We start from the raw sequence: 69420 nt of genomic DNA, 5'->3' as shown, positions 1-69420 counted from the left end.
GAAGGACCTGCAGTTTAAGGCTAGCCTCTGCTACAGAGCAAGATCCTCTTCCAAAAATATGTCTGTGTGGATATGTATTTCTCTAGCATTCATCCCATAAGGAACGGTCTCCCTCTGATGCTCAAAAGGACTTTCAGAGTGCTTTTCAAACGTTCTGTCTCATGGAGCAGATGCCTTTTTCCCCTCCTTTCCCCAAAGATGGGGAAACCAAGGCTCCAGAAAAGTTAAGTAGCTAGCTCAAGATCAGGAGGTTAGGAGGGACCAGGATTTGAGTTACCGTGCCTAGTCCCTTCCCTATGCCCAACTCTGCCAGACAATTACAAGTGGGGTTGAAGCCAGTGCCAGGCACTGTGCCAACCTGGAGAGCCAGAGAGTGAGGAAGTATTTCTCATGCACTCACAGGCTTGCTCACACTTACCTGTTCCCTCTCTCTCTCTCTCTCTCTCCCCCTCCCTCCATAACTCTCATATTCACCCCCTTGGTCACTCATTCATTCAAAAACCCAAAAAGCACCATAAGACTCAGTGCTGGCAGCCCCTGGGGAAACCTATCAAGTATCAGCCTGTCTAGGTGCAGAATGGGGATAACATATTTGTATTTAATCCTGTGCTGTGAGCCCTGCTGCTGAGTAATACAGGATAATGACGTGGGAACCACATTTGCATATCTTCTTAGTGCCAGGGTTGGGTCTACTTTGCTTGGAATTCCTTGGGGACTGGGACTGGTGATGGGAGTCAGATGTCACCTGGGAGGCACCACAGAAGGCAAGGGGAACCAGGAGCCCTGAAAGCATCAGCTTATACTATCTTGGGAGAAGCCCAGATGCAGTGCACATTTTCAGCCTATCAGTGAAGTAGGATAGTCAAGAAAGCAGATATTTATCTTGTCCAAGGTCATAAGCTAAAACCACGGGAGACTGCCCACATCACTTCTCTGAAGAGAACCCACCATGACTCCCATCACCAGTCCCAGGGTAGCCCAAAGAGGCCATCTCATGGTGTTTCTTGGTTCAGGGTCTATGTAAGAGCGTTGATACAGGCACCAGCAACCTCACTACCATTGCCTCTCCATTTGGTAGCTAGGACCTCCTAGCTTAGCCTCCAGCACTGCTTGGGTGTGGCATGAACCCCGGGCCTCAAGCCCCGGGATACTGCAGCCATGTCCAGAACCCTTCCCAGAGATTCAGCCTAGGGAGGAGTGGAAGGCTGGACACATCTCAGTCCCAATATCTCTGCATCATTATGCTCACACTTCTCCCCCACAGTTGGTTAAAGGCACTCTTACCTCTAACACACAGCCTGTCTGCACCCACATATCCTCTTCCTTTCTCTTGGTCCACTTGGAGTGGGGGCCCCAGCCCAGTCTGGGCCAACGCCCCCTCTTCAGCACAAGATCACAGTGTCCATCACCCCTAATTCTAGCCCCTAACCCTCCCCATGTACAGGACTCTACTTCCTCACTACCCCCAAACTGATGACATTGCTGTTACCTTGGTAACAGATGCTTTGTGGGTGGGCAGGAGAGATGGAGAAAGAAGGCTGTGTGTGCTTCAAGACACTCTCAGAAGCATAGAGAACCAGGGTACCATCTTAGCACAGGGCCAGGGGAGGGCTGCTAGGACAATGACCCCACACAGCTGCATCGCCCGCCTGGCAGCCTGTATCCCTAGCCTCAGGAGAAAAGGAACAGCAGGAGACATCTTTGGGAGAGAGGGATTGCTTCGTGCAGAAGGAAACTACCCCACCTCCATGTCCCCTCACACAGAACATGTCTCCTGGGGTTATGGTGAGCGTGGGGGCAGCAGGGAGGAGGGTGGGAGGGACTGCACACTAGAGCTCAAGTTGTTCCCTTCAGGATGCCTGGGGCACATGGAGCCCAGAGACAGCTCCCTCACACTGGGTTAGGAACAGCGCCACAGGCAGTAGGAAGGCAGTTCTGAGCCAGTGTCCTGAGTGCCAGAGGCTGGTGGCAGCAGGGGCTGGCAGGGGCCCTTCTCCAGCCCCTGGGGACCTGGCTGTCCCAGATGCCACAGCCGGGAAGTGTGTCAGGTGCTTGCGTAAGAGCCTTCTGTGTTTCCATAAAATCATAATTACCGATGCCTGCCATGGGCCTTAATCATGACAGTGGTATCTGCCTGAGGTCCCAGGCCAGCTGGTGGGGAAGGTAGAGGAGAGTGGGGTGATGCTGATGGACACTTCTCCCCAGCGGGGAGGTGCAGGCTTAGTCTCCCAACCAAGATAGACTCCTCCAGCTTAGACACCCCATCCAAAGGCTGGAGGGAAAGCCCAGAGAATCCTGTTGTTGTTTAGGCTGTTCTTGGCCACAAAGTTCAGTGGCTCCTGGGAGGGAGCTTAGCTTGAGTCATTTCTGAGAGAAAAACATGTCAGTCCTTAGGGAAGAAAAAGGGATTCTTCACATCAAGGAGTCTCAAACACTGGAAATGAAGACAAGACAGCTATCAGGTGTTATCTTCCCCAGTGTTCCTTAATTAATTAATTAATTTGTTCATTTTTTTTAAATTGTTTGGTGGTCTTTTATTGTTTGTATGTTTATTGGTTTTTGGTTTTTCTTTTTTTATGATTTATTTATTTATTATAAATACACTGTAGCTTGTCTTCAGACACACCAGAAAAGGGGATCAGATCTCATTACAGATGGTTGTGAACCACCATGTGGTTGCTGGGATTTGAATACAAACAGACAGCAGACTTGCCACTGGAGCTCCAGAGCTTTCCAGTTGCTCTTCAGAGAATCCAAGATTTGAACTTGGATTTGAACTCAGGACCTCTGGAAGAACAAGCAGCCAGTGCCCTTAATCACTGAGCTGTCTTTCCACCCCTGTTTTTGGTTTTTCAAGACAGAGTTTCTCTGTGTAGCGTTGGCTGTCCTGGAACCCACTTTGTAGACCAGGCTGGCCTCCAACTCACAGAACTCTGCCTGCCTCTGCCTCCTGAGTGCTGGGAATTAAACAATGCTCCACCATGCCAGTGAGTCTTAGTCTTTCAAGGATCTTGGGTTCTCTGAAGAGCAGCTGGAAAGCTCTGGAGCCCCGGTGGCAGGTCTGCTGTCTGTTTTGTGTTCTTCTTTCCAGACAATGCTTACTAGCTTCCAAAATCTTACCCAGCTTCAGGGGGTTCACAGATACCCTTAAGTGCAACCATAAGTCCAGGGCCGAGGGTTCCCAAGAACAATAATAGTCACTGACCACGTGCCTCCTCTCGCCAGCTTTTTCCTCATTTCTCCTCAAGATGGTGAGGAGAAGGGCAGGTGACTCAGCCGACAAAGATGATATCTGTCAAACCTGAAGACCCAAGTTCAATCCCTAGGTTCTACCGAGAAATGAGAAAATCTGCTTCCGCACACAAATTGTCCTCTGGCCTCCAACATTCCAACATTCTTGCCTACGTGTGGAAGTCAGCCATGGTCATCCACAATATCATACCAAGCAGATGAGTCAGGAGAATCGTCATGAGTCAGGGGCCTGACTGGGCTATGTTGTCAGTCTGCGCTATCCCAGGCTACAATATAAGGCCTGGCTCAAACAGTAACATTTCTTAAAAGAAGCTAGGTGGTGATGGGGTACGCCTTTAATCCCAGCACTCCGAAGGCAGAGACAGGCAAATTTCTGTGAGTCCGAGCCCAGTCTGATTTACAAAGCAAGTTACAGGACAGCCAAAGAAGATAGAGAAATTTTGTCTTGAAAAAAGAACTTTATTTTTATTTTATGTATGTGAATACACTGTCACTATCTTCAGACACACCAGAAGAGGGCATCAGATCCCATTACAGATGGTTGTGAGCCACCATGTGGTTACTGGGAATTGAACTCAGGACCTCTGGAAGAGCAGTCAGTGCCCTTAACTGCTGATTCATTTTCCAACCAAGTGGGGGAGGGTCTTCTTAAAAGAATAACAAACCATGCAATATTATCACCAACTATTTTATCTGTAAGGGGTAAGGTCTAGACAAGGTCTCACTTCATAATGTAGGCTGTTCCGGAATTCACTCTAGAACCATTTCGGTTTGCTTTCTGTTGCTATGTTAAACATCATGACCACAAGCAACTCAGAGAGGAAAGGATTCCATTCACCTTACACTTTACAGCCCATGGAGAAACACTCCTGGATGGTTTGCTTCTGCTTGGCTAGCTTCCTTATATAACCCTGGACCACGTGCCCCACCTACAGTGGACTAGGTCTCCCTCCACCAATCAGCACTCAAGAAAATGCTATACAGTGGTACGCAGGCCAATCTAATGGAGCCAGTTCCTCAACTGAGGTTCCCTCTTGGCAGATGTGTCGAGCTGGCAACTAAGATTAGTCATCAGAGTAACCTAGGCTAGACTCAAACTTACAAGCGTCCTCCTACCTCTGCTTCTCCTCCACAATTCTGGGATTAGCAAGCGTGGACCACCATTCTGTTTATTAACCCTATTGTAACCCAAACCATGCCAACCTAATCGCATCCACTTCAGCCATTCTAAAAAGAAAATCAAGATGACCCCCAAATTAAAACTCTATCTGGTCATAAAAGGGGAACAAAGGTCATAGAGGAATAAGAATGGGTCTCAATGTGATGGACATTGTCACATCCTTACATGGCTCTGAAGTCATCTGGTCCGCCCCCACTGCTCCTGTCTCTCTCTGGTCTTCCAAGTGTGTCTGCCCCTCACAAAGCTCTAATTTCTTATTAAGAAGCAGCCAGAAACCCCTCACCCGTCCTAAGGGGGCGTCCCAATCCACACAACCGTCCTGAGGGGCTCTTCCAGGCACCTGGCTCTCGCTCCACCCACTCCACGTCTGAGCAGGGACAGTGACCCTCCTCCCGAGGAGAAGCAGACGGTGGCTGCTTCAGCCCTGTCCCTGAGCTACTGCAGTGGGAGTAGTCAGCTCTGAAAGCAATGACTCACACTTAGTTCATGAAAGACTGCTCTGAAATGCAAAAGCTGCAGCCGCGAAGGACATCCAGAGGTCATAGGATCCAGCCCCCTGGCTCCGCTACTGTGGTCCCACAAATGCCTATACCAGAAAACACCCTGGAGGCAGGGGTCCACGGACTTCCTGACTCCCTGGGTTTTCTGTGTTGAGTGGTAGGTACCTCTGGCTCCCCTGGGAAATCTCCCCTGTGATTTGTCAGAATCTCCCCAGCCTATAGATAGTCACTTCTTGGTCACTTTCCCCATGGACTAGAATACCAGGCTTCAAATGGCCAAGGAAAGAGAGCCAAGGAGATTGAATTCTTCCTGCTCCCTTGGGGAAAGTACTGGAAAAGCACAAATCTCCCAAAAGAAAGAAGAGGAAGGGGGAAAGTGAGCCCTTTACACTAAATTTGCCTACTCTGAGTGGAATTCTGGTCACTCTTACATATTCCAACAGAGAGGGAAGCATGGCCGACAGTGGCTATTGCCGTCATCCCTCGTTATATTTGTGTGTGTGTGTCTGTGTGTGTGTGTGTGTGTGTGTCTGTGTGTGTGTGTCTGTGTGTGTGTGTCTGTGTGGTGTATATGTGCGTGCACATGCACGGGTACCCTGGCATGTATGTGGGGGTCAGAGGGTCAGAAATCAATTTTCTGTTTTCTCTTTCTTTTTGTGGGACAAGGAGTGGGTTTGAGACAGGTTTCTCTGTGCAGCCCTGGCTGTCCTGGAGCCCACTCTGTAGACCAGGCTGGCCTCGAACTCATAGATCAGTCATCCTGCCTGTGCATGGGATTACAAGCATGGCAAAACAAAAAGATTTTCAGAGGACTAGGGAGACATCTCAGTGGTTCCAGGAACTGGCTGTTCTTGCAGACCTGGAGGTTGGAGTCCCAGGTGCCAGGTGACATCTTATGTTTCTCAGTCATCTGTAACCCCTGCTGTGTCCTGTACCCTCTTCTGGCTTCCACAGGCACCAGGCCTGCAATGGTGCTCATCATACATGCAGGCAAAACATATAAAGTAGAAATAAAATAATTAAAAGCAAGGTTGGTGGTGTGAAATTTTAATCCAGGATTCAGGAGGCTGAGGCAGGCAGGTGTTTGTTTGTTTTTTAAAAAAAAATCTCCAAACTCCAGCTTTTACAAAGAAACAGGGATACCTTACCCCAGAAGAGACCTCTATTTATTCTAAAACAGGAAACATGTTCATGTTTTGTGGTGCCAAATTGTCTAGTACCAGACGACAGCCCATTGCTAATGTTCAATTCTCATTAAGGTATTGAGTGTCACAGTAATGGCTGAGATAGGCCTTAAGGTCTCTCTTTAATGCAGATAGGCCTTCTTCCTCAGCATCTTGAATAGCTGGGATTAGAGCTATGCTTATTCCAGGAGAACCTGATGACTCTCCACGTCCACAGCTGCCCAGTGAGGGGAAAATTAATAAGCCACGGGGTACCATCCTCAGAGGAGCAGAAGGGTATTCAAAGGCTAATAGTGAGAATTCCTTTGGTTTGGAGGGTTGAGTTCAGTATCCACCTTGGTACCTTTGAGTAGAACCAAGAGCCAGAGGAATTCTGCAGCTGCAATAGAGCTGGAGGGGGGTGGACTAAGCCCCCAAAACAGCAACTTGTGCACCTGCCCTTGTCCTATTTCCACCACTGGCAAGCAAGTCTCTATTCCTGGACACAGATTCCTGAGCAGTGCTCCAAGGGTGAGCTCATGCTTGAGGATAGTCACTCTGCCCTTCAGGCATCACATGAAGCTGGACGCCTCCATCACCTGGGTCCTTGAGTGCCACCTCCAATAACAGAGGGAGCCGCACGCATGAGCCCAGAAGTGTCTCCATCCACACAGAGCGGCTCCCTTTCCTTGATCAGGCAGGCCAAGAAGGGTGCTGGAGAGCAGGAGTGCTGAAAGGCCTGGGCAATAGATACCAGTTTATGGCCATGCATGAGAATATGTACCTTCAGGGGATGGAGAGACGGCTCAGTGGTTAAGAATACTGGGCTATGCTTCCAAAGGATCTGGGTTCAAGTCCCAGCACCTACACGACATCTCACAACTGTCTGAAATCTAGCCCCAAGTGATTTGACACCCTCTCACACATACATAGATGCAGGAAAAACACCTATACACAAGGATAAATAATTAAAAAGAAGAAGAAGAAGAAGAAGAAGAAGAAGAAGAAGAAGAAGAAGAAGAAGAAGAAGAAGAAGAAGAAGCTGGGTCATGACAGCACATGTCTTTGGTCCCAGCACTTGGAGGCAGAGGCAGGTGGATCTCTGAGTTGAGGCCAGCCTGGTCTACAGAGAGAGTTCCAGGACAGCCAGGACTACATAGAGAAACCCTGTATTAGACATCCCCCCAAAAATTACTTTAAAGAAAGTGTTGGAGAGATGGCTTAGGGGATAAAAAAATGGCTGCTCTTCCAGGGGATCTGGGTTCAATTCTCAGCAACCACACGGTGGCTCACAACCATATGAAATGAGATCTGATGCCCTCTTCTGGTGTGTCTGAAGACAATGACTGTGTACACATATACATAAAATATAATAGATCTTTAAAAAAAAGAAGAAGAGGAAGAAGCCTTCAGACTGAGTGGGGAAAGAACACCAGGCCCTGTGCGTGGCCAAATTTCAGGTGTTGTATGGTTTTAGAAGGGCCTACCTTAGAGAGGTTTGGGAACTTACTGAATGAGGATGGACGACCATTTCCGCTCAAGTCCAGACAGGAAAACTAAGGATCATGGCTGCCTGATTTTACATCCATGAGGAAAAACTGTCTGCCCTGGCTTTTTGAAGACAAATATATATATTTGTCTTCAGATGCACCAGAAGAGGGCATCCATTATAGATGGTTGTGAGCTACCATGTGGTTGCTGGGAATTGAACTCAGGACCTCTGGAAGAGCAGTCAGTGCTCTTAACCACTGAGCCATCTCTCCAGCCCTTGCCCTGGCTTTTACTTTGGTTTGAGTTTTGTTTTATTTTTATTTTTTCTTTTGAGGTAGGATCTCACTACTTGTAACCTTGGCTGGTCTGAACTTACTCTGTGGGCGAGGCTGGCCTTGAATTCAGAGAGATATGCCTTCCTCTGGCTCTCAGTTGCTGACATTGTAGGCATGCCTGGGTTGGCGTCACTTTTGACCCATTAAGGTGTCTTCAGTCTGTAACCTTAACATGAGGGAGGCTGAAGCAGGAAGATGATGAGTTTGAGGCCAGCCTGGGCTACATAGTGAATTCTAGGACAGCCTGGGCCACATAAAAAGACCCCGTCTCAAAAAATAGATGATTGATAGATAGATAGATAGATAGATAGATAGATAGATAGATAGATAGATAGATAGACAGACAGACAGACAAACCAACCTGGGACTGCTGAGATAGTTCAGAGGACCAAGCACCTATCAGTCAAGTATAAGGGCCTGACTTTAATCTCTAGCGTCTATTTAAAAGGGTCAACTCCACAGCACCCGGAAGGTAGAGAAGAGGATTTCTGGGGCTCCACGGCCAGCCACTGTAGCCAAACTGGCTTACAATGAGAGACTCTGACTCACATTTCTTGGTGGATGGCTCCTGAAGAATGACACCGGAAGCTGACCTCTGCCAGCCAAACTCACACGTGCGCTACTCACGTACGACGCGCATAGTCAGACATGCGGGCATGCAGATCATAAACACACGCACAAAACAGCCTGTTCTCTGCTTCAGGGAACGTCTGTAAGTCTCGTAGTAGTATGTATGTAACATTTGGTGAAATCCTAGAAAGGCATCAAGTTAATGGGGCGAACGGGTCTTTTCCTCTGCCAAGGTGCGGCATCTTCCTATGTGCGCTATCAGAACGCTGTAACTTTGATTTTCCTCTCGGCTATTCTGCGGCAGCCTCGAATTATTTGTATTTCCAGACGCTACTAACATCGTCACAGCCCTCCTTCAATTTTGCCCTCCCCCCCAATCTCGGGTTTTTCAGTGTAAAATTACCCCTCCTGCTCTTTACCCTCCAAACCCCTCCCCGTCTTGTCGAGCCCCCCAAGACTCCACCCAGATGGCCCTCCTAGCCACCACCGCAGCCAATAGCTGAGAACCTTGATTTGCATAGCTGCGCGGGGGCGCGGCAGAGGGAAAGGGGAGGGACCAGGCGACCTCCTAAATCAAAGTTGGGAGGCTAGGACTGGGCGGAGGGGCCGCCGGGTGCAAGGCTGGGGCCGGCGCGGGGAGGGGGAGGGAGATGGGGGGCGGGCGCAGAGGACGGCGGAGCCGGCCGGACTCGGACAGCTCCGTTGCTCCCTGGCTCTGCACATCCGCGCATCCCTACTTCCCTCCTCCTCCCGCGGAGCGCAGCATCCTCTGCAGACCCTTGGTCCTCACACCCCGGGTCGTCCCGCTCCCGCGACTCGGGGTAATTACATCCCTCTTCCCTGCCACACCAACTTTCTCCCCTGGTGCCTGGGGTTAGGGGGCTGCTTTGCCTAGGAGGGTTTCTCCTGGGGTCACTGGAAAGCAGACCCTGGAGAAAGGCTTGAGAGTCCCAAAGAGACGCCCGCCACTCACAGCCTGCCCCCGGCGGGCCTGCCGTCGGATCTCCGCACCCTCTCTCCTTTTATACCCCAACCATGACCGAAATGAGCGAGAAGGAAAATGAACCGGATGACGAGGCCACCCATACCCCCCCAGGGACCGTCTCCACCCTCCAAGAAACCAAGGTAAGTCGTGGGGCGCGAGGCCTGGCCCCGCCCGGGCATCTCTGACTTGGAGCGCTGATCACAGTGGCCGGGTCCCTTTGGGGTCACGGAAGCAAAACGGGGCCCGCGTGATTCCTAAGGCTGCGCGCCGTGCTGGGGAGGGAAGAAAGGGTTCGAGACGAGGGGACCCAAGGAGCAGATCACACGAGCACGACCCGCCAGAACGCGCGAGGCGCCGACGCGCTCCGGCTCCCTCCTGGGCGGTTGTAACTCGGCTTTGTTGGAGGGAATCGGCGCAGCGGAGGCGCAGGGCGTGTGTGACCGTGTGTAGCGGGTGTGGGCCGGTGTACGCGCGCGTGTGTGCGTGCGAGGCGCACCCCTCCCGGGGCCGCCAGATCGCTGTCTGCGGCTCCCCGGTCCCCCTCTCTCCTGCCTCTCTGAATTCCTAGCCACAACCGTCTCCTCTCTGCGCGTGCGACTCTCCAGTTCTCTTTGCTTCCCTACGTGCTTCTCTGTGTGTCTCCGGCGTCCCTCTCTGACCCACAGCAACCTGGCACGCACCTCGCGGACCGGTTAGGCTGGGGGCTCGAAAGGCCGCGGCCCCGGGTGCGCAGCTTTCAAGCCGGCTCTGGGGGCTGCGGCAGCGAGGGCCGTCGGTGGCGGGCGGGGACCCGGAGTGTTGCGGCTCTAGAGCCAGAGGCGGCCCTACCCCCCCGCTCGGAGACCCGGGAGAGGGGAGGAGAGAGGGCAGAATCAAAAGAAGAAGTCATCGTAATTAATGAATGTCATAATTAACCCTAATTATGTATGATTGTTACTCTTGAGGGAGTCACAATGAATAAATTATTCTCCTATGAAGGCAGGCGGAGCCCAGACTGCGGGCACTGAAAGGGGTGGGGGAGGCCGACGCTCACATTCCGCCTCCCACCCGTAATGAGTCTGCCCCCTCCCCAACTTCTAGGTGCTCATGAAGTTCTGTGGGAAGCTACCTGAGCTCCCGGGAATGGGAAGAGAGGACACTGTGGGAGGGAGCCCTCTCCCCTCCCTAGACTTCAGGACAAGACTTCCTCCTTTCTCCCTTCCACCCTGGTGTTTGTTACCATCCTGGTCCTGTGACCAGGAAAGACGTGGTGAGAACCAGAAATGGGCGGTGTCTTGAGGCTCTCTGGTGCCGCAAGCTCCTGCACAGAACTTCCCACAGACCATCTTCCTTCTTTGTCCATCTTGATGACCCCTCAGAATATGAGGTTAATTCAAGGTCAAGGTCATCACCTCAGTGAGCACCACCGGGAGTTGAGCTGGGTTAGCACGGAGTCTTATTACTGAAGCTATCCAGGTAGCTACCCTGTGCCTGCACTTGGGGACCCTGCTATGGTCCATGTCCAAGTCTCTTGGCTTTTTGAGACCAGAGGTCTTGCTAAGTATCCTTAGCTGAGTTAGAACTCACTGTGTACCCGAGGCTGGCCTCAAACTTTTGACCATTTTCCTCTACCTCTGAGAGCTAAAAAGCACAGCCGTGAGCCAGCCATGCCTGGGTCCCTCACATCCAAAGCTTCAGTACGCACTTGGCCTTCTGCTCTCTTCTAAGAATTAGACTCTGGCTCCAGGTCCACATTTTAGACCCCGTAGGGTGCCAAATCTCTCCTGGAAAGGAATGAACGGGGAAGATATTGCTTGGGTTATCTTCGACATACAAGGGGGATCTTGGGAGCTGGGCTTCACACACTGAGCTCTGGCTCACCTGCCCTGTGTCACCCTGGGCAGATAGCCAGGCCCCCCCCCCGCTACCTCTCCAGAGTTTGGAGGGGCTCCCAGTGCCGGTCATATGAGAACTTGTCAGTTCTGCCCCTCAGGAGCTCCCCAAGGCAGGCAGGAGCCTGGAATGGTGCTACCTCAGCAAACCCACAGGCTGCAAGCTCAGCTGTGTGGGGAGGGGGGTCAGACTCTGGCAGTTTCTCTCTCTCTCTCTCTCTCCTCCAACCCAAGGACCCTACAATGTCATCTGCTCTGGGTCTGAGCCACAGAAGGTCTGGAGGTGTAGAGGAGATGGACTGCAGGCAGACCCCCTCTGTGCCACATCATTTGGGTCCCCAGCCTTGACTACTTTTGTCCTTGTGCAGGACTCTGAAATAATCTCACAGGCACTCCTGGGGGTGTGTCAAGGGGCTGCTCTGTAAGGCAGAGGTGGCAGGAAATGAACACAGGGGTTTTTGTCAGCCTCCTTTAGCCCCTCACCAAAGAAGCTTGTGTCTCTAGACTCTGTAGACAGAAAGATAAGAAAGGTGCTGCCCACCCAACTCTGTGAGGCAGACACTGGGCCAGTTGCCCGGGAGTCATCATCAGCTTCGTGCTCCCAGACATTTCTTGCCAGCCTTGCTTAGTCTATGGCAGGGTCTCAGCCCTGTATCCAGCCTACTCAGCAATCTCCTAGGTAGGACCACTCTCTTAGGCTTCTCATTCATCCAATAATGGCCACTTATCACCTCCTCTGCTGTCATCCTGGAAGACCCCACCATGCCTGTTTTGCTGAGTTTTTTTTTTTTTTTTTTTTTCCACATCTGACACCACCCACTGCCAGCTGCCTGGTACTGTTTCAGGAGGTGGCATGGGAAACTGAGGGGAAAAGGAGCCTTCCAGGGAGCTTCGAGGGAGAGGGCACTGGTGGGGTGGGCTCCTCCTCTAAGAAGGGGTTGAGAACAGACCTGGTGACCTGGGCCGCACACCAGACAGTCTGCAGGTGCACTAGGAGGAAACCTCACCCAAGTGAAGCAGCTTGCTGAAGTGTTTTAGAAACGGGCCCATGCAGTGGACACACCAAGATAGCTGGTGGGTTTGGTGAGATCCTCATGACTGCCTTAGTTCCTGTTCTGTGGCTGTGAAGAACACCGTGACTGCGGCAAGTCTTATAAAGTAAGATATTTCACTGGGACTGGATTACAGGTTTGGAAGTTTAGTCTAGTAATCATCATGGGGAGAAGCACGGCAGCATGCAGGTAGACATGAGACTCTAGAGAAGTAGCTGAGAGTTCTACATCTGAATCGGCAGGCAGCAGGAAGAGAGACACTGGGTCCAGCTGAAGCTAGTAAAACCTCCAAACCCAAGCCAAACACACACACACACACACACACACACACACACACACACACACTCCCTCCAACAAGGCCACACCTCCAATAGTGCCACTCCTTACAAGTCTATGGGGGCCATTTTTATTCAAGCCACATCAGGTAAGAGTCCTTACCATCGATCCCGGTGACTTGAGTTCAATTCCCAGAACCCACCAACATGGTGGAAAGAGAGAACCCACTCCCACAAGTTGTCTTCTGACACCCACACATGTGCCATGGCATGTTCATGATCACACACACACACAAATAAGTATAAACATAAAGTGGAGGGATGGCTACAGAGAACAGGAGTCCAGGAAGCTGGAACGCCTGGCTTGGCAGAGTCAACTGCTTGACAGCTCTGTACCATCTTGCCCTCCGGCCAAAGCCCTTGACATTTTTCAGTCAACCCAGGAGGCAATTCTTTCCCTCTTCCCTGCCTGCCTGGATCTGGAGCCCACAGCTGAGTTAGAAAATCAGCAGGCAGAGTGGAGGCCACCCTGATGCAGGCAGGGGAACACTGTGTTCCAGACGCCTCTGGTACCCTTGCAGAGGTGGCTGCTGGCACTGAATCCCGGGGAGGGGGTATACCAGTAAAGGGCACAGGCTACCGCTGCGGGAAGGGACTCAGAGTTACAGGAATCACTCTGGGAGTAATAGCCTCAGGAGGGGAACGTGACTGAAGTCTTCACATATTGGAATGTCTGATGTGGCTAGGCGGAAAGAGCCCAGCCAGAACCAAGAGAGGAATGGGGGTGATAGGAAAAGTCACAGGAGGCAGGTTTCACCACTATATAGGGAAGGACTTCCTAGCAACTGCCATTGTCCAAAGATGGAATGACTATCCATAAGGGGGTGTGCTTCCTGTCACAAGAGGTGACCAAAAGCCACTCATTCAGAGACAATGGTGGCCAGAGCAATGTTGTGGGGTGGTGTGGGGAGTGGCCTAGATGTCCAGTCTTTCTGGTCCCTTCTAAGCCTGAATTGCTCTATTGACCCAATAGACAAACCCATGGAACAGCTAAGGAAAGGAAGACAGAAGACCCAGGCAGGGCTCAAGGCAGCAGTGTGCTCCTGGTTATTTGATCTGAGCAGCCTGAGCCACCATCCAGATCCTGACTCTGCTACATGCCAACTGAGGACTCAGAGCAGGGGCATTTAAGCTCCACCCCTCATCTGAACCATGGGTCAATGATAGTTTCCCCAGTGGGCAGCGCGGCATTCAGTGTGAGGCGGGACTGTATGTCAGGTACTAGCCCAGATACAGCCTTCTAATGCTGAAAACCCTTTATGGGGCCAAATTTCTGGTTGGCTGATCTGTTTGGACCCAAAGCTTTGCATTACATGACTACCAGGGTTGCCTTCTCCTCCTTGGATGTGGGGAAACTGAGGTTCGGAGAGAGGGAGTAAAATGCTTTACACTCAGGTAACAGGTTGGTTTTGCCCTATCCCCAGAACAGCTCTCTAACGTCTCCTGTAGTGCTCTGTGCCCGGGCAGAAGATTGGTGGCAGGAAGTGGGGGCAGGAAGGGTAGCAATAGTATCCATTTTCCTCTTGGACCCCATCAGAGTCCTGCAGCCCTGTTGGGTCCTGGCAGACACAGCCTGACCCGGGCAGGTATGTGTCGTCGAGTTAGTTTCTCATTGCCTTTCTGGCTCACCACCTCTGCTTCTGCACACAGGCATCTGGAGCCCCAGGCCTTGCTTCTCAGAGAAGCACAAAGCCCACAGTGATGTCCAGGAGGCTGTGCTTGGAAGCAAATGAGCAACTCAGTATGCCAAACACCCCAGGGCTCTGGCCTCCCAGCTGGCTTACTAGAGCCTGCCTTGTGCCCAAACATCCCCTCTGCTTCTCCCTCCATCCTGCTGCCTGCTGGCCTCTGGGAAGCTGCAGGGGCCACTACTTCCATCCCGTTGGCATACACAGGTGCTAGGCAGTCAGCCACAGCACACAGGCTGCCTGGCATGCTTAGCTGGGAACCCTGGCCAAGACTCCCTGCCTGGAGCCAGGCCTCAGCCCCCCTTTTCTATTGCTGGTGAAAAAGAGTGCGCAGGAATAAGGTAACTCTCCACAGGACGAGAGACTAGCCAGGCTCTGGATAAGGAGGTCACCATACCTTGCTCTACACAGACTCCAAGAGACTAGTTGAGAGAGGAGTGTAAAGAACTCCAGCCTCAGAGCACCTCAGCTCTGTCGGTGATGTATTTGGCAGAAAGACAGTGATTAAGTACCTACTGTGTGTGGGACCCTCGAGGACTGAAGGTGACAGGGCCTCTGCCTCACTCAGCCTTAGGAGGGGTTAGAAGTTGACAAGAGGAGACCTGTGTTGATGCAGTTCTGACCGAGGAAGAGGCCAGGAAGCACCAGAGGAGGAAATGGATCTAGCTTCTGTGGGAAAGAAAGGCTCTTCATAGACAGGGAGGGTCTCTGGAAGTGTGGAATACAGAGAAAGCAATAGGGGCATCAAAACTTCCAAGCATGGGGGCTGGGGAGATGGCTCAGCGGTTAAGAGCACTGAGTGCTCTTCCAGAGTTCCTGAGTTCAAATCCCAGCAACCACATGGTGGCTCACAACCATCTGTAATGAGATCTGATGCCCTCTTCTGGTGTGTCTGAAGAGAGTGACAGTGTACTCACATAAAATAAATAAATAAATCTAAAAATAAAACCAAAAATATCCCAGGCCTAAGTACATAAGTAGGGCTGGAGAGATGGCTCAGTGGTTTTATATATATAACTAGACTCTTTTTTCCCTTCTTTTTAAGATGATGTCTCATGGGTGGAGAGATGGCTTAGCAGTTAATAGCACTGGATATTCTTCCAGGTGACCTGGGTTCAATTCCCAGCATCCACATGGCAGCTCACAACTGTCTGTAACTCCAAGCTCTGACACCTTCACACAGACAAACATGAAAAGCAGACAAAACACCAATGCCTATAAGATAAAAATAAATTATTTTGTAAAATAAATATATATATATATATATATATATATATATATATATATATATATATATACTGTCTCATGCATCTCAGACTGGTTTCAAACTCTATGTGGCCAAGGAAGATAACCTGGAACTTGTGATCTTTCTGCCTCTATTGTCTCTGTTGATGAAAAAACTGAAAGAACTGGTGTGTTTTCTGTGAGTGATTGGCCTTCGTGTGTATGTGTACCATGTGAGTGCTTGGTGCCCAGGGAGGACAGAAGAGGGCGCTGTATCTCTTGAGACTGGAGTAACAGCCAGCCATGTAAATGCTGGGAATCAATCCAGATCTTCCTCAAGAACAGCCAGTGTCCTTAACTACTGAGCCAATTCTCCATCCCACCCTTCCCCTGTCTGTTTTGTTTGGCCCCAAAGTTGTTGAGTTTTTATTTGTTTGTGACAGGATCTTGCTATGTGAGAGGATCCTGCTGGCACTCTGCCAGTGTAGTCTTCCTGTCCTTGCCTTTTAAGTACTGGGAGCCTCAATATTGTTTGTTTACTGTTTTGCTTTGCTTTTTTTTTTTTTTTTTTTTCTTCCTTCAAATAAGGTAGGGTCTCATGTAGGCCAGTCTGGCCTCAGACCTTGAACTTCTGATTCCTTCTGATCCTCCTGCCTCTACCTTTGGAGTGCTAGGATTACAGATGTGTGTCACCAGATCCAGTTTTAAGGGATGGTAGGTATTAGATCCAGAATTGTGTGTGTGTGAGGCAAGCACTCTACCTACAGAATAACTAGTACAATAGCACAGTGGAGTGGTGTGTGCCAGAGAAAAGCTGAGAGAGTATGTCTGTATCGGAGTCCCAAGATTTACTGTTGGGGGCTGGGAGTTGGGGTACAGAAAAAAAATGTATGCTACATTTTTGTGAAGAAAAAAAAGGAAATTTTTGCATCATTTCTGTATGATTTCACATAGGTCTATTCTGGGAGGCTAAGGTTGTAGCTCAGTTGATTCGTGTTTGTCTAGCATGTGCAAAGTCCCGAGTTTGATCTCCAGTTATGAATAAAACTGGATGGCATTGCATGCCCGTGATACCAGCACTTAACAAAGGTAGAGGCAGAAGGATCAGAAGTTCAAGGCCATCTTCTTTGGCTACATAGAGTTTGAAGCCAATCTGAGATACATGAGACATTATCTAAAGAAGAAGAAGAAGATGAGGAGGAGGAGGAGGAGGAGGAGGAAGAGGAGGAAGAGGAGGAAGAGGAGGAGGAGAAGAAGAAACAGCAGCAGCAGAAGTCTAGTTTTATATTTTGCATTGAAACAGGGTTTCACTACGTAGCCCTAGCTGGGCTTGAACCAACAGAGATTCACCTGCCTGTGCTTCCTGAGTGTTGGGATTAAAGGGGTGTTCCATCTCACCCTGAAAAGGTCTAGCTGTGTTGTTTGTTTGAGACAACATCTTGCAGTGTAGCCCAGGCTGGCCTCAAACTTTTAATCCTCCTGTCTCCATTCACTGAGTGTTGGCTTGGAAGTGTGCCACCACATCCAACCAATGTCTAGATTTTTTTGGGGGGGTTGGTGGTGGTTTGGGGGGGTTGGGTGGAAAAGTGGGGGGGGGGGAGTGACATGGCGCCGGCTTCAATGGATCAGCCTTAATTGGCTGGAGGAGACCTGCAGCTACTCCTGGGCCACTTGACTTCTATAATCTCCACCACGTCTAAGCACATGCCTGCCCAGAGAGAACTCCCATAGAATTTCCTGCCAGCTCCCATGAGCTTGAGGGGGCTGGAGGGTCAGAGCAGGGGTCTTTGGGAGTGTTTTTTTTTTTTTTTTCCGTTGCCTGTGGACCTCAGCTTCCCTGCTGCCTCCAGAGGAGACACAGGGAGCCTTCCTTGCTTAGCCCTCTAACCAGGTACCCACAGCTCTCTTTATTTCCCCAGCTCCAGCGGTTTAAGCGTTCCCTCTCCCTCAAAACCATCCTTCGAAGTAAGAGCGTGGAGAACTTCTTCCTTCGCTCGGGCTCTGAGCTGAAGTGTCCAACAGAGGTGCTGCTGACGCCACCAACCCCACTGCCTCCTCCTTCTCCACCACCTGTATCCACAGACAGGGGTCTACCCACCCCAACACCCTCCCCATGCCCAGTCCCACGCCCCTTAGCACCACTGAAACCAGTGAGACTTCACAGCTTCCAGGAACATGTCTTCAAGAGAGCCAGCCCTTGTGAGCTGTGCCACCAGCTCATTGTGGGTAGGTACCTACCTGGGCCCTGTGGCAAGGTGGTGGGCATCTGTGAACAAACTGTGGAACTCCCTGACATTGGAGAACCGTGCTTCTCTCCCTGGGGGCGCAAATGAGTGTTGGGTGGGGGCCAGACCTTGGCTCGTGGCTAGAGCACTTGTCTAGCATGGACTCATCCTTGGATTTTGTATTGCCAACTCTGGGAAAGAGCAATGGAGTCATGAGGGGTGGTTGTACCCACTGTTGCTCCAAGCTTACATGTTGGCTTTGCTGCCCCTGATGACATCTTTACTGTGGAAGAGAGAGGGGCCAGGCCCTGAAGCCCAGCACAAAACTATTAAGCATCTGCTGCCTTTCTTTCACACCCCTCTCCAAGCCGCTGCTTCTCCTCCTTCTCCTCCTCCCCTTCCTCCTCCTCCCTCTTTTTGGTTTTCTGAGACAGGGTTTCTCTTTGTAGCCCTTGCTGTCCTGGAACTCGCTCTGTAGACCAGGCTGGCCTCAAACTCAGACGTGTTCCACCACTGCCACTCCAGGGCCCTTGGCCAGACATTTTGTTGCTGTCGTTCCTTGTCTATGGGAGTGTCCTTTCTTGGCCATTTCCTCTTGCTGAACCCACAATCCCTTCTAGGAAACTCCAAGCAGGGCTTGCGATGTAAGACATGCAAAGTCAGTGTTCACCTCTGGTGCTCCGAGGAGATCTCCCACCAGCAATGCCCGGGCAAGACAGTGAGTGAGAGATGTCGTGCTGTAGAAGCTGAATGGAGGCTGGCTCCTCCTGTCGGGTGGCCCTGGGCTTGGGCAGGGCCAAGCCCTCCATAGGTCATTATGTCTCTGTTTCTCTCTGCCTCTTTGTACCTCAGTCCACATCTTTTCGGCGAAACTTCAGCTCCCCACTCCTGGTGCATGAGCCGCCACCAGCCTGTGTCACCAGCAAAGAGTCCCCACCTACCGGTAAGTGACCCACACTCTAAGGTCACTTACCATTTCTCAGTTGCATACCTGAGTCACGCAGGCACTGCCTGTTCCTGGCACTCCCTATTCCCCTTCCCTGGATGCTCTTGCCCTGAATGTGGGCTCCAAGTATTAATTTCTTCATTCGTTTTTCAAACAACAATTTATTGAACACCTACTTAGTTTGAGGCACTGGGCCAGACACAGACACCACTGAAGGAGGTGAGACTGAGTTGGGTGTGGTGTTCTATGCCAGGCATCCCAACATTCAGAAGGCAGAAGAAGGAGAATAAAAAATTCAAAGCCATCATTGCTACATAGAGTCTAGAGCTCTAGGAGACACTGTCTTGAACACTAAATACCAATGACACACACAAATCGAGCTGGATTGGGTTTAGGGTTAAGTTAGTTCTGCGAGTAAAGTCCCTTGCCACCAAACCTGGTAACCTGAGTTCTACTCCTGGGACCCACATGATGGAGCTTCAGGGTGAATCCAGGTTGGCAGCTGGGTGCTAGGCAGTGAAGACGGATGCTCTGCAGGGACCAGCGGGAAGGTGGACCCAGTTTATGAAACCCTGCGCTATGGCACCTCCCTGGCGCTGATGAACCGTTCCAGCTTCAGCAGTACGTCTGAGTCCCCCACACGGAGCCTGGTATGCACAGAATTGGAGGCCTAGGGGAGGGTACTGGAGCATGACTGGGGCCTGTGGAGATGACCCTCCTCTTGTTTCTCCTCAGAGTGAGCGTGATGAGCTAACAGAAGATGGGGAAGGCAGCATCCGCAGCTCAGAAGAGGGGCCTGGTGACAGTGGTAAGCCAGAGTGAGAAGGCCCCAGGGACAGGAAGAGGGTGGGGGCGCTATTGCTTCAAGCTTCACATTTTGGCCTGACCTTGCTGTTCCCAGTATTCACAGCCCCAGCGGAGAGCGAAGGCTCAGGACCAGAGGAGAAGAGCCCTGGACAGCAGGTATGCCTGGGGTTAGCTTGGAACCCACAGGCCAGGGTGGGAAGGAATGTCACTTCTTGTCATGTATCAGTATGTACACAACATCACGAAGGGCTCTCGATGCTTCCTCCTTCCTGTGTCCTCAGGCCCCAGGGAGAGGCCACAGTCAAGAAAAGAGCCTTAGAGATTGGGAGGGGTCTCCATTATCTATCCATTCACCCCACCTCCCAAGGGCCGACCATTCTTTATAGTTTATTTTAGTTTTTTTGCAGGCCATTCTTGAACGCAGCAGACAGAGGGTGTCCTCCCTCTCTAGATCAGTCCCCTCCCCCACCCAGGGTTGGAGAGATACACATTAGGCCCTATTACTTACCAGAGATTCACTCTGTCCTACCTCACAGACCCCCGGGGCAGGCATACATATCCACAGCAAGTGAATCGTGGGTGGAGCAAGGCGGTGACCCACCATCACTAACCCAGAACTTTTTCTACAGCCCCCAAAGTTGCCTCTGCGGAAGGACGTGGGGCCCATGTACTCCTATGTCGCCCTCTATAAATTCCTGCCCCAGGAGAACAATGACCTGGCTCTGCAGTAAGTCCTTTCTGTGGTCTAGCTCCACGGCTCCTGCCTAATCCACACTGACCTTGGAACATAGGGTGATGGGGACCTTTGCGTCTTGCACCTTGAATTATTCTCTACTCAGAGGGGCTGCCCGGAGGGATTGGTGTAGTGTCCTGTCTCCTGCCCAATTCTGGGCTGTTTCAGGGAGCCTGGGGTACCTCTGGTCTCAATGGCCTCTAAGGGCACTGAGAATCCTTTCCCACAGGAGAGGGAATGCAGGGCATACCTGCTGCCCCAGTTGTCTTTTTCCCAGGCCTGGAGACCGGATCATGCTGATAGATGACTCTAATGAAGACTGGTGGAAGGTACCAAGGCAGGGTGGGATCCAGAGCTGGGGGGACTCTGATTGCTGTTACTCCACCCTCCCTTCAGGCTTCCTCCAGTGGCTTGTCCAGGCCAAGCCCAGGGGCAACCCTTGGGTGTTGCTGTCAGTTTCCTTCCTCCTCTGTCAATTTCCCCTACCTACCCTATAACCTCCCAAGACCAGAAGCCACCTCCAGCTTGGGGCTTGGAATAGGAGAGCCCACAGTCTGGAGGATGACAGTCCTGGCTCTGAGTCGGAACTGGGTCTGGAAAGAGTGGGGTGTAAAGCTGATGCTTAGGCTCACTGACAACCTTATCCCCAGGGCAAGATTGGTGACCGGGTTGGCTTCTTCCCAGCCAATTTCGTGCAGCGGGTGAGGCCAGGAGAGAACGTTTGGCGATGCTGTCAGCCCTTCTCGGGAAACAAGGAGCAGGGTTACATGAGCCTCAAGGAGAACCAGGTGGGTGCCAGGGCCCTGCCGGGGTTCAGAAACGGGGTCAAGTGCCCTGCAGGAGAGTCTGAAGGGTACAAGGAAGGGAGAAGCAGGTTAGAACGGAAAACAATAGAACCAAGGAGGCTCAATTTACTATCCCTGGGGGCGCTGATAGACTGCTTGCTCTGGGTTCCACCCCCAGCAGCGCATACTGGACATGGTGGCGCATACCTGCAACCTAGCTAAGGCAGGAGAATTGTCTTAGGTACACGACTACATAGCAACTGGGCAGTGGTGGTGTACACCTGGGAGGCTGAAGCAGGACCTCTGTGAGTTCGAGGTCAACCTGGGACTTGATCTGGGAGCCGATTGATATCACTGAATTATGAATCCACAGGCTTGGCTATTTTCTTGTTTGTTTTTAATTTATCTTTTATGTGGATGGGTGTTTTGTCTGTGTGCATTTCTGTTCGTTGTGTGCCCACAGAAGCCAGAAGAGGTTGTTGGATCCCCTGAGACTGGAATCACAGATAGCTGTGAGCTGCCATATGGGTGGTAGGAATTGAACCCAGGTCTTCTGGAAGAGCCCCCAATGCAGCTCTTAATCCAGTGCTCCTCAACCTTCCTAATACTGTGACCCTTGAATACAGTTCCTCCTGTGAACCCCAATTATAAGATTATTTCATTGTTTTAACTGTAACTTTGCTACTGTTAAAGATTGTAATGTTGTGGGGCTCATGGTGCAAGCCTTTAACCCCAGCATTCAGGAGGTAGAGGCAGGTGGATTTCTGTGAGTTCAGGGCCAGCCTGACCTATAAAATGAGTTCATGACAGTCAGGGCTACCCTGTCTGGAAAAACAAAGCAAAACAACAACAAAACACACACACACACACACACACACACACACACACACACACAAACGTACACAAAGATCTGATATACAGATATCTGATATTTGATCCCAAAAACATCTTGTCCCACTTGTTGAGAACCACTATGACTTAAGCATTGATCTATCTCTCTAGACCTTACATTTTTAAAAATTTGTTTATTTTATATACATTGGTGTGAGGGTGTTAGACCCTCCTGGAACTGGAGTTACATACAGACAGTTGTGAGCTGCAGTGTGTGTGCTGGGAATTGAACCCTGGCCCTCTGGAAGAGCAGCCAGGGCTTTAACCACTGAGACTGAGCCATCTCTCCAGCTCTTGCTTTTTTTTTTTTTAATTTAAAATTTTATTTATTGATTGTGCATATATGTACACTGTAGCTGTCTTCAGACACACCAAAAGAGGGCATCAGATTTCATTACAGATGGTTGTGAGCCACCATGTGGTTGCTGGGATTTGAACTCAGGACCTCTGGAAGAGCAGTCAGTGCTCTAACCACTGAGCCATCTCTCCAGCCCTGTTTTTTGTTTTTATTAGACAGTATTTTATATGTAGCCTTAACCATGGGTATCCTAGAACTCACTATGTACGCCAGGCTGGCCTTAAACTCGACACCTGCCCACCTTTACCTAACTAGTGCTAGGACTGGTTAGTTTAAGCATTAACTATGCCCTCTGGCTTTCTGGGTCACCTCAGGCTAGCCCTTTCCCCCTTCACCACTTTCTTTGTGACACCAGGTTCAGCTCTGATGTTGATGTGTCTTTTGCTATCCCCTGGGTCCTGATCTTGCTAAATCCCTCCCATGAACTGCCTGCATCAGCTCTAACTACATGAGTTATGCCAGCCCCGCCCTCCCCTGGGGCGTGTCCTTTGGAGTCATGAGCAGTACTCATTCCTGGTCTCTTCTCTCTGTGTTTCCACTCAGATCTGCGTAGGCGTGGGCAGAAGCAAGGATAGTGATGGTTTCATCCGCGTCAGCAGTGGCAAGAAGCGGGGTTTGGTGCCAGCCGACTCCTTGGCAGAGATCTGACAGAAACCGAGAGAACCCAGATGCTACCCCTGCCCATGCCTGGCTCTTGCTTCTGGCCTGAGAAGGAGGCGGGCATCCTGGCCACACCCTTCCTCTCCTTGTCTCTCTCCTAAGCATCATCTGCCCCCACTTGGGAGCCTTCTGCACCGAGGAAGGCTTTATTTCTTGGGTGGGGTATCCTGAATGGGGTGATCTTCTGGGGCTTGGGGAAGGGAGTCAAAGTGGGACGAAATGAGGAAGCTACAGGTAGGTCTACCCAGAGCCCAAGTACCACCTAGTCGGGTTGCCATAGTAAGACCCACCCCAGGGAGCCGCCTGCTGTCTTCCGGAGACTACCTGCCCGTACTGCCTTTGCATGCCTGACTCCTCTCCGCCCACAGCCTTTGCTTGGGTCTGTGTAGCCACCCCTTTGCAAGTGGGGCCTTGAGAGAGGACCTGTTGGTGTTCCTCAGCCCTCCTGTCTGGCTTGAGAAGACACTGAGGACTAAGGGAGAGCCCAAAGCTGTTACCCCTTCAATTCTCAGGAAAGTTAGGAATCTTTCCAATTACTTGAAACCTGGGGGAAACCACAGAGCAGGGTCAGGGTTGAGGTCTGGAAAGGACGTAAAATGTAGGTGTCTGTTCCATCGAGGACAGTCCCCAACAGAACAGTCTCATTCTCCTTTCTGTACTAGAAATCGGTGTCCAAAAGCAGCCTGGACGAAGACCCAAGACCCTGGCCCCTGCTTGGTCAAAACATTTCATGTTAGGACTCCAGAAATCCCTATCAGTAGCAGAGACAGCTGGGGGGGGGGGGGGGGCGTCTGAGGTTGTGAGGTCTGGCTTCTCTAAAAGCTCTGCCCTCAGATAGACCAAACTTCCGCACTGGGCTCTACAGGGCCCACCCATGGGAGGAATACCTGGGGAGATTGAGGGAGGATATGGAAAGTTCTTTCTGGGCACCATCAAAAGGCCTGTCTTGGAACCCTTAGCCCTTCTGAGCAGGACAAAGGACCCCTTCCTCAAAGGCCGCCCCCGCCCCCTGCCAGTTCCCCTCCTTCCAAGTTCAGACCCTCCTTTTGTGCCCTGATCCTGTCAGCCAATGCCACTCCCAGTTCTGGGCACAGTCATGCCTTCCATATAGTGAGAGGACACTGATTCTCTACCCAACACACCTTGCCCCACTTTTTCCCCTAAAAGGGGACTAAAGCCACACTGCCCTGTTTGCTGCCATGAGGCCCCCCCCAGCAAAATCCCCGGGGCGGGCCCAATGCCCACTGTACATGAGGCTGCATGACGGGTCTGTAGGGGCGTTGCTGAGCCCCCAGGTCCATAATTAAATGTTTCTTGTCTCAGCTTGCCTGCTCTGTGTGTCTGATTGGGATAGAGAAATCAAGCGGATTTCAGGCTGGGACGGGGACTAAGGGTATTGACTTCTGAGAGGAGGGGCCGCAGAGTAGGATGTGCTATCTTGGGTACCACAGAAAGATGCAGGAAGGACCCGAGGAAGGCGGGAAACAAAGTCAGGCAAGGGAGGTGGGGTGAGGTCACTTCTGGGTTACACGTGCACTTGAATCAATCGCGCAGGGGACAGACCCACAGTGACCTTGTTGACACAGACCTGCACGCTTCGTCCTCGGATGCCGCCTACAGTGGGGGAATCTGCCTCTCCCTGCAGTCCCTAAGGCCGAGATTCAAACGTGGTAGAAGGGACAGTGGAGGACGCTGGGGCCATGAGATGTGGGGCCATGAGATGACTCAGCAGCGTCTGTCATCAGATGTCTGGCATGGGGGGAGGGGAGGAGGAGGGAGCGGCGGGGGAGGGGTCGCGCACGCCCCTCTGGGGCTGCCTCCCACCTGCTCCAGCCAAGCGGCCGCCTTCCCGCGCCTGCCCGGCCGCGTCACTCTCCGGGCTCGCTTGTCCTGAGCTATTTATAGGAGCAGGGGGGAGCAAGCGAGCCCGAGGCTACTGCGGGAGTGCCAAGGCAGTGGTGGTGCTGCCAGACCTCAGTAGGTGGGAATCTGCCTGTCTTGACAAGTACCGGGTCCTCCATCAGAGTCTGGGTCTCCACCTTCGGGGTTAGATAGGCTGTCTAGGTGCAGACTGTGGCGCCTCCTCCTTGAGCATCCTTTGGGCCTCTTCATCCAGTGAGAAAGCAATAGATATTGAGGGTGGAGAGGGAAGAAAGACAGGGCTCTTCTAGAATTTGTCGACCTGGAACTGGAACACACCAAAGTGAAGGCAGGCTTTCTTTTCTTTTAATAAATGGAATGGGGTCTTGTTTAGATCAGTAATTGTCCTACTTCAACCTGCCAAGTACAGTGCTGGGATTGCGGGTAGAAGGCACCACGCCTGGTTCTGAAGACAGTAAGCTAGAATTATGTAATCCAGGCATCTGGTCCTGAACAGTTTGGTCCTCTAGCATCGGTGTGCCTCCCTAGTAGCTGAGATTACAGGTGTGTCGAACTATGCCTGCCTGGAAGAGGAGTTCATGGAATTAATACCTGGTGTGGCCCATGGAACATGCTAGGAGCCTCCTTGTGCAATTTGGTCCCCTCAATAACTCAGACCATGCTGAATCCTTTGACAGATGAGGACTTTTCAGCAGAGATGGTAAACAGTTTAGCGAAAGTCATCCACTTTATGCCGGACAACCTGCCCCTATCAAAAACTAATGACTTGTCCAGGATTACCAAGCAATCAGGGGCCTAAGACATCTTACTGCCCTGCCCTGCATCCCTTATGCTTTAAACCACCATGATAGAGGACAGCCTCAGATGCTGGTCCAGGAGCTCTAGAAGTGGATGTTCCCAACTCACTTGAGACAAGTGAGAATGTTGAATTCAAGCCTTTCAAAGCTGTATGCATAACCAGTGTCTGCCACCAGCCAGCAGCTGGCCCGGACCCCCCCCCCACTCCCCCCCCACAGTCTGTTTGCTGCACTGCTGAGCACAGCAGCTTTTTCGGGTGGCTGAGCCACTGACAGCAGGTTCCCAGCCTAGGGGCTGGGAACAGCTGGTGTCCCCACTGTAGCCTCTGCCCTCCTCTGTGCCTGTTCTTGGGGATCTGGACTAGCCTGGGGATGCCTAGACACCTGCTGCCAGTACCATCTCTGACCTACACACATCCTTCTCTCTCTTTCCTCTGTCTCAGCCTGAGATCTCCTGGTACATCCACTTAGGTTCAAGGGAGATGCAGAAAGAAAAGGCAGGAGCCAGAGATGGGGAGGCTTAAAAACACAGTAATAGATGCTGGAGATGGAGGAGAGACTTGGGCAATGAGGTTCTTTGTGTAATCCACCACCTTGGTAGCCTAGAACTCTCTCTTTAGTCTCCTACATCCCCCAGCCCCCTAGAGCTTGGACCAGCTGGGGACCTGTTGAGACACTCAAGGAAGGCAGCTGTGCACTAGACCCAGTCTCTTCTGTTTTAAAGGGGGTTGCATAGCCCATCCCTGCCTCAGCTTCACTGGTACCACCAGGGAGGAGGCCAAAGCCTCATTTCCCAGCGTCTCCAGCTGTCTCCAGCTCACAGCCTACATCACGGCTCTGCTCTGGCTCTGCCTTAGCAGCACTCTGAATCACGCCCACAGCTGGCAGCCCGGAGCCAGACTCTGTGGTACTAATAACTAGAAAATGTTGAGATTCTGGGAAGTCACTGGGTCCTCAGTTTCCTTACCTAGAAAATGAATTGGATAGCTAGGTGATGTCACACGCCTTTAATCCCAACACTCAGAGATGGCGGCAGGCAGATTCTGAGTTCAGGGACAGCCTGGTCTACAGGATAAGTTCCAGGATAACCAGGGCTACGCCAAGAAGCCCTGTCTTGAATCAAACAAAAAGAAAAAGAGAAAAGAGGAGAGAGAGAGAGAGAGAGAGAGAGAGAGAGAGAAAATATGAGTTGGCTTTCTTCAGAGTCTTTACCTAGGAGACAATGAACCCCTTGGAAAGATATATAAAAGGATTTGATGGGAATAGTTCTTTGCATTTGTTCTGTTTTCCTACGTAGCCCCAGCTGGCCTCAGAGTTGGAGAAATCAGGCTCCTGACTGCTGGGATTACATGTACCACCATGCATGCTTGGCTAGTCATATACTTTCTAAAAGATTTGTTTTTATTATATATTTTTAAAGGTTCAATTTGTTTTATGCATCTGAGTATACTGTAGTTGTCTTCAGACAACAGAAGGTTGTCCATGATCACCAAGCAATTAGAAGTCTAGGTCCTGGGAATTGAACTCAGGATCTCTGGAAGAGCAGTCAGTGCTTTCAATCACTGAGTCATCTCTCCAGCCCTAGTCAGGGATTTTTTTTTTTTTGTGCTTGAAGCTCCCTGAAAATTACACTCCCTTCATAGATTTTCCTGTAAAAGTGTCAGAGCTCTTGGTAGGAGGGATGCTCCTTCCAGGCCTGGGGTGACAATCAAGGAAGAATGACAGTGGGACAGAGAATCGTTCGCTAGCATTGTCTGTTATGAGTAGTTTTTTGAGGAAGCTCCTCAGCTCATCTGTCACCTCCTCCATCTTTGCTTAGTTTGCGTCTCTGTCATTGTGCGAAAGGGACCAAAACCAACTTGGGTGAGGACAGAGTTTATTTCAGTTACAGGTTACAGCCAAGGGAAACCAGGACAGGAACAAGGTAGAAACCTGGGGCTGGGAATGGAAGCGGAGACCGCTGCAGAGTGCTGCTCACTGACTGGCTGGGGTCCCACTCTGGCACTGAAAACCTAGTCTTTAGAGAGCCACTGGTTTGTAGTCGGCGATGGAAGCCTGGAACCGGTCCTGGCATCAGCGAAGGTGGCAGCGGCAGGAAGAAGGCAGTCACTTCGTGACACGAGGGACGATCAATCAAGCAAAGCAGTAATTTTCTTTCTGCCATGGCCCTTTTCTCTCTGGGCTGTTGAGTGGGTCTTCCTAACTTCTGTTAATTATTAAGTCAATCAGAATTCTTCAGGTGAGGTTCCCTACTTGGTTGATTCTAATTTGTGGCAAGTTGACAGTGTAATAAACCATCATGGGGCTAGAGAGAAGGTTGTTCTAGAGGACCCGGGTTCAATTTCAGCACCCACATTGCAGCTCACAGCTATTTGTAATCCCAGTTCCAGAGGACCTGGCATCTTCACACAGACATATGTGAAGGTAAAACATCCACATAAAAACAAGTAAGTCCTTAAAACAAAACATAATCTTTCAAAATAGCCCAATGCCAACCAAACAAAAAGCTGGAGTGAAGCCTGAGCCTACAAACCAGTAAACGAACAGCACCATCTTCTGGCTTGGAATGGAACTGTGGCCACTATATGTAGATCACTGCATTCTCCGTTGTCCCTGTTGGAACAGGGTGGTCTCTAAGCTTCTCCCTCCTAGTAGGGCTGAAGATAGGTCCAGAATAAGTTGAGAGCCTCCTCCTCCCGGCCTTCCGAAACTTTATTTACTGATAGGAAAGTTTGCCCAAGGTTGCAAATGCAGGATGCTACAATGAACAAAGCCCAGAAATGCATGTCTGTGTGCTAGGCCTTTGTACCTGGCAGCAGGAGGTCCTGCTTCCGAATCTGAGCTTTGTAGCTTCCTTCCCTTTCCAGAACTGGATAAAGATGCAACAGTTATGGGTTCTACCCGTCCCTGTGTTTCTATACACATGCCTCCCACCTCACTTTTCCTGTCCTTCCACAACTCCCTTGAAAGGCTGAGGGGGGACCAAACTTCTCTTGGTAATGCAAATATAACCCAGAGCTCACAGCCTAACCACCAGTCCCAAACCACACTACTTCCTTCTTCCTAAAGGCTTGGAAGTCAACGGAGGACCTGGTAATCAGTCTGACTACCAAGGTCACGTTCAACCCTGCTTCATTATATTGTGAAGACTAGAGGGTCCATGTAAAAATGGGGTTACTCAGTTCACAGCAATTGTTAAAAACTTTAACCCACCCAGCTAACTGTTAAGTGCTTTGAGACTCTAAGGCAAAGCAGCTGAATACTCAGCATAGCAAACTTAGGGACTAGAACCTTTCAAATAGGCGGCTTGATGGCAGTCATGTCTCAGACACTCTAGGAAAATACATCAATTAAGCCTTTTAGAAGTGATACCTCAGTCTTAATACCACCCTGAAACCAAATCCTAGGCTGACACCCCAGGCTCATGTGGCCAGTTCTGGAACCTGATTATTAAGACACAGCAGACAAAACTGCTAAAAAGAGGGTAACAGATAAAGGCTTGTTTTATTTTAATGACTGATCCATGTGAAGCCACAACCAGGTCACTATGTACAGACATGAGGGAAGCTTTATTTCTTGGTCTCCTCCTCCTTGGACAGAGTCTTGATGATCTCTTCCTTCTTGGCCTGGAGGCGCTCCTCCCGGCGCTTTCGTGCTTCCTTGGTCTTAGACCTGCGAGCCTCAGCCTGGTCACTAGTACAGGAAGAGAAAAGGTTTGGGTTCAGATGAACAGCTGGGAAGACAACACCCCCAGACTTCTAACACCCTGGATCTGCACCAGCCCCATAGAACAGCAGTCCTGTCTAACCTACACCAGTAAGGATGGACAGGTGACATACATGACCAACTGCTCACAAGGATTTTATTTCTTATGTGAGTACACTGTTGCTGTCTTCAGACTCAACAGAAGAGGGCATCAGATCCCATTACAGATGGTTGTGAGCCACCATGTGGTTGCTGGAATTGAACTCAGAACCTCCGGAAGAGCAGTCAGTGCTCTTAAGCAAAAAGCCATCTCTCTAGCCACTCCCCCCATGACCACTCTTGAAAAAACTTACGCCAGTAGCTTCTTGCGGGCCTTGTCTGCCTTCAGTTTGTGGATGTGCTCCATGAGAATCCGCTTGTTTTTGAATACATTCCCTTTGACCTTCAGGTACAGGCTGTGATACCTGCAAGGGACAAGGAACAGAAGCTCTGGTTCACAATGGACATGTGGGCCCAAGGTCACTAAGTCTGTTACTATAGGGACTACTATTCCCAGACAAGGACTTTTAAGACAGCTACTACACACAACTTGCCAATTCAAATCTTGGGCAACTCTGACAGCATAAAGGAAAACCAACCCCCTAGATCTGACAACTCCCTCGGCAGGATTCCTACCCAAAGCCAGAGATGGATGAAAAGACAAAGCTGTAAACGCGGCAGAGAGTGCTTACATATGGCGGTCAATCTTCTTAGATTCCCGATATCTCCTGAGAAGCCGGCGCAGGATCCTCATCCTTCTCATCCAGGTCACCTTCTCGGGCATGCGAGCGTTGGCAGTACCCTTCCTCTTCCCTGACAAGAATTAGGAGACTCTGTAAATGTCGAGTCAATCACCAGAGACAACTGAGCTGCCTCTCCCTCACTCAGCTGTCTTTCAGTTTAAGAAATGTTCACTCAGTTTACCTACTGAGTCAAGAGAACACCAACAGCAGAGGCAAACAGCCTGGCACAAGGCCAGTTAGAGCTGTACAGGAGATGGTCTCAACAAACACAAGCATCAACAATTTCTCCTTTTGGGGCTAAGGGACAGCATCAAAGCTGTTGAGATCCACCGGCTTTAGCTAAACTCAGAAACTACTATCTTTATTCTATAAGCATGAAATTACACTCTAGAAAAGTAAAATGAGCCTTATCTCTAACAATGGCTCTAAAGGTAATTTTCCAAAACCATTTGGACCAACACGCACACAGGCGAGCCATGAATGCTGGGACCAAACTTCACATCCTCTACATGAGCAGTAAGTGTCCCCAACTCCCAGTTTCAAAGCATCCACTATAACCCCCAGCGTAATCAGAGTACAGGGATTTAATGTCAGCACCTTTTCCGTTTACAAATCCAGTGAAACTTGCATTCATGCAGAAAAAAAAATAGTACCATCCAGCAATGGCACAAGATGGGAGGAAAAGATCACCAGTGTCAGTGTAGACCTCAACCAGGTAAACTTGATAAGCAAGTGCTCTACCACCATACACATTGTTTAAGAGGAAAGGTGAAAGGTTAGACCATTCTCACCTATGCCCATATGCCTGCCCTTCCGTCGGGCCAAGGTGTTTTTCCGGCAGCGAGCCCGGGAATGGACAGTCACAGGTTTCCGGATGATCAGCCCATCTTTGATCAGCTTCCTGATCTGCTGACCTGGGAAAGCACACCACCAGTTTAGTTAGAAAAGTGCCAACCACAAACCTTTCATCCTTGACCGAACATCTGAAAAACTGAAGTCCTGGAATGCTTATTAAAAAAAATATTTACCTCCTAATTATTTCCTAGCATATTTGGTGTATCTGAAATGCCCGTCAACAAGGTACTTGGAGCCACCTGTCTGATATTAAACAAGCTCTGCTTGTCTTGAAGCCTCACAACATCCTCTAGTCCTCAAGCATCTTTTTGAAACTCCCATACAGCTACAAAATATTCACTTTGCTTATAATTTGTTAATGTAATACTGGATGGTAGCATTCTGTGTGCATATGTATACAATATATATATGATATATATCCTTGTAGGTAGGTGGTGAGGGTGAAGGATCATACTCACGGGAATTGGCATTGGCGATTTCATTGGTCTCATTGGGGTCTAACCAGACCTTCTTTTTACCACAGCGGAGGACACTAGAGGCAAGCCTCTTCTGTAGCCTGAGCATACTGGGGTACACAGAAAACACTATTAATTCCTGAATGCCATTTCTGAGCAACGACAAATAATCCAAGCAAAATTAAAAGTTTTAGAACTTTTAAAGAAAATACGCAGCATTATGCATACATAACGATTAGGGGGAAACACACTCCCTAAAATGTTTGCCACCCCTTCCTGTCCTCCCACAACCTCCAAATCAGATCTTAAGTCCGAACCAAGACCTGGATAGTGAACGTGACCAAGGCGGATAGCCACTTGGGATCTGGGGCGGGGGGCGCCTTAAGCTCTACCAGCTATTTGGCTCTGTGAGGATTTTTAATCTTAAGGATCGGAAACCAATGGATCAGAACTGTGACGAAGCCTGTTTACCAGGAGGGCAGGCGCAGCTCTTTGCTTTTTAGGCTTTTCCATACTTAATGCACGCCGTCCAGCCGTTCGGGTGGAAGCCAAACTGGTGCCTCACCCACCACACAAGGAGGCCTGGGCTTGCCCGAAACTTGTCCCACGTTAGAGATCCACTGGGCTCCAGCGCACCAAGGAGCCGCACAGTGCCCAATCGCCGCCCACTCTCCCCGTGTGGTGCCCCACGATGTGAGCCAGGCGGAGAGCCGCGCCCGCGGGAGGGCTTCTCGGGCCTAGGCGTCCCGCGGTCGACCCTCCCTAGGCCCAGGCGGTGCGTGCTCTCCGCGCTCCGGGCGCGGCAGCACCACCCCCGCCTCCACTGTCCCCTTTGCCATTCGGGGTCCCGACCCCGAACCCGCTAAGCCTCGCCGGCCCCGTTGGCCCCGTCGGTCAGAAACCGAGACCCGGGCCTGCTCACCTCATGGCTGCAGACGCAGCGGCAAAAGGAAAGAGCTTGCTGGCCGCGGGCTCCTCCCATTATCTGCGAAGGGGAGAGCCCAAGCGCCACTCCATGACTATCTGTATTTTCGCTACGCTATTTCATCTTCCTCCATCTGACAATCATTCACTTATTCCTAAAAAATCGTGATCATAGATTTTCAAGATCGAGAATCGGTTTTAAACTTTAAAACACAAAGGTATACCCCTTTCTTTGAGAAAAATGGTTCAGTCCAACTCCTCGTCACACATGCGTAGTGAGGACATTTGATCACGTGGCTATTTGGCTAGCCGGAAGTCACGCTAAATCGCGCAGGCGGACTGAGGAGGGTTTGGCCTGAAAGGCCTAGTCTTCACAGAGGAAAGTCATCTGTGAAAGATTATTAAATTAATTGGGAGAAAATTAGCGAAAGAAGTATTAGAGAATATTGGCAGCAGAGAGAAGCAAACAGTACCTCGCTTTCGCCCTCCTAGAGTGAGAACTCGTGTTGAGACTAACCCAAGAGATTTTTCTCGGTGCCCCTGCAAATCCCTAATCTCTGGATACTTCAATTTTCTCCATTGTAGTCTGAACCTAATATTTCTGTCATCCACTTGTGAAAATCATATGTATCTACTTTTACAAAAAAAGCATTAGCACAAGCAAGTGGAACCAATCTTGTTTGTCTCAACCTGTACTGTAGCAAGCACATGAGAACTACATTGGCTAAGTAAACAAGGGTTGTTAAAACAAAAAAGTCCAACAGCTCTGGAGACCCCGGTCTGAAAACCGAAGGAGAGAGTGTTGTTCTGGGTGGGGGGTGGGGGAGCAAAAGTTAAAATAAATGGGCAGAGCAGCTGGCCTCCTGTAATCCTAACAGGAAATGAAGTGGAGGAGGTAGTGAGGCAGCCAAGTGTAAGGAGGTCCCGGCAATCTGGGCCACTGAAAAACTCCTGTCTTTAAAACAAAAACAATATCTGGGCAGGCATGGTGGTACACACCTGTAATCCCAGTACTTAGGAGGATCAGAAGTTCAAGGCCATCCTCAGCTACATATGGAGTTCAAAGCCAGCCTGGATACTTGGATACTGGAAACCCAGATTTAAAAATAAAGGGGATGGGGATGGGGAATGGGACTGGGATGAGAGAGGCTTGAGTACTCATAAAGGATTGTCGTTGGGTTCCCAACGCCCATTATTTGATGGTTCAAAACTGCCTGTAACTCCAGTCCTTGAGATCTGGCTCCCTCTGCTAGCCTGCTTATGCACCAGCACACAATGGGCATACATGAACACATACAGATAAATAAAAACAAACCTTGTTTTTTTAAACGCCTAGATCCGAGCTAGCCATGGTAGTATATACCTTTAATCCCAGCACTTAGGAGGCAGAAACAACCCCAAAGTTCTAGATTAGGGTTCTGGCCTCCATTCTTATTTGGTTCCAGAATCTTTCTTTTTCTCTGCTTGTTTTTGAGACAAGGTCCTGTTATGTAGCCCAGGATGGCCTCTATTTTTCTCTCAAGCACTTGAATTGCAAGCACAGGTCCATCTGTGGCTCATGCTTGGTTGCTTTTTCCTCTGAATTTTCCAGGCAGTGGAATGAGCTGGGAGCTGAGGAAAGGGCCAGGGTAAAGAACACATTTATGAACTGCCTCACAAAACCACAACGGTTTAAAACATCTTATTTCTGGTGGTGGTGCATGCCGCTAATGCCAGCATTTAGGAGGCAGATTTGAGGTAGATCTCCTGACGTTCAGGGCCAGCCTGGTCATGGTCTTTACCATGTCACAGGCTAGATGGGCTATATAATGAAACTCTGGCTCAATCAGTCAATCAAATAACACAAGCAAAAATTTACTTTGTTTTACAATTTAGGTAGCAGTTTGAGTGTCTTTCCTTTTTTCCTCCTCCTCTTTCTTTTTGGGACAAGATCTGGGCGCCTTACCCAGCCTCCACTTCCTCTGTAGACCAGGCTGGCCTTGTGCTCACAGAGACCTGCCTGCCCCTGCCTCCGGAAATGTTGGGATTAAAGACCTGTGCTGTCATTCCTAGCCCACGCTGCTTTCCTGTGCCAGGCACTCTTGTCCTCAGAATGCAGATGGGAGCCCTGCCAGTGTTGGGGATGTTCATGGAAGGATACAAGGTTTCCTCACTGCTCACAGTCCTCATCAGAAGATGATGTGATCAGAGAGTGAACCATCACTTCTCAGAGTCTACAGTGAGGAGTCCAAACAGCACACGGGCTCCAGGCAAGCAGAACACAGAAAATAGCCTATTTTAGGGAACCAGACCTTGGCAAGAGCAGAGAGCTGGATGGAGGAGAAACTAGTCCTCTTGCCACAATGGCTCCCACACTGCTCACTAACCACCCTCAGAGCCCCAGCCATCTTTTTTGTTGTGGGCATTTTTTTTTTTGTTTGTTTGTTCACTTATGTTTTGTCTATGTAGCTAAGGCTGGCCTCAAACTCGAGAGATATGGTCTAGGCTGACCTCTAATACTCAGCATTGCTATACACCATTGTACCCAGTTTCCAAGCTTCTTCTTGTTGCCAATAATTTCAGTTGGTAAAGATACCATAGTGGGCTGGAGAGATAGCTCAGTGGTTAGGAGCACTGACTACTCTTCCAGAGGTCCTGAGTTCAAATCCCAGCCACCACATGGTGGCTCCCAACCATCTGTAATGGGATCTGATGCCTTCTTCTGGTGTGTATGAAGACAGTGACAGTGTACTTATATACATTAAACAAATAAATGAATAAATACAATCTACCATAGAATTAGCAACATAGTGAGTAGGAAAGGAAATAAAGAATGACTTGTTTATTTGAGACAGGACTTCCTTCACTATGTAGGCAGTCTGTCCTGAGGGTTATATTTAAATAAGGCTGACCTGGAATTCACAGAGACCCTCCTGCTCCTGTCTCCACAGTGTTGGGATTAAATGTGTGTCCTCCTACTGCTTGGCTTAAGGACGACCCTTTTAGGATCCAATAAGCAACCGAGCCCGAGCCAAACTGGCACCGAGTTGCTAGGATCCTGCTTCGAGTCACAGTTCTGGGACATTCGTTCCTCAGTCAAGGATAAAGGAGAGACAAGCCTAGGTGAACAGTCATGGTATATAATTTTGAATAGCCCCTCCCCCATCTTCATACTTCCTCCTTTCCTTTCTCTTAGAAGCAACAGGGACTCTGCTAAGCCTGACTCCTGGCCTTTTGGAAAAGCCTGGGGGACCTTAGTAACTAACTGACGAGGCCGAAGCATTTCTGGGTCCCTAGACAGCATTCTTACTGTCCCTGTTGGCCTTCTCCTTTGAACCCTCACTCCATCATCCATCCTCAGCCCCCAGGTTCTAGAGCCAGGATGGAGAGGGAGGTCTACTCAGCTTGTTTCATGGCGGCCTGGGCCTCACACTGGGGAGAAAGGAGTTAAAGTCAGGTCCCAGGATCACAGGGACCGGGAAGTTCCGGTGGCCCAAGCTGGAGTCGCTCAGGGAGACCAGCTGAGAGAGTAGTTTGGGACAGAAAGGGAGGCGGTACCAGTCGAACCAACCTGCGCTTCACACCCCCATCAACGCTTGGCACACACTGGTAAACGCCCCCCACCTCCATTCCAGCCTCAAGGCCGGTTTTCCCTTAGCCCCCTGCAGGCCTCCCTCATCCCAGACTAATCGGAGGACAGAGGTCGAGCCTCTCCGCGTTCCAGAGGCCAGCCGGGCTCCGCCACTCGGCCATTGTCTGCGCGCAGCTGGCGGAGGGGCTCGAGGGGCGGGGCCGCGGCGCGGGGCGGGAGCGAGGGAGGGGCGGGGGGGAGATGCTGAGCCTTCAGGGGCGGAGGCGGCGGCGGCGGCAGAGAGCAGAGCGCGAGCCGGGAGGGCAGCGAGGCGGCGAGCGTGCAACTGGGCGACTGCACCCGGTGCTGGCTGCGCGACGCCGCGCTGCTCTCGGCTCAGACGGCCTCTCCCATGCGCTGAGGGCGCCCGGCTGTGCCGGGAGGGCGGCCGGACCGGAGGATCCTCTCCATGGTCCAGAAGAGCGGCATGTCCCGGGGCCCTTACCCACCTTCCCAAGAGATCCCTATGGAGGTCTTCGACCCCAGCCCACAGGTGAGGCGAGGTGCCAGGCTCGTGGGAAAGGACCGCTCCTGCGGACCTAGGGGTCGGCTCGGAAAACCCCGGGAAGGAAAGGGTTATATGCCCCGCGTAGATGGGAGAGGGGTGTCTTCGCGACCCCCATTCTCAAGGGTTAACGATCGATGGACTATTGGCCCGAGTCGGGCTGCAGTGCTGCGGAGCGAAGAGGAGGCGGGTGGGATGCCTGTCAACCTCGCCTCCAGGTCTCCCCCGCGTCCAGGTCCTTGCTGCTGGGGGTACCGGCTCCAGCGGGCTGACAGCGGGGATGCTGATGGGGGGTGAGGGGAATCCAGGCCTTGAGAAGCAGAGTTGGAGGGAGGCTGGAGAGCGAATCAGGCGAGGGGGGCGACGCAGAGCACGTTTAGGGGCGCTAGTGGGTGTGGGTGGGGCGGGGGTAGTACTGGGAAAAGGCAGAGAAGATGGTCAGAGGGCGTTGCCAAAAGGCCTTCGAAGGCTCTGACTTTGGCTTTCGAAGGTGGGGAAGGGATCAGCTCTGGAAGGCCCTCCCCTAATCACCTGGTCTCCATCCCTCTCTTGGATGTTTCCCTACTCCCAACACCCACATTAGCTTACCCTTCCCCCTACCCCAAGGGGTGGGAGCCTCCAAAGTTTGGAAAGTTGGATGGGTGCCAACTCACTGTCTTGAAGTGGAGGACGCTGTTTTACCTGGGGGAGGGGCGCTGCCTTCTGGCGTGCTCACTTTTCCAATGTGCCTGGGTTGCCCCTAGGTAGGGGCATTCTTAGGCATACAAGGTCCCCATAGAACGACCAGCAGGGTATGTGGTGGCCATGCCAGGGGATTTCTCTTAGGACTCGTCCTTCTCCAAGGATAGCATTAACTCTTGCATTGCTGTGGCCAGCCTGGAGCAACTGTAAGCTGGTAAACTGGTTGATGGGTGTGTATGGGGGGTCAGGTCAGACCTAAAAATACTTTGTTTCTCCATCCCAGGCCCCTTGGAGCCTGGGAGGCAGCTGACTGATGCCTTCCTTTCAGCTGTCCCCTGTCCCTCTGAAGGCCACTCCCTTTGCCCAGTTGGGGTGGGGCAGTGGTGTGAAAGAGTCTGAGGTTCACTGTAGAATGCTCTTAGATCTGTAAAGAACCTCAAAACTAGTTTAGCTGTATGTCTAGTTTTAAAGAAGGAAAGGGGATCATAGAATATTCAGTCCTCTGTGTGTGTGTGTGTGTGTGTGTGTGTGTGTGTGAGAGAGAGAGAGAGAGAGAGAGAGAGAGAGAGAGAGAGAGAGAAAGGATCTTATATAGTCCAGGCTGGCCTTGAACTTCTGATCTTCCTGACTCTACCTCCAAAGAGTAGAGAATTGCAGGTGTGAGTCACTATGCCTGGCTGACCAGCTTCCTTGTTACCAGGTCTTAGGAACCAGAGCCTGCAGTGTGGTTGAGGTGACCCTAGGTTCTTTGGTCTAAAAAGTCTAGGATAAAGGCTGGGGGCAGGAGCTTTTGGGCAGTGTGCCCATTCTGTACTGGGCAAGAGCCAAGAATATGTGTGTGTGTGTGTGTGAGAGAGAGAGAGAGAGAGAGAGAGAGAGAGAGAGAGACAGACAGACAGACAGACAGACAGACAGACAGACAGACAGAGACAGAGAGCGAAGCAGCTCCCTTATAGGAAGCATAGAGATACTCAATGCCGTAACGTTGGCATGTGAGAGGTCAGGCAGAATCCCCCACCCCAGTTAGAGCCCAGTAAGAGAGATTAACCATCTTACCTGGTTCTGGCAAGACTACACGTCCTAGTCTCAGCTTGGAGTGGGGCCAAAGGGCCTTTAGATGGATGGAGCAGGGTTAGTACCATCGAGATGGGGCATGGGCAGGCAGCTGGCGTGGGAGTAGAGTGGATACACTGATTCCCAGGATGAAGGCTGAGAGAAAGTTCTGCTAGGGTGGAGCTGAGACTGAGAAGCTGACCCTACTCCCGAGGCACCAGGCCACAGGTTGGATGTTTACTTTCCAGATAGGGCTGTTCTGTTCCTCCTCCCTCTTTTCCTTCCTCAGAAACGTGACTTTGGGTCTTCAAGAGCTGAAAGCCTTTCCCTCCCTACTCTGGGAAGCAGAAAGCAGAGGAGTTGGGCTCTGGAGGAACCAAGCCTGGTTGCCTTTCCTCCTCACTCTGGGGGCACAGCACACTCTGCCCCCTCAACTCCAGATGCAGTGGGGAGGACGTCCCCGGCCCCCTCTCTTCCTCCGCCCCCCAGCACTGCAGGCAGCCTCTCCCTTCCCCCAAGGCTGCTGCAGCCTGCCCAGCATCTTAATTAGCTTTGCTGCCTAATGAGCCTCCTATTCCTCGGGCCTTCTGCTTCCTAGCCTTCCGCTTGATTTGGGGGATTCCTGTGTGTGCATCCAGGCTCTCTTGCACGGTTCCTCACGGTGTCTGTTGTCTGGGCACTGTCAGTAAGGTGGAAGACCCGCTAGAAGGAGAAGCTGAGGTAGGGGTGGGGCAGAGCAGAGAGTCCCCAGGCTAGGCTGTAGCACCAGTACCAGCCCTGGTAGGAGGTGAAATGGGAAAGCATTTTTCTGATTTAACTCTTGTTCCTTCCCCACCTCTCCAGGGCAAATACAGCAAGAGGAAAGGGCGGTTCAAAAGGTCAGATGGGAGTACGTCCTCGGATACCACATCCAACAGCTTTGTCCGCCAGGTAACAGGGAAGAGGGGTTGGGAGATGTTGCCGGTTGGTGCAGGCTGGCTTGCTCAGGCACCTTTTCTCATATCACTCGTCACCTGCCTGGAACCACCACACCCAACACCCCGTGACCTCGCTGCACCCACTGCTTCCGCCCCTCCTCCAGCATGGGCTCCCAGCCCCTGTTGCCTGCCCCTGCTGCCTGCCTGCGTCATCTCATTCAGGGACAGCCTGGCCTGCCTCCTCCTGGCTTGCTTCGGGCTGTCACCCACTCCCCCTGCCGGCTGTCTGCTTCCATGTCCTCCCCCAGAATATGTGATGGGGTGGGGCTGAGGCGGGTGCTTGAAATAAGCTGAGATACTGGACCCTAGTTAGGTATGGGTCAGGAACATATTCTCTCCATTTCCAAATATGAGTCTTTTAAATGTGCACAGAGAGAGCAAGATGTGGGATAAGGGGTGATTTGTTTTAGAGGGTTGTAGCCTGCATCCCTAGCTGAAGTTGATGCTGACAGTAGTTCTCTGGGCCCTCATGCTGAGCTGGGAAAACTGCCACTTTCCTCTCTTCCCTCAACCCCAGGCCATCTTAGGCTGGGGAGAGGCAGTGAGGAGGCATGTGGTTGCTATGACTACTGAGCATCTCAACAAAGCCTGGTACCCAAAAAAGGCAAGAGGGGCTCAGGATCAGACAAGGAAAGGAGTGTGGCTAAGGAGATAGTAGACGGAGCATGAGAGGGCAGAGGACACTTGGTAGGAGGAGTCCCCTGGGGCAAGCCCCGCTGAGCACTAGAGTAGCAGGCAGATCAGACATGTGTGAGCCCAGGCCTAGCTCCAGAGGCTGAAGGGAGGTTTTGGTCTGAGTGTGTCTAAAATATACAAACAGATCCTTAGTTCTCTCCTTAATCATTTCTTTAGCCCTCCTACTCCAGAACTGCCCAGTACCAGGTCTAGAAACAATGATGCCATGCTTTTGTTGTTAAGGCAGGAAGAGCCTTCAGTTTCCCTCTTGCCAGCCAAGGGGTTAGACCCCCACAGGCTTCCCTTCTTCCTTCTCCTAGCTCCCCAAGTCCTACTCCCAGTAGGTGGCGGGAGTGGGGGGCAGACCTTGCCACATCTCTGAGCTAAATATACCCTAGCAGTTTGCACATGTAGCAATTCTGCTTGTAACCTGAGCTCCTGGGGGAGCGGGCTGTGTGGGCCACCCCTAGGCCGGCAGGGCTGGGCACTGAGGGCACCGGGATGGAGGTGCCCAGCCGGACCCTGGTAGTGGTGAGCTGGGGATGGGGCAGGTGGAGGGTGGGTGGGAGAACCCCTCAAACTGCTGTGGAGGGCCTTTCTCCAGCCCATTTCTTTGCTTCTTTACTCCTCTCTGTCTCCCATTTCGGGTTGTGTGTGTGAGTGTGCACATGGGAGTCTGCTGGGGTCAATGGCTGCCTCTCAGCCTGTCCATTTCTGCTTGTCTCTGTCTTTCTTGTTTTGGGGGACTGTGGAACAAGGAAGAACAAGGATTCTTTTGCTTCTCCCTCCCCCGGGTTCTGTGTCTCCTCCAGCTTTAATTAGCAAGCAAATTTCTACCCCACCCCTCCTCCAGTGAACCTCCCGTTCTCAGGATTTTCCCTAGGAAGGTAATGCCTGTATCACCTGATGATCTGGGGACAGGTGGGTTTTGGCCTCCACTCTCACATGCCAAACTAGTGGACAGTCCCAGCCAAGTGACGCTCTCCTGCCCTCAAGAGAGACCCTCACATACCTGTAACACCACGTCTTTTCCATATTCCTCCCAGACTTGTCTGCCACCCTCCCCCTCCAGAAGTCACACCAAATTCACGCATCCTGTCACCTACCACCCTTTGTCTCCCACCCTCAGGGACATAGACCTCTGGGGTACCCTTGGTAACTCTGTTGTTCACACCCAACACACACTACAGAAGACATCTTCTCCAGTGCACTTTTTGTATTCCCAAATATACACAGATGTCTTCACATTCATGACCAGTGCCATGACATCTGTATAACTTCCATATGTCTCATACATATATGTGTCTCTACCAGAGAGTCCTTGGCACTCTGGGATGGTGACTGTGGTCCACATTGGATTCCTGTCACACTCAATCTTCACGACTGGACTTGACCCTGCAACCTAGCAGCCTAATGTCGGGACAGAGACCTATTCTGTCCTTCACTCCCCCCTCACACCTCCTGCTACTCTGCCCTGAAAATCATATGGTAGCTTGGAGTTGCCTCAGAAACTGCCAGCCAGAGGAAGTAGGGGAGGTGGGTGTTTTGCTCCCCGATTCTCAATCAACAATTTTGGTGGCCCTGCCATTCCAGTGGGCACCCGTGGGCAGCGGTGAGGATTCGGGCTTAGGAAGGTGGCTGCAGTCCCTGGAAAGGATGAGTTTCTGCTATGCCTTCTCAGCCATTCAGGGACTGGGCAAAGGAGGAGGACTGGGAGTCAGAGTCATCCCCTGGCACTCCTCCCTTGGGCTGTGCCCCTATCAGGTTCCCACCCCTTCCGAGCCCCAAGCAGCTGTCATTAGACCTGCCTTAACCTCCAGCTAGCTGCTGTCACCTTTCCTAGGGTCACACTCATCCCACAGGCCTGCAAACTTTGACCCTTGGCCTCTTTGTTCTAGTAATACCTCCTTTGTAGGCCTTGCGGAATTGTGCTGGGCTAATCGAGTTTTGGATTTTTAGAATGGGTGGCACCCCCTTGCCATCCCAGGAGCCAGAAGAAGTGATGCTGGCCTTCAGCTGGTCCCCTCTGCTTTCAGGGCTCAGCTGAGTCCTACACAAGCCGACCATCAGACTCTGATGTGTCTCTGGAGGAGGATCGGGAAGCCTTAAGGAAGGAGGCAGAGCGCCAGGCCTTAGCCCAGCTGGAGAAAGCCAAGGTGAGACTAATGATAAGGGAGGACCTGTGGGCATTATCCTCATCCCCTTCCTCCCTCCATCCTGAGAGAGCCTGGGCAGACTCAGTCAAGTTTGGGACCAGTTGCTTACAGAGGTGTGTTCCTGTGTCTTTTCCTTGTGAAGGTTGTGATAGTTTCTGCTTCCTCATACATACAGCATTCGAAGGAAGTGTCTGGTGCTCTCTACATAGCTCGATTTGTAGGGGTGAACTTGCTTGTTCCTGGGCTAGGGACTGGAGCTCAATGCAGAGTGCTTGCCTAGCTGCACAAGGTCCCGGCTTCATCCTCCAGCACTACAAGGAAAACAAACCTACTTTCTACAATCCAACAAACATCCTGGACTGGAACCCAGCCATGGTCATTGTTTGTCCTAGAGCAAAGCCTGTTTATGTGGCCCATACTTGCCTTGAATTTTGATGTTCCTGTTTCAGTCTTCAGAATATACCCAGCTTCTAGGCTTAATCCCCGCACCGACACACACATACACCTATACATGCACGCAACCATACACACATGTATATATACATATATATACACAGACACACGTGCGTATGCACACATGCGAATGCACATTCATGAGATTGATCTTAAGGACTTGTTCATGCCAGGTTAGTGCTCTACCACTGAGCCATATCCCCAGCCCCCTCCCTTTTTTTTCAAGACAGGATTTCTCTGTGTGATAGCCCTGTCCATCCTGGAACTCACTCTGTAGACCGGAGTGGCCTTGAACCCAGAGATCTTCCTGTCTTTTCCTCCGGAGTGCCTCCTAAAGAGCTGGGATTAAAGGCATGCACCACCACCAACCCCAACGAATTCTAGATTCTTTTAAAAGACTGCTTTATGGGGCCTGAAGAGATGGCTCATCAGTTAAGATGATTATCTGCTCTTCCAGAGGTCCTGAGTTCAATTCTCAGCAACCACGTGGTGGCTCACAACCATCTGTAATAGGATCTGATGCCCTTTTCTGGTATGTAGATGTACATACAGATAGAGCATTCATATACATAAAATAAGTAAGTGAATCTTAAAAGAAAATTTTGCTTTATTTATTTGTTTTGAAACAGGGTCTTGAGAATGATATAGCTTTGGCTATCCTGGAACTCACTATATAGACTAGACTGGCCTTTCAAGTGCTGGGATTAAAAATGCCCTCTACTGAGCAGCAGAGATGTCTCTGCAGTTAAGAACTCTGACTGCTCTTCCAGAGGTCCTGAGTTCAATTCCCAGGAACCACATGGTGCTCACAACCATTTGTCATGGGATACGATGCCCTCTTCTAGTGTGTCTGAAGACAGAGCTACAGGGTACTTATAAAAATAAAATAAAATAAAATAAAAAGTGTACTACCACAAAGGGCCTGTCTGTCTGTCTGTCTGTCTGTCTATCTATCTATCTATCTATCTATCTATCTATCACTTACATGTGTTTCTGTATGCTAAGTATGTGCAGATGCTCACAAAGGCCAGAAGAAGGCATCTGGAACCTTGAGCTGGAGCTATAGTCCATTGTGAGCCACTTGATGTGGGTGCGGGGAACTGCCCCGTTCCTGCCATCATCTGTGTGTACGTCACTGTGCTTGACATCATTGATCATCAGTGAGCTGAGAAGTGTTATGGATGTCACACGGAGGTTTTACTGGAGGAGTGATCAGCTCAGGCTTGATTTGTAGCTCAAGGCTCTTGAAGAATGGCAGCCAGGGCTAGATGTAGCTCAGTTGGTAGCACAGATTTGGCCCTTGCTTCAATCCCCAGCGTCACAAATCCCAGGCTTAGTGGCACATGCTTGTCATCCCAGCACTTGGGAGGTAGAAGTAGGAGAAATCCAAGGTCATCCTTGGCTACATATTGGGTTCAAAGTTAGCCTAGACCACACGAGACCTTTTCTCACATCTAAAAAGAAAAGAAAAGGGGTGTGACACAGGTAAAGTTGCTCAGTTAGTAAAAACACTTGCAGGCCTGACCACCAGAGTTATATTCCTGGGACCCACAGTGACAGGTGAGAATTGACCCCTGACCAGATAGGTACTGTAGGCACACACACACACGTATTTATTTTACATATGTGAGTACACTGTCACTCTCTTCAGACACACCAGAAGAGGGCATCAGATCCCATTACAGATGGTTGTGAGCCACCATGTGGTTGCTGGGATTTGAACTTAGGACCTCTGGAAGAGCAGTCAGTGCTCTTAACCGCTGAGCCATTTCTCCAGCCCCTAGACTCCATTTTAAAATACTTAAAAAATTGTCTTGCATTTGTATGTTTTTGTTGTATATCTTGGCATACATATGGAGGTCAGAAGCCAACTTGTGGGAGTTGGGACTCACCTTCCACCATATTAGTCCTGAGGATTGGACTCGGGTTATCTGTCAAACTTTCTGGCTTTACAGGCTGCGCCAGTCTTTCCCCAACCTTGAATTCTAGTCTTTGTTTTCTTTTTTAATTAATCAGTATGTGTGTTCTCTTGTGCATTTGGGCATGGTGATGTATGTGTGAAGACATGTGTGCAGCTTACAGAGGGCAGAGGATACCTGTGTAAAGTCAGCTCTCTCCGTTAGGTTCTGGGGTTCAAAACAGATCGACAAGCTTGTACCACAGACACCACTCTCTGATGAGCCATCTTCCCAGCTCCCCACCCATTGCCTTTTTATTGTAAAAGTTACTGGAAACCACACAACCCATTCAGTATACATCTTAATGAATAATTTACAAAGCAAACAACCACACAGTCACTATCCTAGTCGAGCAATGTTCTCCTTGGCTTCAACCCTCTGCCTTCATTCACCTCATGGGTCCCCTCTAGACCAAACCAGTGGCTTTTGCTGTTCGGACAAATGTTGGCTACAACCCGTCTCCTGGGGATGAGGTGCCTGTGCAGGGAGTGGCCATCACCTTTGAGCCCAAGGACTTCCTGCACATCAAAGAGGTGAGCTGAACACTTGGCACCTGGAGTGGGGCAAGGGTGGGGCATTAGAGGTATATGGGGGGGTACCAGGAGAGGAGGCTACCTGGAAGTCTAGTAGGAGAAAACTGCTGCGTTGTTCGAAGCTAGACTGAGTCGGCTGTGCACCCTTAGGCGAATCCCTTCACCTCTCTGAGCCCAGTGAATTTTCATTGGTGGGTAATGCCTAAGTCACAGAGATGCTGAGAGGGCTTGTTGTGAGCCCTGCGATAGAATGGTCGAGTGCCTGGTGCTTCCACTCCTACCCACAACATGAATCTCAGGGAGGCAGGAGCTTTCCCTACCTTCTCCATGGTCACAGAGAGTCCTGGTCTTGGTGTTGTCTTGGGAATTGGGAGGATCTTATCAGAGGCTGAAGCTAGGGGTGGGGCTTCTTTGAGGGAGCTATTTACTGGCAGGGTTGGCAGTCTGGAGGTCCCCCGCCTCCCGTTTCCCCTCTTGGATTCTTGATCACAGAAATACAATAATGACTGGTGGATTGGGAGGCTGGTGAAGGAAGGCTGCGAGGTTGGCTTCATCCCCAGCCCTGTCAAACTGGACAGCCTTCGCCTGCTGCAGGAACAGACTCTGCGCCAGAACCGCCTCAGCTCCAGGTGTCTGTGGATGGGTTGGGGAGGAGGACACTTGCTATCCCTGGTGAGGCCAGCAGGGAGGGGGAGACCTCAGAGCTAATTAATCCTTGACCTCCAGGGCATGGAGTTTCCCATGGCCTTAAGGGGTGGGTAGGGGTGGGGTGGGGTTGGATAGCTACCCAGCATGCACCCCATGAGTCCCCCAGCCCCACGCCCACCTTTGCTCATCAGTTCCTTTGCTTCTCTTCCCACACAGCAAGTCAGGTGACAACTCCAGTTCCAGTCTGGGAGACGTGGTGACTGGCACCCGCCGCCCCACACCCCCTGCCAGTGGTAAGAGCTGCCTGCAACCCGGGGGAGGGATAGTTCCTGGGTGGGGTGGTCTCTCCACAGGGGTGGTCCCTCCTCCCTGCAATAGGAGGTGCCCCAATTCTGAGTCCCCCAAGCACATGCAGTAGTACCCCTCCACTAAGGATAGGCTGTCCTCCGAGCTGAGTTGTCATGTCTCTCTGTCCCTCTCTGTGGTAGCTCCATCTCTCTGCCTCCCCCACACCCCCATCTCCCATCCATTCTCCTAGCCCCATTCCATTCACTTCTTCTTTCTCTCTTCCCCATCCCATCCTTGTGTTCTACGCTGTGTCTCCGTGCTCATCTCCCTCTTCCTCTTCCTTCACCTCCTTCCTGACTGGTCCAGGTAATGAAATGACTAACTTTGCCTTTGAGCTGGACCCCCTAGAGTTAGAGGAGGAGGAGGCAGAGTTAGGGGAGCATGGCGGCTCGGCCAAGACTAGCGTGAGCAGTGTCACCACGCCGCCACCCCATGGCAAGCGCATCCCCTTCTTTAGGAAGGTAATTCTGTTTGGTTTCCTGTGATGGGAGTCAGGACCCAGCTCTTGGCAAAGAAAGAGGCGGGAGTGGTCCAGATGTGGTCCATTCTACACTTCAAGTCTCTGGGCTTTCAGCCTGGCTGGTTGTGTGGGGTTGGGCTGGGGTGAGATTAAACCTCTCTTCATAAAACTCCACTTTCCAACTTCTCAGGAGGAGGCAGTTCTTGCTTCGTCTAGTAATAAACACATCCAGTTTGGTCCTCATGACTAATATATGCCCCGCTCCGGAGTGAAGAGGACGGAATGGCATTCCTTAGTCCCTTTCTAACTCTGAGTGGATGTATTGGGGGGGGGCTCTCCTAGATGCAGAACAGGTCCTTAAGGGAACCCTTAAAATATACAGGAAGGAACACAATGGGGCAGAGTGTGGGTCCTGAGTTAGGGGCTTCCAGAGTCTCTAGCTCTTTTCAGAGCTAGAGGAGGAGGGCAGGAGGCCTGACCCACTGTAGTCAAGTTCACTGGATGACTGTCCGTCCTGCCTCCAGCCTCCATAGCCACCTTTGGCTCCCCTGTGGCGCGGGGTCCCATCTCCTCTCTGGCTCTGTCTGTCACTAACACGCATGCCTGTTGTTTTTCCTCGTCTACCTGCTCTCTTGCCCCTTATCCTGTCCTGGCTCCTTCCTGGCCCTCTACCCCTGCCTGGTACCTTCCCCTCTCTTTCCCTTCCCCATCCTGGCAATCTCTGGACTCAGCCAAACAGAAGCAGAAGTCGGTGAGTATGACAGCTTTCTGTGTCTGCCTCACTGGGGATGAGCTGGGGGCCCTCTAACACCAGTTTCCAGATCTTTCTCCCTTTACCCTCCTTCCTGGTCCTGCCTGGCCAACCCCCACCCCCACCCCCTCTGACACCAACATTTGGGTTCTGGGGTCAGAGGGAGGAAAGACTGCATGGGGAGCCCAGACACTTGGGGAGAGGAACTGATGCCATCTCTACTTTGGGGTTTCCCTTCCCTGCTTCCCTCCCAGACAGAGCATGTGCCCCCCTATGACGTGGTGCCTTCCATGAGGCCCATCATCCTGGTGGGACCGTCGCTCAAGGGCTATGAGGTAGGAGCTCTAAAAGCCAGTGCACCCAGATGGTCCCAGACCTCCACAGTGTACAGATATCCCAACGGGCCTCATATCCCGAGATTCACACACCTTCAGAGAAAACCCTCAAGGGTGCCTGACCACTGGGAAGTCCACTTAGGAGGGCCCAATCTTCCAAGGAAAATTCTTAAGAGCCCTTTTGGAGATGCAACAAAAGAGACCAGTGGGAATCAGGCTGTGTCAGAGACCCCAGACCCTGGGGAAGCTTCCACCCTTCAAGAGGCCCCTTCTTCTCAAGAAGGTGGGAAAGGGAGGGTCCTGATGCCCATCAGTCAGACCTCCTGGGGGGGTGTTCAGAGCCTTACTTTCCCTTTCCCTCTAACCCCTGCATGACAGGTAACAGACATGATGCAGAAAGCGTTGTTTGATTTCCTGAAGCATCGGTTTGATGGCAGGTAGGACCCTGAGAGTTGGCTCTCCTCCCAGCTGTTTCTCCTTCCACCAACTTGGGGATACACAAAATGTCTGAAGGGACCACTCTGGGGCTTTTAGATAGAGACAAGGGTGGCAGGCCTGGAGCCTGTGAGTGGACAGTAAGCTCTTGCCCACCCAACCCCTGACCTCTTCCCTGCCTGGCCCTACAGGATTTCCATCACTCGGGTAACAGCTGACATTTCCCTGGCCAAGCGCTCAGTCCTCAACAACCCCAGCAAACACATTATCATCGAGCGCTCCAACACGCGCTCCAGCCTGGGTGAGCTGCCTGCCTACTCACCCCTCCCGGGCTGCCAGGGTGGATGGGGTGTGAAGTGTGGGGCATCTCCAGAAGCTCTCCTTCTCTTCACTGCCTCCTGGAGGGACCTTACGATCCCCTCTCCGTCCCCATGCCCCAGCTGAGGTACAGAGTGAAATTGAGCGGATCTTCGAGCTGGCCCGGACCTTGCAGCTGGTTGCCCTGGATGCTGACACCATCAACCACCCAGCCCAGCTCTCTAAGACTTCGCTGGCCCCCATCATTGTTTACATCAAGATCACATCTCCCAAGGTGGGTGCAGGAAACTGGTTCTTATGGTGGACATGGTCTACAAGGCATGTTCTGGAGACGGGCTCAGAACATGATCGGGTGCCTCAGCCTCAGTTTCCTTCTCTGTAAGATTCGTGCGGTATAGGGACTATATATTCTAATATGGATGGAGAGAGCTGGGTACACTGTACCTTCTGCGTATTCAATATTATAAGTGTTATTAGGACTACACAGGTTGGTCTCATTTCCAATCTTCTGGTCCATCATTGGATCAGAGAAATGAAAGAACCTGGTATAGCTTGTTCTGTCCCCCAGCTGTGTGGTAGTTGGAAAGTTCTGAATCTTCTCACGTCTGGCATTTTTTTGCTATACAGAGTTAATCGTGCAGACTTTGACACAGAGGGTAGTGGTAGGGGTGCCATGAACTTTCTCCTTCCTCCTTTAAAATGTTTCTTTTTATTCCTGTTAATTGTGTATACATGCAAGTATGTGTGTGTGAGGCCAGAGGCAGAGAATCTCCCTGGAGCTGGAATTTCAGGTTGTGAGTTGTCCCACATGGTGGCCAGCAATCAAACTTGAGTCCTCTTAGCCACTGAGCCAGTCTTTTCTTTGCAAGGCTGGATTGGCCTGTGCCGCTTGACCTTGCTGTCCTCTGCCTTAGTCCCCCAAGTACTGGGATTCAGGCAGGTGACGTCACACCCAGCTCCATGAACCTCCCCTTGTAGATGCTGGTGTGGACTTGAGAAACATGGAGGAAGGATTTAGGTGAAAGTTTTGTTTTTAATTTGTCACTCAGTTAACCAATTTGAAGGCAGGGTCATGGGCTGGAGAGATGGCTCAGTGGTTAAGAGCACTGACTGCTCTTCCAGAGGTCCTGAGTTCAATTCCCTGCAACCACATGGTGGCTCACAACCATCTGTAATGAGATCTGATGCCCTCCTCTGGTGTGTCTGAAGACAGCTACAGTGTACTTATATAAATATAATAAATAAATCTTGAAAAATAAAAGGCAGGGTCACTTGTAGCCTAGGATGGCCTTGAAGTTACGATCCTCCTGCTTCAGCCTCTCCAGGGCTGGGTTACAGGCCTAGACCAGCACATCTGGCTCTCTGAAATTTGAAAGATTAGAAGTGATGGATTTAAGGCTCCTTTGCACAATCTAGCCCATGATGGCAGCCAGCAGTAGTGAGCCACGGGAGTGACCTGTGACCTAAGAACCCTCTGCCATTTCCTTAAGCTTTCTGAGTCCTCTGTGGAATGGGATTTACATACCTGAGCATGGAGAGGTTGCAAAGATCAAACAATGTAATGGGTGCAGAAACATTATATGGCCTAGAAAGTAATGTAGGTTCTGCTTCCTTCTTGCACTGAGGTTATGGGCGTGGGCCCCGAGTGCCTGGGTTTCCTACCCTGGGCTGTCACTTAGCGTTAGTGTTCTCTTAGCAACTCCTGTAACATCTCTGTGCCCCAGTTTTCCCATTTTCTGCCTAGTCATGCCTCAGTGATCACTGTGAAAACTTAGTAAATGCATTAATTATGTAAAGAACCTGGTGCCCACGAAGGTACCATATTCTTTCTGTTAGCTTTGTTTCCAATTTAAGACAGGATCTCATGTAGTTCACTCTGGCTCCTAATTTACTATGCAATTAAGAATGGTTTTGAACTCCTGATTCTCTTGACTTTGTCTCCCAAGTGCTAGGATTTCAGGCACATGTTGGTTTTGGTTGGTTTGGTTTGTTGAGACAGGGTTTCTCTGTGTATCCCTAGCTGTCCTGGAGCTCACTCTATAGACCAGACTGGCCTCAAACTCAGATCTTCCTGAGTTTGGGATTAAAGGTGTGTGCTGCCACCACCGGGCTCTGTTTTTTTTTTTTGTTGTTCTGAGAGGGTGCCCCCAGGCTGGCCTTGAACTCATTGTGTATTAAATGATGACATTGGATTTATGTGTGTGTGTATGTGTAGGGCCAGAGGACAATTTCCAGATGCCACCCACATATTTCGAGACAGGATCTCTCACTGGTCTGGCTCCAGGCATCCATTAGTCTCCACTTCAGCAGTGCTGGAATAATGTTAGAACCACCATGCCCACTTTATTTTTGCTATTCTGAGACAGTTCCTCTGCATAGTCCTGGAGCTATATTGTACATTGGTCTGGCCTCACACTCGGACCCTGAGTCCCGAGTGCTGGACTTAAAAGTGTGTCATCACAAATGGTTCACTATGACCAACTTTTTATGTTGATTCTGGGGTTTGAACTCGCGTCTTCAGACAAGCACTCTGCCAACAGATATACTAGCATGATCTTGAGCTTTGGGTCTGCCTAATTCCACCTCCTCCATTGCTAGGGACCAAACCCAGCATCTCTCTCGTAAGTGCCGAGCAAGTGCTGTGCCACCAAGCTATACTCTACTCCAATTTTATTCTAGTTGAATTTTTATCATACCGCCAAGACTGGCCTCACCCCCCAGACCCTCCTGCTGCTGACTGATACCATCATGCCCAGTTCCAATTTTATTCTATTTATTTTTGTTTATGGTTTTGTTTGAGACAGGGTTTTATAACAGGTAGCCCTGGCTGGCCTGACACTCACTCTGTAGACCAAGTTGGGGCTGCAGAAATGACCTGCCTCTGCCTCCTGAGTTTCAGGGACTTAAGGTGTGCACCACCATCTGAGAATGAGTCAGGAGGATCAGAAGTTTGGGTCAGCCTCAGCTACAGTGTGAGTTCATGGACAGCTTGGCTTGCCTCAACGCCTCCCCTCACCTATACCCTATGTTATCTAAAAATGTGGTACACATCTTTAATACATGTACTCAGGAGGCAAAGGTGGACCTCTGTGAGTTCAAGGCCAGCCGATCTCTGAATCAAGTTCCAGGCCAGCTATAGTTACATAGTGAGACCCTGTCTCCAAAAACAAACAAAAAAGCCTGTATTCAGCCTTTTCAATCGTCCCAATAATCCCCCCTGTGTTAGTTATGGTTTTGCTGCTATGAACACCTTTATAAGGCGAGTCTTGTAAAGGACAACATTTAATTGGGGGCTGGCTTACAGGGTCAGAGGTTCAGTCCATTATTATCTAGATGAGAGCATGGCAGCATCCAGGCAGACATGGTGCAGGAGGAGCTGAGAGTTCTACATCTTCATCTGAAGGCTGCTAGAAGAACTGACTTCCGGGCAGCTAGGGTGAGGGTTTTAAGCCTCACGCCCACAGTGACACACCTCCTCCAGGAAGTTTAGGGAGGACTAAACCAGTCATAAACAGAAGGCATTGAGCAGCACTCAGGAGAATAGACCGGAGGCAGCAGATTCCTGATGCCCAGGACCTGTTGGATAGCAGCCTGGGTGACAGATGAAGTCCTCATCTCAAAGACCAACAGCCTCAGAGCCACACTGGTGTCCACCACGGAGTTTCTCCATAAAGAATGATTGACGTGGACAAGAGGGAGTGAGACTGGAAAACCAGAATAAAGTCCGTAGACAAGGTGTGAGTGAGTGTGCACATGTATGAGTGTGTGTGTATTCATCGTGTATGAATGTGTTGTGCAAACATTTGAGTATGTGCACATGAGTATGTGAGTAGGTGCATGAGTGTGTGTGTGTGAGTTGTATTCTTGTATGAGTGTGCTGTGTGCCACGTGATTATGAGTGTGTGTGTGTGTGTCTGTGTGCGTGCATGCATCTGTCTGTCTGAGTTGCGTGTTGCCCTAAGCCTGAGCCTTGTGTAATGGACACAGAGCTTGTGAGCTCATTTTGGCAGAGGTGCTCAGGGCAGAGAATCATGGAACATTCCACCGCTCTGACTCTGATTTCCCACTGGCTCCAAGCAGAATCTGCCTTTTAGACTTGGGTCATTGCCTGTGTCCTTCTAGCTCCCTCTCTTCCCTTCCAACCAGGTACTGCAGAGGCTCATCAAATCCAGAGGGAAGTCTCAATCCAAACACCTCAATGTCCAAATAGCAGCCTCGGAGAAGCTGGCACAGTGCCCCCCCGTGAGTGCTCCTCCGAGGGGAGGGAAGGGAAGGTGCCCTTTGGGATTCTCCTGTTTCCTTCAGCTTGCATGGAAGCCAGCGCCTGGGACAGGTCTTTAGGTATAGACCGGTCCTTGAGTAAAGAGGGATGGCTGGTTGGCCAAATGACTCAAGCACTCCTTACTGCGTGCTGAGCCATGCCCTGATTTCCCTGTCCCTAGAATGAGAGAGAGTTGAGTTGAGTTCGGTCCTTTGTAGTTCTGAGGGCCCTTTCCTTGCGCCACATCCAGAGGCCTTTTAACCTTGTCCTTCAACCCCCTTGACTCCACCCACTGCACCCAGGCCACACCTTCAACCCTTGGTCACGCCCCCGCTCATCCCAGCCCCGCCCCTAACCCCACCTCCACAGGAAATGTTTGACATAATCCTGGACGAGAACCAATTGGAAGATGCCTGCGAGCACCTGGCCGAGTACTTGGAAGCCTACTGGAAGGCCACACACCCGCCTAGCAGCACGCCACCCAATCCGCTGTTGAACCGCACCATGGCTACTGCTGCTCTGGCTGCCAGCCCTGCCCCCGTCTCCAACCTCCAGGTACAGGTGCTCACCTCGCTCAGGAGAAATCTCAGCTTCTGGGGCGGGCTGGAGGCTTCACCGCGGGGAGGCGATGCGGTGGCCCAGCCTCAGGAGCACGCCATGTAGCCGATTGTCCCTCCGGTCTTTCCTCCCACCCTGGAGTGCAGGGAACGTGAGGAAGGAAGGGAAGAGCTTTATTTTGTAAAAAACGTGGTGAGCGACAGCGTCTGGTGTCTGTGGTTTTTGGTGGGACTGGGGACTGGCTGGTGCTGCCTCCCTGGGACTGGTCCCTTAGGACTTCATCTGCTATCTGTTGGACTTGAGGCCTGATGGGGACCTTTTGTAAGTCCAGGCACTAGGAAGAAAATCTGAGGAAGAACAATAGGCTTGTTCATTGGACTCTACACCCTTTACGTTTGTTGTTGTTGTTGGCTTTTTGGAAACACGGTTTCATTCTGGCAGTTGCTGGCCAGGAATTTTAAGTGTTTCAGACTGGCCTCAAACTGGAGGCAATCCTCCTGCTTCAGCCTCCTGGATGCTGGAATTACAAGCTAGCACTACAGCCGGCAGTTCCACACCCACGTTAGATCTAACAGAGTGGGGGCCATCGAATCCAGAGAACATGCTTTCCCTGGCATCCCTCAGTCCTTGAGGGACCCAAGCTGAAGCATTTATGAGCTAAGCTGTACCTTCCACCGTCTCCCAGGGAAACAAGAGACCGGGAAAGGCTCTCCTCCCACGGAGCCACAGCCCATCTCTGAGCCCACACCATTAAGTGTATGGTCTGGCTTAGAGCCAGAACACCATGAAGTCATTCTAGACTGCTACATCTCAAGTGGGTTTTCAGCTACAGAGCCCACTTGTTCAGTCAAGCTGAGCCATCCTGGATCTACTCTCGGGGAGCTGGAAGGCCTAGTCTCCCCCTCCCAGCCTCAGGGACCACAGAAGCCCTTCTTTGCCCACCCCCCACTCTGCCATAAAACAACTCCAGGAAGCAGTTTGAAACGGGTGCTATAGTGCATTTCCCGCAATCCCATCACTTTCTAACCGGGAATGGTACCACAGAGAGGATAGCTCCATCACAGATGGCAGGAGCTGTCAGCTACTGATGATGAGGTCATTGGGCCACCTTGTGGTCTCCAGCTGTGGGTGTGGAGATGGGGAGGGTAGAGACATGCGCCTTCTTCAAATTGGCTACTTTGAGTGCTTTATGGGGGGGGGGGGCAGAAAAGAATCCTATCAACTTTGGAGACTCGGGGTTAGTGTAGGGATGAAGTGTGGGTTTCTGGAAGCCTGTGGCTGAGGTCTAGTGTGGGCAGAGGAAGCTGGGGGTCAGAGTTTGTGCTGAAATCTCAGTGTATTGGGAAAATGGGAGCAATTGACTAACCCAGGCAACGACTAATGAGCTGCAGTACTAATGAGCTGTTAACGATGATTAACCCAGGAAAGCATTAATAACTTGTACTGAGGAAGCGGTGACTAATTATTCAGACTCCTTACCATGGTTACTAGGAGAGTTCATGCTCAGTTGAAGTTGGGTACCCTCAGGCTCAGCTCACCCTACTCCTGAGTGCCCCACCCCTAGAGCCAGCACCCTCCAGGAACCAGGCTGGTGTCTTGGCGCCATCACTAACCTGCTTTGCTTTGTGTTTTTCTCATCCTTGCCTGATCTGCATGGTGCGTGCCGTCTGTCTGCTAACCAGGGACCCTACCTTGCTTCCGGGGACCAGCCGCTGGACCGGGCCACTGGGGAGCATGCCAGTGTGCACGAGTACCCCGGGGAGCTGGGCCAGCCCCCAGGCCTTTACCCCAGCAACCACCCACCTGGCCGGGCAGGCACCCTGCGGGCGCTTTCCCGCCAAGACACCTTTGATGCTGACACCCCTGGCAGCCGAAACTCTGCCTACACGGAGCCAGGAGACTCGTGTGTGGACATGGAGACAGACCCCTCAGAGGGCCCAGGGCCTGGAGACCCTGCTGGGGGAGGCACACCACCAGCCCGTCAGGGCTCCTGGGAAGATGAGGAAGACTATGAGGAAGAGATGACCGACAACAGGAACCGGGGCCGGAATAAGGCCCGCTACTGTGCGGAGGGTGGTGGGCCGGTTCTGGGGCGCAATAAGAATGAGCTGGAGGGCTGGGGACAAGGCGTCTACATCCGCTGAGAGAGAGGCAGGGGCAGTTCTGGGAGAGAAGAGGCTCTGAGCTCGGGGAGGGGAGGGCAGAGGGGCGTACCACCCATGATGTGTCTTGCCTCCAGGGGGCACTATGCCCCTCATTTTCAGCTGCCTTTGCTCAAAGCTTGGGGTTTCTTTGGTGGTTATCATCCCAACTCCTGGGAGGTCCTTAATCCCCAGCTGTAGGTTTTCCCCTAAACTGCTGTGGGTGGATGGGGGGATACCTATTTTCTGAAGTGCCCCCCTTTCCCCATCTTTGGGGGCTCTCTCCCTCCCAGAGAAAAGGTGCACTTCCTTAACTCTTTTTACTCGGGGCTGTAAGCGAAGGTCCTAACGGGGTGGGGGTGGGGCTTCTACCAACACAGGGGTACTTGGGAAGAAAGGTTGGGTGCTTTTCCTGAAGAGAACCCGCTGAATCTTCCCCAGACCCGGGATCCCCCACATGTCCATCCCATAACCTCGTTTCCTAGCAGCATTCTCTGGTGGGTGAAAGCCACAGCCTGGAAACCCATGTCGAGCTTGTCTTGAAGAGTAGAGCTGGGTGCAAGCCGACAAGCATCAGTATGTGCTCCCTGCCCTCCATGGTCATGGCAAGAAAGCAGGGCCTAGAAACTTGAGTGAGCAACTAAAGATGCTGCACCCTCCCTCCAACCCTTGCCTCCCCCAGGAATGAGCTTTGTCCACAGCATACCCTGCCTGCTGCCGTCAGAAGAGAGGGGCCCTCTGCATCTGAGCCCCACATCTCCGTGCCACCTGGGTGTGGAGACCACGAATACTTTGGTCCACTTCATTCTAAACCAAAAAAACTGCTCCTTCACCTTCACCCCGAGGCCCTAGGGAACAGGCTCTATGTGTTGGTGCCCATGAGGTGGCCACCATCCAGGGGCTTCCTGAGGACCTTGGGTCTCCCCTAGGGGTCTTGGTTGCTGCTGCTTCTCTGTATTTGCCTCTTGTGATCCTGTTCTTTCCCGTGTCCACTTTCCCCAAGAGGCCTTGGTAGCCCCTCTCCCCTGGGGTTCCCTTAGCCTCTGTACCCCTATAGTCCAGCAGCCCTGTCCCTCCCCAGCATCACAGCTGGTCCAGAGAGAGCCGATTGTGCCAACGAGGACTGGGCCCTGCCCAGCTGCCCACCTCAGGGATGGGCACCTCACGCCTGTCTCGCCACCTCCTGTGCCAATGTCGCCCCCGCCCCCTCTGGGGGGTGAGGCGCAGCTTCCACTAACAGGTTAGAAGATAGCACTGCCCAACCTTTCACTCCCCGTTGACTGTCTTGTGCCCATCTGTCCGTCTGTCTGTCTGTACTCCTCTAGGAGAGATATTTTGCCACATATAAAACCGCAGTTCTGTCCTTTGCGGCCACCTCCTGAGCCTGTTTTCTTTGTTGCCACCACACTTTGTCAGCCCCTGAAGCCTCACTGGTTCTCAGTAGTGGGAGTGGGGACCTGTTGGGGAGTGAGGGGGAGTCCAAGCAAATGCTCTGCCCCTGGCCTTTGAAGGGGAGGAGAGGAGAGAGGGCACTTTGTTTTGCTGAGTCTGGATTATCTACTGGTGTTCCTCAATCATCCATAAACTCACTTCTTCCCTGCAAAGGAGGGTGGGGTGCTGCTGACAGAGGTGTCACTCACCAAGTGGGCCCAAGCCTCTCACCGGATCACATCTTAAAGGCACTTTTTACTTTATGTTATTTTTGCCCCTTTCTGCTTTGACCTCCCTGTGCCCTAACAGCTCACCTCACCAGGGAAGAGTGGGCTGCTGGAACTCAGAGGTTTGCCTGCATCTGCCTTCTGACTGCTGGGATTAAAGACATGTACCACCACACACTCAGCAACCAGTTTGTTGGGGAGGGGGCGTTGTTCACGTCCTCCTGAGGCAGGGTCTCACTTGTAGACAAGACTCACCTGGAGTTCCCTATGTATCTCCAGCTGTCCTGGGATTCCTTCAGCTTCCCCAGATGCTGGGATCACAGCTGTGGGTGAACCACCATGCCAGAGTGTTTTATTTTGGGACAGGCTTACAATGGAACTCTGACTGACCTGAAATTCGTGTAGCTGAGGTGGGACTCAAACTCATAGCAATTCTCCTGCCTCACCTGAGTGCTGTGATTAAAGGGTTACAGATGTGCTACCACCGAACTTTGGAGCTGAGGAGGTTATCCAGTTATTCACTTGCAGGGAAGAGGCAACAGAGACCAGCCCCCTGAGACGTCTGAGAACAAAATAGGCAGGTGGCAGGCCCCTCCCCCCGTCACCAGCTGGCAGGATGTGGGCTCTGATAGCTGTTACTTCTGTCCCTTGTATCCTGCCCCACACAGCACCTGCAAAGCTGCCTTACCTTCCTGGGTCTTGTTTTAAGGTGGTAGCTCAAGAAGACTTGAATAACTGGTCCTCCACCAGAGGGTTTCTGCTCATAGTTAGTTTAAGGGTCAGCATAACATCAGACCCTCGATGGCCTCCAGATGAGCCAGCAGATCACAGACAGGGAACTGGGCAGACCAGGGGCAGAGTCCTGAGGAATTGATTGTAGAGTTGTTGAGAGCCCCACTCTGCCTCCCAGCCTCGCCACCTTCTTTTGTCTTTGCATGGGAACCAACAGCTCACTTCTGTGTTTAGCTATGGATTTTTTTAAAGGATGTATTTATTTTATACAAGAAACACTGTCACTGTCATCAGACACACCAGGAGAGAGCATCAGATCTTATAGATGGTTGTGAGCTACCATGTGGTTGGTGGGGATTGAACTCAAGACCTCTGGAAGAGCTCTTAACCACTGAGCCATTCCCCTTAAGCAGGGGGGTCAGAGAAGATTTGTAGAGGGAGGTGAGGCTCGCTTAGAACATAGTTAGATTAACCTAACCTAGGCAGAGAAGCCGGAGCAAGTTCCTAGTGCAGAGGAGAGAGGGGACATGCATGACATGCTAGTAATGCCTGACTAACAAAGCATGGTGACAGCTGGTGGCCAGAGGAGGCTTGACAGAGCAGGTCACAGCAGGCCTTCTGCTTTGTTAAGGAGTCTGAGATTTTTTTGAAACGGATATGCCGAAATAGAAGGAGTGTGTGCCATAGTGGGCTGATTCCATACTCCCAGGAGGAAAACTTAGCTCAGGCCATAGTGGAAAGCCCTAGAGGCAGCCACCAGGATTTGAAGCTCTAGGAGGGAGGCAAGTAAGTTGGAGGTGATCGGTGAGAAAATTGGGAGTCACCCGGGGCAACTTCACAAGCCCCCCAAATATCGTTATGTGCTGCCCATGATCCCCAAGTACAACTAATTTGTTTCCTCCAGGAAAGACTCGGGGTCAGAAAGTCGAGGGGGAGGAAGCAGGTGTCCGAATACACGTCTCTTTCTGGGCACCTTCTGCTTACAACTGCATTTGCTCAGAACTTATAGGCAGGGCATTTCTAGCTGGCCTAGATGACAGAGACGGGGAGAAAAGTCTTGTTTTTAGGTAACCACACCCTCTACCCACTCAGGCTGCTGGGTCAGCAAGCTTGTGGATGTGATCATTTGAGGGTTTTAACAGTCATGACATCAACCAGCTTGCTACTGTCACTGCTTTCAGGACTCAGAAGCTGAGGCAGGGACACCCCCCCCCCCCCGTTGGTGGATGCTGCCTCTGTGGGACAGACCACAGATCCCAGGTCAGGATGGGCTCATGGTTCTAGTCCAATATCCTAAATCTTATTTTAGCTTCCATAGGTGGCCGTCTAGGCTCCCTCCTAAATCAGACCTTCTCAGAGAAGTGTGTGTGTCTGTGTGTGTGTGTCTGTGTGTGTGTGTGTGTGTCTGTGTCTGTGTCTGTGTGTGAGAGAAAGAAAGAGAGAATGCCATGGAGGCCAGAAGAGGATGCCAGATCCCCTGGCCTACACAGATGCTAGGAACAGAACTGTTCCTCTGGAAGAGCAGCAAGCCACTCTTAACTGAACCCCCTCTCCAGCCCCCAGGGCAGTTCTTTTCTTTTCGCTGGGTTTGCTCCCAGCTTGCCCAGTGTCACTTTCAATTCTGCAACTGGGTGACAAAGCAGGATGCCTTTCTCCCACTAGGAACCAGATGGCATCAATGCTTAAAACACCGGTGACTTCCCCAGACACCTTCTGTGCCTCCATCAAGACTCACAGCCCCAACCCCAGCCCCTTTCCTAGGGCTGAAATGGAATCAGCACAGATGGGCTGTGTGGACTGTGGCCGTCAACTTTCTATTGTTCTAGCTCTGTTCACCAAGCAGAACGGGAGGAAGGTGTGTTCTATGTGCCTGGTAGGCCTGTGGAGGTCAGAGGCCAGCTGCCAAGGGTTGGCTCTGTCTCTTCTCAGCACAAACGTCCCAGTTAAAGGCTTCCAGGTGTTTCCCTTTCAAGGCATTCACGGTAGAGGAGACACTGGGACATGTGAGAGACCTGGCTAAGACTGGGGCCCGAGAGAGGACCAGCAGATGTAGATGCTGCTAAAGCAAGCAGGCCGGGGCTGTTTTACGGAGGCTGGTGAAGGCCACATGAGGTAAATGCTTTGAATTCTGTGGGCAACAGAGAGCCACCCAAAGCTTATGGACTGGGGAGTCATGGACTCTGAACTGTCTTTAAGAATGGTTGGTAGGGGGCTGGAGAGATGGCTCAGTGGTTAAGAGCACTGGCTGCTTTTCCTGAGGTCCTGAGTTCAATACCCAGCAACCATCTATAATGGAATCCAATGCCCTCTTCTGGTGTGTCTGAGGACAGCTACAATGTACCCATATACATAATAAATAAAATAAAGAAAGGAGGAGGAGGGAAGTGAAGACCCTCCCATAATAAATAAAATAAAGAAAGGAGGAGGAGGGAAGTGAAGACCCTCCCCCCCACTTGCTGCCTTAGTAGAGGGCAGACAGGCTTAGGTTATTTTAGGAGGTCACTCCATTTTGGGGATGTGATGAATTTGCCTGGATTTGCAGTGGGAGAAGTATATCAAAGATGTCCAGTTTTCGCAGGGCAAAAGAGAAGTCTGGGACTCAGAGGTTCTCAGCCTAAGGTCGCCTTGTCATTTTCCACTTCTCTTTTGATTTTTTTGGGTTTTCCCCCAGGTTGTGAAATTCGAAAACAACTCTTTTTTTTTTTTCTCTCCCTTTTCCTGCTGGAGCTGCTCTTTGCCTCATGACCCACAAAACCCACTATTGAGTCTGCTGCTGGAGCCAGTGAAGCCAGTCACTCAGAAGGCTGAGGCAGGAGGATTGCTGGAGTTCAGGAGTTTAAAGCCAGCCAGGGTGACAGATCACATATTCAGGTCCTCTGAAAAAGCAAACACACAAACAAATCAACAAATAAAAAGACCGTTTCTCCTTCTGCTGAGAGAGACTGACTGGTTTATATTTGTAAGAGACAATCTCACTATGTAGCCCAGGCTGGGTGTTTATTGTTTTATTTCCTTTGGGAGGAGGCAGGAGCCTGGAAGTCACTTTGTAGACCAGGCTAGTCTTGAACTCAGAGATCCACTTCTTCCGTCTCCCGAGTATTAGGATTAAAGATGTGTACCACCACCCTCACCACCACTACGAAGTTTCCCAGGACGTTTTTAATTCAGGATCTTCCCAGCTCAACCCCCCCACCCCAGGGCTGGAATTACAGGCATGTGCCATGACCTCTATTTGGCCTTCCTGCCTGGGACCCCTCTGCAGAATCACTGGCTGGAGGATCTTGTTTTCAGGCTTCCAACACTGGCCAATGGCCAGAGTGCTTGGATTGTCAGTGGATCGCAGAAGCAACCTTGATTTTTCCAGAAAATGACTAGGGGTGCCCACATGAAGATCAGAGACCCATACTCCTTCCTAGGGGAGCCTGCTTTGAGTGGCCCCAGAAAGTCCCTATTAATGAAACCACTAGAGACCTGCTAGAGGCTGGAATCTGATCTGTGAGCCAGCTTGTGAGGTTTTAAGTTTATTTTTGGTTTCTCTGTGTAGCCCTGCCTGTCTTGGAACTTATTCTGTAGATCAGGCTGGCCACACACACACACACACACACACACATCTTAAAGAGCTGGGCATGGTGGCACACACCTTTAATCTCAGCAATCAGAGAAGGCGGAGGCAGGCAGATCTCTGATGTTGGAGTCCAGTTCAGGGTAGAGAGTTCTAGGACTGTCAGGGCTACACAGAGAAACCATGTCTTGAAAAACAAACAATTTTTTTAAATGTTGAAAATATTATGAGATTGGATTGGCAAAACATTTTGAGTGTTTTTGTTGTTGTTTGTTTTGTAACTCGGTTGCAGGGCTCTTCAGTCTGAACTTTGTAGATGAAAAGGCTGTGTTGCAACAGGAGGAAGTTAGATCGCCCTTGGAGGGTTTTGCCCCAGCGGTGGCTGTTTGGGAGGAAGAGCAGACAGACATTCCCTTTACACACTGCGGACTCTTATTTGTAGCGCAAAAGCAGATAGTCCCAACTTCAGTCTTCTCAGAGTAAATTGGACTCTGGGATTTTCCTTGCACTTTCAGGGCCCTGGATAAATACCAGACCTTTATGTGACGTCACTTAGACCCTCCCCACGGGCGGGAAGCTGGTGTCCGGTGGGATTCCCAGGTCTCGAGGACGCTTGGGGTTTCCCACATCTGATAGGAGCAGCGGGTCCGGCCCTCCTCCAGGCGGGCCTTTGAAGATTTGGGGACAGACTCTCGCCCAGGCTGCTGCTGAGCCCCGCAAGCCCCCAGCTCCGGGAGTGCCATGGGACAGCTGATAGCTAAATTGATGCGGATCTTTGTGAGCCAGGGTAAGAGGAGCACAGGGCAGCCAAGTGACCTGTTTGACTTCGCTGTCTTCTGGGGCTCTTGGGATTTTGGAGTCGTCGGGGAAGACTGGGAACCTTGGGAGTTCGTTTTGTGCATTCCCATAGGGCTCCACGGTCTCCTGTCTGCTCTCCTCCCGCGCCACCCTTGACCTTGCGCTTCAGTGTGCTCAGCGCACAGCGGTGGGAGAGCCTTCTGTCCACGACCCCACTTCCCAGCTGAGCTGGGCGCGACCCGAATGGGTCCCAAAGTCAGTTTCCCGAAATTGTGATTTAGAGCCAGAGTGCGTCGGGCCCTTCAGACAATCGCTGTCTAGAAATGTAGAGGGAGATGGGATAAGGGTCAGGAGGGGTGCAGGAGTCCGGTCCGATGGCAAATGAAATGGTAGCAGGGGTCCCCAGCCCGCCGGGAACGCGTTTCCCTGCGCATCTTAGGAAAGGTTACTCCTGAAAGGTATGGCGGAGGGCACACTGAAAGCTGAGATAGCGAGCTTTAGCTCCTTGTGGTTGGGTTCGGAGGTTGCCGAGAGATGGGTGGAACCGGGAGAGAAGGCATCCATCTCGGCAGGAGCGGAGGGTGAGGAAGAGATACTAGGGGCATCCAAACCCGGGGTCCTCCGGGTTGCCTCTGACCTTGCCCTTCCCCCTGGATACCTTCAGAACACAAAGTTATCATCGTGGGACTGGACAATGCAGGAAAGACCACCATTCTCTATCAGTTGTAAGTAATTCCTGGTGGACAGAGAGGGCTGGGCCTCACACCGTACTGATAGTCATTTGCACCAATCACCAGAGCCCTTCCCTGGGTTAGTGGGTAGTTGTAGTCAAGAGTGATGGGAGGACTCTGGTGTGACCTTCCTAATTTGAATTCCGCCAGCCATGGGCGACCTCAGGTCCCACGGCCTCCCGCGATCTACTCTGCCAAACACATTTTCAGTCCTGGCAGGTGTGGCGTGCCGGGCGGCTTCTCGCCTCGTTCTTGGCTCCCCCTGGCGGCAGTACGCTTTCTTCTCAACCTTGCACCTTACGCTTAGTTAACTTCCGGCCCCTACTTCAAATCCCAGCCAGGGTGGATCAGGAGCGGGATAGCTCCGGGGCCTAATCGAACAAGCTGTGCAAACAGACATCCTCGATTGCTCCGGATGGAGTCTCTCCTGATGTGGACACTCTATTGAGGGCATGCGCTCCCTGAGAACGTAATATATGTAAAATTAATTGATTGATTAATTAATTCGTTAATTTAATTCTATTAGAAAAGCCTGGAGGTGTTGGTCAGTGGAAGAGTGCTTGTCTAGAATACTTGAGACTCTAGATTCCTGACATTGTTACATTAGAAAAGGAAATTTAAACAGTACAAAGGCGCTCGCTCTCAATCTTCCTTCTGTATAACTTCTTGGTAAGCGTTCAGAAAACATGTCTGAACACGCGCTGTGGTCCTTGCCTGTAATCATAGCACTCTAAAGGTTAAGACAGAAGGATCTCATGTTTGAGGTCATATAGTCACACACACACACACACACACACACACATACACACACACACTCCAAAACACACAAAACAAGACATAAACAAAAACCAAGAAAACCAAACCAAATCACCCCAAACTGAAAACAAACAAGAGTGTTTTGTTTTGTTTTGTTTTTAATTTTCTTCTGTCCTTAAGCCAGGGAAGTGGCTGATGGCCTCCCTGGGGTCTGTCTGTTTCCTCACAGCTCCTACAGTTCCAGTGTGGTCCTCAGCTTATTAGCACTGCAAGGCAGTAGGCTTCGGGGATCCTAAGGTGCACTTAGACAAGACTCCCAGGCGTTTCTGCCAAGTCTGAGGATGTGGGATTGCTCCAAGGAGCCTCTTCATGGGGTCCCAGGCCAGGCCACTCTCGGACTAACCTTTCCTTGGTCACCCAGAGCTGAGTTGTTCTGGGTTGGACTCAGCTTCTTTGGAGGTAGAAGGGTGATAGTTTGAGCTGGCAGTGAGCTGAGGAAAGACTTTAGAACCTTCTCTTCCCTCCCTAGCCTCACCAATGAGGTTGTTCACACCTGTTCCACCATTGGTAGCAACGTGGAAGAAATTGTTCTTCAGAAGACCCACTTCCTCATGTGGGACCTAGGGGGCCAGGAGGCACTGCGCTCCACCTGGGACACATACTACTCTAATGCTGAGGTAAGGAGGGAGCCAGGTCTGGGAGGTCAAAGAGGTGTCTGAGCATTAGCCTGGAGTCGCCTGCCATATTCTCTGAGCCTTCTGCCACCTGTGACATAACTGATTGAATGGATCACTTCAGCTAAGAGGAATTATAATAAATGCAGTGTCAGATAACAGTGTAGCATTTAAAATTTTTTTATTTATTTAATTTATTTATTTTAAGTGTTTACAGACTTTTTAAAAAATGAGTACACTGTTGCTGTTTTCAGACACACCAGAAGAGGGCATCAGATCCCATTACAGATGGTTGTGAGCCACCATGTGGTTGCTGGGAGTTGAACTCAGGACCTCTGGGAGAGCAGTCAGTGCTTTTAATCATAGAATCATCTCTCCAACCCAAGACTTTTGTTTTGATCCTAAAAACAAAAGATAAAAGAAATAAAATTTAAATATATAAATATGAAAAAGAGAAAGAAGATTTCCAAGTCTTAAGATTCATGTGGTGTTTCATGCCTATAATCCCAACACTTGGGGGACTGACACAGGAAGCTCCTAAGTCCCAGGCCAGCCTGGGTTACATACTCAGATATTTGACTCCAAAGAACAAAATAGAAGGTGATTAAAGATGGGCCCAGTCTGGTGAGACTAGCAGATTGTACAGGCCCTTTCCTATGGGGCTGGCACTTGGGCAGGGCAGAGGCCAGTGATCAGAACCATTGGTAGGAAGTGTGTTCACCAAAAAGAAAGCTTGCAGCTCATATGTCAACCTGCTATACAGTTTGTCATCCTGGTGATAGACAGTACAGACCGGAATCGGCTGCTGACCACCCGGGAGGAGCTGTATAAGCTGCTGGCCCATGAGGTAAGTCCCCGAACTCGGGAAGCCATCCAATGTGACTGGTCACACGAGCTCTCTGAGGTTCTAATTTCAGAGCCCTATCCTTGTATCACGGGGAGAGCTAGTTTACTACAAATAAAGCATTCTCTCAGCACCCTCAGAGTTGAACTCACGACCTCTGGATGAGCAGTCAGTGCTCTTAACCACTGAGCCATCTCTCCAGCCCCAGTTGTTTCATTTCTGATAAGTTGCTTCACTTCTTCAAATATGGAGAATCATTAGACTGTACCTCACAAAGAGAATGGTGGCTTTTGCCTGGGAAACTGAAGCAGATTGTCATGAGGTTGAGGCCAGCCTGGGGTCCATATTGAGTTCCAGGCCACCTTGGGCTACAGAATAAGATTTTGTTTTGAAAAAACAAACAAGCAACAACAATAGCAAAAGACTATGAGGCAAACGGTGGGGGCCCACGGCTGTGGTGCGCGACTGTGGTACAAGCCTTTATTCCCAGCACTCTGGAGGCAGAGGCAGGTAGATCTCTGAGGATGAAGCCAGCCTGGTACAGAGCAAGCTCCAGGACAGCCAGGGCTACATAAACCTTGTTTTAGGGGAAAAAAACAAAACAAAAACAAAGACAACAACAAAAGAACATAAAACATCAATGTCTAAGGTTCTTGTAACCGTCCTGCGAGCAGTTGCAATGTGCTCTGTGAGCTGTGGTAACATTAGTGCTAATGTTGGGGTGAACTGCCACCTCTGTCCCACCTGGCCATTGCCTCTCTTGATAGGACAGTGGGACTGTGGGAGGGATGCTGGGCTACCCGGCTGCTGACCTGGGCTGCTCTTCTGCCCACAGGCACTTCAAGATGCTTCAGTGCTGATCTTTGCCAACAAGCAGGATATGAAAGACTCCATGACCACAGCAGAGATCTCCCAGTTTCTCACACTCGGTGCCATCAAAGACCACCCGTGGCATATCCAGGGCTGCTGTGCTCTCACAGGAGAAGGGTCAGTCCCCCCCCCCCCTTCCTGCCCTGGTCCATCTAATGGACAGAAGGTTAAAGGAACACCTCTCTTGTTTCTTTCCAGTCAGAATCTGGCCCACAGTTGGCTCCAGGCCCAGTAAGATGGACACAGGCCCATAGTTAAGGTGATGTGAGCCTGCAGAACGCCTGTGTTCCAAGGGCTTGCTCTAATAATGGTAAAGGCTAAGACTCCCCAGAAACAGTAGTGATTTTAGGGACTGAGAAACTCTTTGGAGAAAGTGAAATGGATAAAGGGGAAGAGAGTCAAAGGTTAGTCTAATTTTGTCTCCAGGGCAGGGGATAGCTAAGGCCCAGTGAAGAAGGAGGGGGAGGAAAAGAAGGAGGAGGGAGGGGGGAGGAGGAAAAGAAGGAGGAGGGGAGAAGGAAGGGGGGAGGAAAAGAAGGAGGAAGGAAGAGGGAAGGGGGGAGGAAAAGAAGGAGGAGGGGAGAAGGAGCAGCAGGGGCAGCAGCAGCTTGCAGGGTCAGGCCTTCAGGGCAAAGATCATTGCTTCTCTGACTTTCTTACTTGTAAGGGGAGGGAGCTGTACTTCCTCCCCCCTGTTCTGTTCTGCAGAGATTAATTAACATGCTTCTTCATTAGACTTTCTGAACACCTACTTGGTACCAGGTACTATTCTGGGCACTGGGGAAATGGTGGCTAATAAACTAGGCAGAAATGTGTGTCTTGGATCTGGGAGTGTGGCCTCACAGGAAGCCCTGAAGTATTGCTTATCTGTAATCCCAGCACTTGGGAGGTAGAAGCGAGAGGATTAGAAGTTCAAGGTTATCCTCCACTATATGGTGAGTTCAGGCTAGACTGGGCTACATATCAAGTCCCTGCCACAAAAACCAAAACCAAAGCAAAGAAACAGTGATAAACAGAAAGATGGAGAAAGGTAAAGAAAAGATTCGGAATAGCTGGGGGAAAACTCACAACTTTGTGTGTGTGTGCACATGCACACATGTGCTGAGTATAAAGGATTCTAGTGCTTGGATCAAATACTTCAGAGTGTGAAGGGCTGGATTTCTCCAAAACAGCTTTGCATGAGACCTGGAAAATTCCTTTCATCTCTCCTGTCTGGACACTTTTTTGATGAAAAGGAAACTTTAAATAAGTAAATACAAGGGACCACAGATTTCTGGCCATATGCTTGTCACCTGCGCCCATTAGGGACTCTCATGTTCCAATCCACTGTCTAGTTCACAGTACTCCCTGGGTCCCCGTGTGCCATACCCTGGGCCAGGCTAGGCTGGATGATAACAGACAAGGCTGAGTTCCCGTCTTTGTTCTGGAGGTGTGTTTGTTTCTCACTTCGTTGAGAAGCTTGCTTACAGAGCATCTTCCCAAGCCTTTGAGGTCACCCTACCACTGTCCCCAGTGACAAAGCAGGACAACAGAAGGCTGCTCGCTGGCCCCTTATTTGTTGGGTTCTTCTCCAGGCCCTCCTGCTAGGTGGTGAGCCTGGTAGGAAGACTGTTTCCTTCCAGGAGCCTCAGCCTCCAGCTCAGTGGGTGCTGATAGGTTCTGGAACTCAGCTCGATTCCCTCCTGCCATTAAGTGATTGAACTTAACCTTGGCTCCCCTCTCAGTCTGGCCCAGGCCCGGGGTTGGGGTTTTCTAGCCATCGTCTTATGGGAAACGCTGATGTCCCTTTGTACCGTTCCTCCCTCCCTGCAGATTGCCAGCTGGGCTTTAGTGGATGCAATCTCGGGCCACCGCCAACTGATGTCCCAGCCTAGGCCAATCAGAAACCGCATGGTTAGCACCAATGAGAAACATCAGTCATTTGTTGGTGGGAAGAGGCTGGCTGTAGACAGAGGTTACTACAGTCCTCTCAATTACTACTGAGAGCTGGATCAAAGACTTCAAATTGGTGCAGACAGGACTACAGATGAAACTGCCCCCCACCAGTCCCGTCCCACCCCACTCCATCACTGCAAGTGTGAGGAGACACCAGGAAACTTGCTGGGGGTGTTGGGGGCATCAGGTCTCCTAGACTTCACCTTCTGTCTGCCTGGCAAGCAAGAGACCTTTGACATTGTTCCGTATCCACTGAAGGAAGGAGATTCCGATAAAGGAGGCAACAGGACCTGGCCAAAAACTGGGGGCATGGGGGTGGGGTGGAGAGGTAATGAACGGGAGGGTAGAACATTCCAGACATTGCAGTCCTTCACACTGCAGGGATTCCAAGTCCTTCCACCCCCACTCGCTCGCTCGCTTTCCTGCTCCCTGTTAGATGCTGACTCCAGGACCACAGCTTTTGGGGTCTAAGTCACCACGTGGAATCTCCTTTCCTCTCAGCGTCCTTCCGGTGTTTGTCTTACACCTCCGGAAATGTCAAAGATTTCTATAGGACCCACTTATTTTATCTTTATGTCGTGATTTTTTTTTTTGAACATTGCACTAAGATTTAAAAAGTAAAGTACACAAAAAGTGCCCTTGAAAACGCCTCACCTCTTATGTCTGTCTGTTCCTCAAATTGGTTTTTGTTCTTGGCGGAATGGTTTTGGGGGAAATCCACCTTGGAAACGGGGTCGGGGAGCGGGGACTGCCGCACCGGATCCATTTGTCTAGCTTGGCCAAGCTGAAGGGCTTTGGTATCAGCCAGGACCAGGGCTCTTGGCTCTTGGTCTGGTGGGGATAAGTGGCCTGATTATGATCCACTGAGAAGGGGTCTCCAGGGAGATGGAAAAGCCCCCAAGCCCTTTAAAGGTGGTACTAAAGATGGATTGGAGGCCCGTGGTGTCCTTCTAAATTCAGGGACCGAGACAGTATGGCCTCTCCCCTTTCCAAGCAGGCAGGGGACCTCTGAGGAATCCAGGGCAGAGATACTAAGGAGCCAGATCTTTAGTGTTGTAGTTTTCCTGAGATGTGATTTTGAAGGCAAAGCTTGTGAGCTCCAGATATCTCAGTCACACTTGAGTTTTTCTTGATATAACGGAAAATTTACAGTACAGCAAATATTATCATGCTTATTGCCTCATAGAAATTTTTACAGAGAAATTTATTCTGGGGAAGCCTATTTAGCACATCGGGGGTATAGCTCAGTGGTAGAGCATTTGACTGCAGATCAAGAGGTCCCCGGTTCAAATCCGGGTGCCCCCTCGCGGCTGCCTGCCATCTTCTTTTTCTATCAGCTCACCTAGCTTGAAATCTTAGAGGAGGGAAGCGGGGACTTTCCCCAGCTCTATTTTGCCAGCGATGCAAAATAGATGTGGCCGCAGTAAAGTGTATGTCCCTGGCCGAAATGTGACGCGAACCTAGTGTCCAAGCCCACCGCTTGTGACCCGCAGGGCGCGCGATGCCGGTTGGCGTACTCGGGTGCGGGCGACCTCCACGCCTGTCTCTTAGGGA

General features: G+C 51.0%; 4 protein-coding genes across 5 annotated transcripts; 3 read left to right on the top strand and 1 right to left on the bottom strand.

The window, feature by feature from the left end:
• Positions 1 to 9526: 9526 nt before the first annotated feature.
• STAC2 (SH3 and cysteine rich domain 2) lies at positions 9527 to 23039 on the top strand (the record flags this gene model as incomplete). The annotated part of the gene is made up of 11 exons (XM_080922342.1): positions 9527 to 9616; positions 17566 to 17872; positions 18492 to 18589; positions 18724 to 18814; positions 19355 to 19467; positions 19553 to 19625; positions 19686 to 19780; positions 20254 to 20351; positions 20635 to 20686; positions 21008 to 21145; positions 22935 to 23039. 11 exons carry the CDS (start codon positions 9527 to 9529, stop codon positions 23037 to 23039), a joined length of 1260 nt encoding a protein of 419 aa, XP_080778468.1.
• Positions 23040 to 29214: 6175 nt separating this feature from the next.
• RPL19 (ribosomal protein L19) lies at positions 29215 to 32571 on the bottom strand. The gene is made up of 6 exons (XM_080924527.1): positions 32449 to 32571; positions 31530 to 31636; positions 31008 to 31130; positions 30166 to 30286; positions 29788 to 29898; positions 29215 to 29422 (listed from the first exon to the last, which is right to left on the bottom strand). The coding sequence occupies exons 1-6, from the start codon at positions 32451 to 32453 to the stop codon at positions 29299 to 29301; spliced, it is 591 nt and encodes a 196-aa protein (XP_080780653.1). The 5' UTR covers positions 32454 to 32571; the 3' UTR covers positions 29215 to 29298.
• A 3731-nt stretch (positions 32572 to 36302) lies between these two features.
• On the top strand, positions 36303 to 56695 carry CACNB1 (calcium voltage-gated channel auxiliary subunit beta 1). 2 transcript variants are annotated; one of them, XM_080924541.1, is made up of 14 exons: positions 36303 to 36553; positions 39143 to 39229; positions 41988 to 42107; positions 44929 to 45051; positions 45544 to 45680; positions 45916 to 45992; positions 46354 to 46508; positions 47513 to 47593; positions 47972 to 48030; positions 48220 to 48329; positions 48469 to 48620; positions 52493 to 52588; positions 52977 to 53162; positions 54848 to 56695. In XM_080924541.1, exons 1-14 carry the CDS (start codon positions 36470 to 36472, stop codon positions 55307 to 55309), a joined length of 1929 nt encoding a protein of 642 aa, XP_080780667.1. In that variant the 5' UTR covers positions 36303 to 36469; the 3' UTR covers positions 55310 to 56695. The 2 variants fall into 2 exon arrangements, with proteins under 2 accessions (XP_080780667.1, XP_080780666.1); XM_080924540.1 differs by lacking the exons at positions 36303 to 36553; positions 39143 to 39229; positions 54848 to 56695 and adding an exon at positions 40386 to 40482 and having other exon boundaries at positions 52977 to 53367.
• Positions 56696 to 61999: 5304 nt separating this feature from the next.
• ARL5C (ARF like GTPase 5C) lies at positions 62000 to 67855 on the top strand (the record flags this gene model as incomplete). Its single annotated transcript, XM_080924641.1, has 6 exons — positions 62000 to 62045; positions 62721 to 62781; positions 64073 to 64220; positions 64981 to 65064; positions 65897 to 66048; positions 67744 to 67855. 6 exons carry the CDS (start codon positions 62000 to 62002, stop codon positions 67760 to 67762), a joined length of 510 nt encoding a protein of 169 aa, XP_080780767.1. The 3' UTR covers positions 67763 to 67855.
• Between the last annotated feature and the right edge of the window lie 1565 nt (positions 67856 to 69420).

This window comes from Micromys minutus, assembly GCF_963924665.1.
Source record: "Micromys minutus genome assembly, chromosome: 10".
Lineage (NCBI taxonomy): Eukaryota > Metazoa > Chordata > Mammalia > Rodentia > Muridae > Micromys > Micromys minutus.
The sequence above is the reverse complement of the archived record's forward strand: the minus strand, read 5'-3'. Positions and strand labels throughout refer to the sequence as shown.

Coding starts and splice junctions, on each gene's coding strand:
- RPL19 (XM_080924527.1), bottom strand. Junction 30,287..31,007: donor GGGCAGGCATATGGGCATAG/GTGAGAATGGTC, acceptor AATTCTTGTCAG/GGAAGAGGAAGGGTACTGCC. Junction 29,899..30,165: donor AAGAAGATTGACCGCCATAT/GTAAGCACTCTC, acceptor TGTCCCTTGCAG/GTATCACAGCCTGTACCTGA.
- CACNB1 (XM_080924541.1), top strand. CDS start 36,470: ATGGTCCAGAAGAGCGGCATGTCCCGGGGCCCTTACCCACCTTCCCAA. Junction 45,993..46,353: donor CCCCACACCCCCTGCCAGTG/GTAAGAGCTGCC, acceptor TGACTGGTCCAG/GTAATGAAATGACTAACTTT. Junction 53,163..54,847: donor CCCCCGTCTCCAACCTCCAG/GTACAGGTGCTC, acceptor TCTGCTAACCAG/GGACCCTACCTTGCTTCCGG.